Below are 72,089 nucleotides of genomic sequence, written 5' to 3'. Positions count from 1 at the left end.
CATTTCTAGATAAAGATGTCTTCTTTGAGCTCTTGTTAGAAGCTCTTTTTAGTATAGTTAGAAAGCAACTCCGAGGTAGTGTGCCTATGTTTCCACTCTAGCTCGGTTCTTTCATCAATAGAACTAAAAAGTTTTCTTGAGCCAAAGGCATCAAAGACTCAAAAAAAATTATTATTTATTTATTTGAAAGGGGGAGATAGAGAGAGAGGGGGAGAGAGAGAGAGAGAGAGAGAGAGAGAAAGAAAGAGAAGAGAGAGAGAGAGATCTTCCTTCTGCCAGTTTACTTCCTGAATGGCCATAAATTACTGTTCAGGACCAGAAACTCCATCTGGGTCTCCCATGTGGGTGGTAGGGGACCAAGCACTTGGGCCATCTTCCAGGAAGACAGAACTTCAGCTTTTTTCTCTACCTCAAGCAATAAGACTAGTCTGCTTCCTTCCGACTGTCTAATACCACAAACAGATTTCCTTCCATCTTTCAACTTATCTGAAGACTAATCTGGCTCCATGTTGCTTCCACTTCAATCATTATGGCCTCTCTGACAATTTTCAGGGCGATTTCCCTGAAGAATCTGGCCATGAATGGCCAGAATGTTGGGTCCACAATGAGGTGATTCATAGCTTGTATTTTAGGCTTTTGGAGAACTATAGACATTTGATTACCTTGAGTAAGGAGCATGATGGGAGGGAGACCCACAGAATTACGAGATCCCATGAAAAGGAGAGCTTGCTTGGAGACTAGAAAGTCACTAGGATGCAATAGGCATGAGGTTGTGTCCTCATTCTGTGGCAGACCAAGACTAGAAATCACAACTCAAGTTTTGCAACATTGCATTCGATGACTCACTATCTCTGCATGACTCAAGATCGAGCCTCTTGGAAGAGGGGACTCATTGAAATTGGCTTTGTGTGGCTGGGCTACCTCAGTCTGTCAACCCTGAGCTGCTTTGTAGCTGGGCGACCAACCTGTGGTCTGATTGGCTGTGACCAGGACTGCCAGAGAGGGATGGGTAACACACCGTAGGAAACATGGTTGGATTCCCTACAAGCAGGTATGAGAATTAGTGGGAGAGTGATTTTTAAGGAAGTGTCCGACCGGGATAAGCTGGTAGAGGAATGAGGCCATGACATTCAGAAGGGAAGTGAGAGAAGCAGGAGTGGAGTAGCAGGCAGAGTCCCAGCAAGGTAAAACTCTGGAGACAGGCACATCACATCTTAGAGTGGCACTCATTAGTTGGCGCGGGAGCAGGGGTTCTTACACCCTGGGTTCTAGGCACTTGCAGGTTTTCACATGTGGATCCTGGCGAGGGCAGTTCTTCTTCAAGGAGATTCAGAAATCCACTGTTGGGAGTGAGGACGCAATGGGAACCTGAGCCTCGGCCAACTGTCAAAGGATGCCAGAGGACATGGCCTGGCTGTGACAGCCACTCAGAGGGTTAGCCAGAGAGGCCACCCTCAGCAGGGCGTGGCCTATGCTGCCCCTGAAGCTGACAGCGACAGGGCCATGGAGGCACAGGCTCAGGTTGGAGAAGGTGCAGTCCCCTGTCTACCACCTGCGCCCCTGCAGGCTGGCGACCTCAGATGATAAATCAGACAAGACAGACAGAAACCAGACTCCAGCCAACAAGAGCCAGACTCCGGCTGTTTCCAGTTTATAAACAAAAGATAAACTATTTTCAACAATGTCAACACAGCTAAATTAACTTTCTTATTAAATCACGGACAAATGCCATTCCAAATATTTTATAAAAATACAGCTCATCTAGCTACAGCCAGCTTCAATTTCATTTCCACAATCTCATGTTTATGAGATTTTCTGTATACCACTTTATGCAGCGTTCCCATCATGAAGATACAACAGATGAATATAAGCTTAAGGATAACAAACAGTAAAATGTAAAATGTTTACTAAGTGATGTTTTTGAGTATTTACTACCACCCTTTTAAATGTGTTTATTTCATTTGTTTATTTGATAGGCAGATGGAGAGAGAGTGGCCCATGCCTCAGATGCCCATAATGATGGACTGGCAGGCTGAAGCTGGGAGTCAGGATCCCAACACAGGTCTCCCGCACAAGTGGTGGGAATCCAATTATTCAAGCCATCAAAGCTTCCTCCCAGGGTGTGCATTAGCAGGAAGTTGTAGTCAGGAATCAGAGCCAGGGGCTTGAACATTTCAAAGTGCAACCGTTGTCTTAACTGCTAGACCATATGTCTGCCTCTGTAATTTAGTTTTTAATAACAGCTGAGTTAACAACCAGCTTGCAAAGTTGCTGAGAATTTCACAATGGCTCCTTGCACCCCAGGATGCACACCAGTGTCTGTCACCTCCCAAGACTCGTGCCTTGCAGGCTAACGAGGGCTGCGCAGTGTTCAATGATTGCTTAAGTGATCATGAATTAAAAGTGTTCAGTTTATGATTTTCTCTGACACGTTGGATTCATCCTGACAACATTTTGATGTCTTCCCTCAGGCAGCTGAACTCACAAGCTAATTTTTATAATATAATAAAGGTCCTTTTGGCTTGTTTGGATGAAATACTGGTAGAAACCAATCTGTTTGGACCAGTCAATGTCTCTCTACTTGTAACAGTTTCTTTCTTTTTTTTTTAAGATTAATTAATTTATTTGAAACTCAGAGTTACACAGCAGAGAGAGAGAAGTCTTCCATCTGCTGGTTCACTCCCCAGTTGGCCACAATGGCTGGAGTTGTGCCAATCTGAAGCCAGGAGCCAGGCGCTTCTTCCAGGTCTCCCACGTGGGTGCAGGGCTTCCACTGCTTTCCCAGGCCATAGCAGAGAGCTGAATCAGAAGTACAGGAGCCAGGACTCAAACTGGCGCCCATATGGGATGTTGGCACTGCAGGTGGCGGCTTTACCAGCTATGTCACAGTACTGGCCCTGTAACAGTTACTTTTTAAAAGAACAATGCATGGTTTCTATGGAATCTTACAAAGCATATTACAAAATGGCTTCAGACCTTAAAATGTCGATATATATATATTTTTTTTGACAGGCAGAGTGGACAGTGAGAGAGAGAGACAGAGGGAAAGGTCTTCCTTTGCCGTTGGTTCACCCTCTAATGGCCGCCGCGGTAGCACGCTGCGGCCGGCGCACCACGCTGTTCCGATGGCAGCAGCCAGGTGCTTATCCTGGTCTCCCATGGGGTGCAGAGCCCAAACACTTGGGCCATCCTCCACTGCACTCCCTGGCCACAGCAGAGAGCTGGCCTGGAAGAGGGGCAACCGGGACAGGATCGGTGCCCCAAATGTCGATATTTTAAGCAGCCTTGATTCATTGTTTTGTGGCTTGTCTGGACAGCAGAATGTGAATGAATAAAATGCTATAATGCACATTAAACTTAAAAGTGTCTTATTCCTCTAGCCTTTAAATTGTGACAAACACACAAAAAGTTGAAGCTGTATTCTCTCAGTTCCTTTTTTTTAAGTACAAAATACAATCCGTAACCCTGCACTATCTGTAACCCAGCATTTATCATTTTATGACTCTAAACAAGATCATATAAAATAGTTTCTTTCCCTCTCCATGTATCTTTATCTCCTTTAGATTGTCAGGATCTTCCTACCACTGTTAACGTGAGTTGTCATTGATGACTAATTTATGACATAGGACTGTCAATAAATGGAACTTAAAGATTAAATTTCAGGGAGGCCCCAGATCATATAAGAAAATATTTAAGACACAGAGACCAAATCATCACTCAGCTATCTCATACGTGCTAGTGCTTGTGGAATATTCTATAACACACTTCACCTGATCTATCCCATCTGGGGTCCTTTTGCCTTGAGTTACATTTCTCCCCAGGGAAAAGAGAAACCATCCACTGTCAACTCCTTTAGAAGTAGGTGGGCTTTCCCAGAGCACTTGCAAGTGAGCATCCAAATGCCAACCCATTCTCTGGAAAGGAACTCATAGAGTATTGGGTTGTCTTCCTTGAGACTAGAGAAGCAACATCATCATCTTCATTTTGTGGGTTGATTCGACTGACCTGGGGGTGATTTGCAGATTTCCCGGGATCACATCATCAGTTAGTGTTCAAAGGGAAGCTGGTCTCTCTCCTCCCCAATATGGTTCTCATTCATTCATTCAATAAATATATACTAGGTGAGCACCTTAGCCCAAGCCTGATGGCAGGTGCTAAGGATAAGAAGAAAAATGTATAACAATAATGTACAGTCATTTGTATAATTACAGTGTACAAAAAATATTTTATATAACAACAACGCATAGGCTGTCGGTCCTAGACTGGATTCCACTTGTATCCCCTTCTGCTAATGTGAACTCAGTCATGTCACTTAACTTCCAAGTCCCTGAAAAAGGAGAATAATTTTTAACAGTGTTGTGGGGTTACTGTGAGAGGAATGGATGACATGTGTAAAGCTGGCCCAGAGCAGGTGCTTTAGCCATGGTTTCCTGTGTTTAAGATGGAAAGAGCACCATCCCCATCCTCACGGGACTCCCAGTCTAATGGGAGAGACAGCAATGAAGACAGGAAGATCAGATAATGGTCTCATGGAAACAGAGCCTACAGCCTACGGCGAAGTCCACTGCTTTCCACGTGGTCTGCACACCGCAGCAAAAATGCGACCTTGCGCCCATCAATTACCCTCTTGAATCACAGCTCTTCTCTCTGCTAAGCGTGGGATCTAGATGATGATATCTCATCCTTGGCTGGGTCTCCATACCTTGGCTCTCTGGAAATGCTTCCAGCAAGGTGTGCCCTGCAATTTCTTGCCACGAAAGAGTCTACCCAAGAGAAAAAGCTGACTGTGCTACACACCCCTGGAAATAGCCTAGTAACATAAGCAAAAACAACAGTGATGACAATTATCATCTTACTGATATTGTAAACTGTAGAAATTCTCAATGAATGCATCACACACCCAGTTAAGTTTCCTAACTGCTCTTCCATGAAGACTTTTTCTGTATATTAAGTGTGTTTGAATCCCATATCCAGTGACATTGCATTCCCCCCACCCAAGAAAAATACCAATTCCCAACATAGAACTCAAGGGAAAATTATGTCATTGATATTAATGACACACATTTGAATAAAATGTTACTTGTATGTTTCTAAGTAAGTTCCAAGGACAATGATTTTGATGCAAAACATTTCAAAATGCAGGCATACTTTTCTCATGAAACACAGTTTTTGTGAACTTTTTGAAGACTCCTCATATACATGGGTTTCAAAAAAAAGTTTGTTCCCACACAAATTAATCTTTTAATTATATTGTAATGAACTTTAAAAAATATTTATTTATTTATTTGAGAAGTAGAATTACAGACAGAGAGAGGGAGAGACAGAGAAAAGACTTCCATCCACTGGTTCACTCCCCAGGTGGCTGCAATGGCCAGAGCTGTGCCAATCCAAAGCAGGGCTCTCTTCTGGGTTTCTCACATGGGTGCAGGGGCCCAAGGACTTGGGCCATCTTCTACTGCTTTCCCAGACCATAGCAGAGAGCTGGATTGGAAGTGGAGCAGCTGGGACTCGAACCAGCACCCATGTGGGATGTCGGCACTGCAGGCGGCGGCTTTACTTGCTATGCCATTGTGCCGGCCCCTTTCATGAACTTTTGGAAATACTCTGTATATTTCCAGAACCTATACTATTCTAAAACATGGATGGTAACCGTCTCTATAACATCTTCCACAGTGCAAATATTTCCAATTTCCTTGGATAAAGAGCCCTAAAAATGTAATTACGGATTTAAAAGGATTTAGAAAGAATAAGCAGATTAGAGAGAGTTGGCCATAAAGTCTGTGTTTTCTATTTCCTTTTCATAAACACTACTCTTCTCCATCAAAATTCACATCCCCATGTACCTCTTTCACCTCTCTTAATCTTGTTCCCCTTCTTTCCTCTTTCTAGGAACTACCCATTAATACACACACACACACGCACACCCACACACCCACACACACTTCTAGACTTAAATCACAATGATTTAGAATCCTTTACTGAATACACAGATAAAGCAATTATTTCTGTATTTCTTTGGAAGAAGTCTGCAATTAGCTAAACAGGGATGCCTTTATTTAATTTTTCTGGCTAAAACATAATTTTAGGACACATTGAATTCTAAGCGTTCATGCTAAAGCCGGTTTACAAATTGTGTTCTAAGGAACACCAGTGTCCTTGGAGATGTTAACAAGTATCCTGAATTTTAAAATGTCCATGGTGATTAGAATCCCACAGGAAAGTGTAAATTGGCATATCAAAGTCTTTAAAATTCTCCTGTTTAAAAAAAATCCACAAAACCAAACCTCTTTTTGTGCCAGAAACACATCGATATTTTTCATTGTAGAGTTATCATGCATGGAATGATTGCACCATTCAAGGAACACACTTTGGGAAAGATCAGTCTAATGCAAGAAGACTTCTCTTTTTCCTGTGTTAGAGAGGTGAGCAAAGGAAGCTTCAAGAACCTGTCTCAGTCTCCAAAGGTTGCCCTGTGGTGATGGAAGCAGGAGGCAGCTGGGTTCCCTGCTCACTCGCCCGTCCACGTGCATGTTGACCAAACTTCCTTTCCTTTTCTCCTGCTTTGTTAGCCAGGGTGAGATGACATTTGTCCGTTGCACTGTTACTATCTTGTAGACTTCTGGAGGATCTTAGGCAGCCAATCGAAGTTGGTGCTCTTGTGGTTTCGTTGCATTTTGTGCTAACCACAAATGTCACCCTGAAGAACTCCAGTCCTAGAACTTAGAGGTTCTGCTTAAACTCCCTTGGACTGGCCACTTGCCCATCTTAGAGAGTGTCATTGTTTAGACGGTTTTATTAAAGGTGCTTACATCAGTAAAGGTTGACTTTAAAACCTTCCCTCCTGCCCCCCCACCCCAGGACTTTGCTCCAGCGCCAGCCTTATCTGCTGTGGTCTGTCTCAGAGATAAGGCAACAGACTGTCAGCATTACTCACCAAGGGCCGGTGCAGCAGTACCTTCTTCTCCCAAAGTGGTCCATGAATGTCAAGAGCAGTGCCTGGCATGGCCCCATCATGCAAAGCTACTTCCTGATGGCTGGCACTGTGTTTTCAATGTATCATTTATTTCAAGTTTATTTATCTGCTTGTAGTTTAGAGGTGAGAACCACGGAGAACAAAGCCAGACAGTCCTGGATTCAAGAGCATGATGCTTCCTCTTGGTGTCTGCATGGCCCTAGTCAAGCCACCTGACCTCCAAACTGTCACTGCCTCATCTAACCTCATCTACGAAATGGAAATATTGCTAGTCAGCTGCATAGCTATGAGGAGCAATACAGGAGATACTATATGCAAAACCCAAGCATAGTATATGATCCATGGCACAGAGAGTTCAATGAATAGTAACTGTGGGGGATGGTGCTGTGGTGCAGTGAGTTAAGCCATTGATTGTGATGCCGGCACATTCTATTTGAGTGCCAGTTCAAATTCTGGCTGCTCCACTTCTGGTCCAGCTCCCTGCTAATGTGCCTGGGAAGGTTGTGGATGTTGGTCCAGGTGCTTGGACCCCTGCTGTCTACGCAGGAGACCTGGATGAAGTTCTTGGCTCCTGGCTTCAACCTGGTTCAGCTCTGGCTGTTGCAGCCATTTGGGGAGTGAACCAGTGCATGGAATCTCTCTCTCTCTCTCTCTCTCTCTCTCTCTCTCTCTCTCTCTCTCTCCCCTCTCTCTCTCCTTTTCTTCCTCCACCCCTTAATTCTGTCTTTCCAACAAATATCTTAAAATGTTAACTCTGACTTGCATTATGGTAATACAATAGCCTTATGCTTGTGTGCTCACATGCATATGCAAGGAGTGCTCATGTGTGAGACAGAACATCAATCAATACATTTCATAGCACAGAAGGCAATAATTCCCCCCTTAGCCAGGAGAGTTACATTCCAAGACCTCCAGTGTATGCCTAAAACCAAGGACAGTTTTGAGTCCTACATGTATCGTGCTTTCCCTATTTATGTCTATGATAAATTGAAATTTATAAATTAGGCACAGTAAGAGATGATTCACAATGACTCACCATAGACTCTTGCAACCCAAGCATACATTTTTTTCTTATTAATTCAATAATATTTACCTTTTCCCTTAAAGAAGTGTACAGTTGCCCTTTGGCATATCTGGTTTGCCAGATTCACTACTTTTACCCTTTGGGAGTCAGTCATTTTAATTTAAAATAAGGGTCACCTGGACACAGAACCGTGAATCCACAACATTTGATCTGATACCTGGGAGGGCTACTGAGTGACTAACAGGAGGCATTGCATCCACTGGGGAGATGCTAGGCAAGGGATGCAACCATCCCAGGTAGGACGGAGTGGGTCAGCGTGAGCTTTCAATACGTGGTTCATAATGAGCATCATTTAAAGCTTATGAATGGTTCATTTCTGAAATTTTATATGTAATATTTTTGACTGCTCAGGGCATGGTTGGGGAGATCCTGGTCAAATTTCGGTTAGACAGGACGAAGAAGTTGAAAAGATCCATTGCACATTCCTGGTAACTATGGTTAGTACATTGGATTCTTGAAAATCACTAGGAGAATAGATGGAAATATTCTCACCACAAAGGATGATGTATATGGGGTAATGTATATGTTAACTAGCTTGATTTCACCATTCAAAACCTGATGTGAACCACAAGTACATACAGGTTTTATTTGTCAATTGAAAATAAAAGAGGGATGGGAGTTTGGCCTAATGATTAAGACACCAACGTGCCATATTGGAGTATCTGGGTTTGGGTGCTGGCTCTGTTTCTGATTCTAGCTTCCTGCTAATGCAGACCCTGGGAGAAAGCAGAATGGCTCAAGTGGTTGGGTCCCTGCCATCTATGCTGTAGACCTGGGTTGAGTTCCTATCTCCTGGCTTCCATGTGGCTCAGCCTTGGTCATTGCAGACATTTGGGGAGTGAACCAGAGGATGGGAATACTCTATATGGCTGTTTTTCTCTAATTCTCTCTCTACCTCTTAAAGGATGGGGAGCAGGGAAGAAACTAAATGTCAAATTTGAGAGTATTTAGTATAATTGAGAGTCAGATTAAAAAAAAGATGAGTGAGAATGGGGTAGTCCAAGAGAGCTCTGGAAAGGGGAAGGAGTCTAACTTTTGGGTAGGTGATGAGGAGGGAAAACGTATGTTGATGTGGGATGTGAAGAACATGGACAATGTTACAGAGAGAGGGACAAGCAGGCAGGGTCAGATCTGAGAACATTAAAGAAGCCAGTCTGTCTTCCAGCCACCTCCTGTCTCTGGGCTTCTGCTGCTGCCTGGAATAGTTCCACATTCAATTTTTTGATTTCCTAATTGCAAAGAAGAGTTGCCACCATGGTGCCCTCACCGTGCCTGGATGATGTCCAGTACAGCGTCTGGAACCACTGGGCTCACTTGAGAGTTTGCCATTGGTCTGCTTTCCCTAGGTGAGCAGTTCCTTCAGGGCAAGGACCAGGGTGCTATTTGTTCTCTTCTCCTTGGAGCCTGATATGTGGCAGCCAGCATTCAGTAAAGGGTGGTTGGATGAATGAATGAGAAAATTCTAGCCCATGGTGTTATCTCAATGAGGAATTAGGAAGCAGAGGGGGAAAAAAGCTTCAATGTTTTGCTTTAACTATTGGCTCCTTGCTATCATTAATGAGATTGTGTTGAACATTATGGAACATAATTTGTACGGATGAGATGCTCATTTAGCTCTAGGAGTCGTCTTGGAGGAGGAGGGAAAGCCATGTTGGAGGGTGTGGGCAGCTGGCCATCCTGCACGGAGTGAGCTGTACTAGGCTGGACACCAGGTGAGAGATGGAGACATAGGAATTGACAACGCATATGTGGAACTGGAGTCTGTGAGCTCGGGAATCCATATCAAACATACATCATTACCTAGGCATCTGACGGAGCAAGGAAAGGAGCCACAGGTTGATGACTTGAAGAGGCAGGAAACCCCAGTGGCTTAATTCCATAACAGCAATGCCTGGAGTGTGTTTGATGGTGGAGGGGACGTTCTCTGGGGAGAAAGAGAAGTGGAAGTGGCAAGAGAGCCATGGAAATGCTGTGGGTATCTGTGTGGTGGGGCATGATGTGGTTCTGGGTGAGCATAGTGAGAAAAATCTTCTTCTAAGGCTGGGGTATAGTAAGAGAAGAGATGGGGGGTGCTGAGGTGTAGAGGGGAAGAGATGAGCACGGGCAGTGACTTGGTCTTCATACCCTTGCAGGTTAGGTTTTGCATTCACCGTGACTCTTGGGAATTTAGTGGTAAAACGGGAGTTTGGAGCCAGATGGCCCTTTGTGTAGCAAGGCCATGAGCAGGTTAATGAAGAGGAACATCAAAGCGTGACCTGGTAGCATAGCTGTAGTTTGTAAGGAAGAATGTAGGAAGGAGGAATGTGGGCACGAGCAGTCATGAGGATGGACACCGTGGGAGGATCCTAGAGGTGAAGACACACGGCGCACACTTGATTTCCAATGAGGAAGTAGAGCTGAGGACGGCCTGATGGCATCCTGATGCTGACTGATGGGCTGGAGAGGAGGTTGGCCACTATAGGGCAGAGGGGGTGAAAATGTAGCAGATAAGGAAGTCGTCACAAGGCAAAGTGATAAGATGGGCACCATCTGCTTTGTGCCTTCCCTGCTTCCTCACCTTTGATGACCTCCCTCCCCCAGAGCATCACACATGCAAGTGTTCATTCAACAAGTGTGCTTGGAGGACATCTCTTGTGGCAGCTAGGATACCACACACTGGAATACAGAGATGAAGGGAAATGCCTGGACTTACGGAACTGATGAGGAGAGCAAGACTGGATAGCTGCACGCAGGTTGTTTTGCCTTCTGTCGTAATCAGAGACAAATCAGCATTCTAGGAAGTCTCCACTGTAAAATAAAAGTGGAGGAAGGAGAATCCACCTCTTGATCCTGGCAAAGACTTGATAGTTATGAAACACATTTTTTAAAGATTAATTTATTTTATTTGAACATCAAAGTTACAGAAAGAGAGAGGGAGAAGGAGAGGGAGAGGGAGAGAGAGTGTCTTCCATCTGCTGGTTCACTCCCCAGATGGCTGCAATGGCCTGAGCTGAGCTGATCTGAAGCCAGGAGCCAGGAGCTTCTTCTGGGTCTCCCAAGTGGGTACAGGGGCCCAAGGACTTGGGCCATCTTCTACTGCTTTCCCAGGCCATAGCAGAGAGCTGAATCAGAAGTGGAGCAGCTGGGACTAGAACTGGTGCCCATATGGGATGCTGGCACTGCAGGCAGTGGCTTTACCTGCTACATCACAGCGCTGGCCCCAAAACAAATGTTTTAAGAGTTATCTATATAATTTTTAAAAAGATGTATTTATTTGAGAGAGAGCGAGAGAGAGAGAGTGCACTTCCATTCATTCTCCAAATGCTTGCAACAGCCAGACTGAGTCAGGTGCAAGCCAGGAGCCAGGAACTCCATGCTCATCTCCCATGTGGGTGGCAGGGGCCCAAGGACTTGGGATGCTGTCTGCTGCTTCCCAGGTGCATTAGCAGTGAGCTGGATTGGAAACAGAGCAGCCAGGGTCGGAATTGGCACTCAGATATGAGATACTGGCTTCCCAAGTGTTACCCCAACAAAGTTAGGTCCAGACTGCTCAATCCTGTTCAGCCTATACACCATCGGCGATGAGAGTTGATGTAGTAGGATACTACATTTAAGACGGACTCTACGCCTCCCAGTATGCTTCCCCTCTGTCCTTGCAAGTTAACTACAGGGTGTTTTATTGGGAAAAGTAGGAGATGGGGAAGGTGGTTACACAGGTTTTTGGGGAGCAGAGACTTTGTTGGTATGAAATGAGGGAGGAGGGTGGAAAGTAATGGTTCACGAATTATCTGGTATCTCTTCCCCTGTCCACTGAGCTTTTATTGATTAGAAGCTGAAAATATTCCGATGTGGGTCCTCACTGGCATCTTCGCTTCTAGGCTAAATGCATGCTCTCAACCTGAAATTTTAATGCGGTTTATAAAACCCACTGACTGTGTCATTCAAAAGATCCAATTCTGTTCTATTCGCTCCCGTAGTTTTAAGTCAGACACTGAATACATTTGCTATTCAATTGGCAGTGATGGTGGGCATGCTGATGTGTGCAGAACTCAAAGACTGTACATTACCTTCAAGGAGCTTGCAGGTGATTAACTCTGTTTTAGAGCAGTGGCCAGTCTCGCGGCCCAGAGAGTCAACGTGGTAGCACTTGCTGTGTTGTCCGTAGTCTATAGGCGTTGACAGATCCCTCCTGATTTTCAAGAATGCAGCATACACACACACTCACACACACACACACTCACACACACATACACACATACATAGTGGTGTGGCATAGCAGGTAAAGCCATGGCCTGAAATGCTGGCATCCCATATGGGCACTGGTTTCAGTTCCAGTTGCTCCACTTCCAATCCAGCTCCCTGCTAATGGCTTGCAAAAAGTAGTGCAAAATAACTCAAGTACTTGGGTCCCTGCCATCCCTGTGGGAAGCCTGGATGACTCTCCTGGCTCCTGGTTCTGGTCTGGTCCAGCCCTGGCTGTTGGGGAGTTACCTGGGGAGTGAGCCAGCAGATGGAAGATCTCTCTCTCTCTCTCTTTCTCTGTGTGTGTTTCTTCATCTCTCTCTGTAACTGACTTTCAAATAAATTAATTTTTAAAAATACTAAAAAACATTTTAAAAAGAGAGCTCACAGTGAAGTAGTTCTTAGGCCAGCATTAGGAAGAGTTGCTGATGAAGAATACAGGAAGGCAGGACAGGACTGGCGGTGCCCTGGTGTGGGCTGTGGTGGCCCAGGCTCGGCTCATCCAGTTCTGCATCCAGGCCAATGAGCAGCTTCCGAGCACTGGAAGTCTTCCGTAGTTTTCCTACCTGGGAAGAAATATTCTGGGCTGATCTGCCTTGTTAGAGGGACCAGATTGCTAAACGGTAACCTTAATGGTGGCATTCTAACTTGTCTACTCTGAGTTTTGTTGGCGTGAGTTAGCCTCTGACAAACCTGGAGTATGAGCAGAACCAAGTTTCTGAATTGGCAAAGCTGGGAGCCAGGCCTCCAACCAGCAGTTACTACACGAAAGCCTCTGAGGAAGGGGCTGTCTTATCCTGGGAGGTCACCCTGCCTCACCTTTCAGTGGCGTTCACACACACACACCCCCCCCCCCCAACCTAAAAAAAAAAAAAAAAAAGAGGGCTTTATTGTCTATCATTAACCATTCCCCCACATAACTCGGTGAATTTTGCCCCTCACCCAGCCTGGCGGCTGTGCAGCATTGAAGCGGCGTGGATCTGCGTTTTAGGGCTCACTCTATTCCTGGGTGACCTCGCCTAGGTCAATCCACTTCTCCAAGCCCCAGTTTCCTCCTCTGTTAAGCGCAATCCTATCACACTATTGGAAGGAAGCGGCTAGCATGGATGAATAATGATGTAAAAAGAGTGGATGAGTGCTAAGGTTCACAGAAACATTGAATAAACGGGGATGGGGGGGGGGGGCAGTCCTCCACCGGTTCCTTAGACGGAGGGAGGAGGCAGGAATCACTGGGTCTGGGGGAAGCGCTGTGGGAGAGAGGACAGGTGCAGCGGTACGGGCTGGCCACCATCCCAGGACAGGTGTTCGCGCTGCCCACAGCTCAGGTGCGCCTTAGAATGGGCCGCCGCGCTCTTAGCTGCGAGAGCGCCGAGTCTGGAGCCGCAGGCGAATCACCGCGGCCTCCGCCTGCGGTTGCGCCTCTCGCCTTCCACCTCCCAGACCAGGGAGCCCTGGTTACCACGCACCAAAGCGTCCCTGGCAACCGCGACCGCAGCCGCCCCCCCCCCCCGCCTCCCGCCCCTCCTCCGACTGGCCAATCGGATCTCAGCGAGCCGGGCCGCGGCGGCCGCTGAGTGGTCCGCGGGCGCTGACGTCACAGACGGGGAAGGCGGGACTCCCTCTCGGCGGTTGGGTCCGAGTCTCAGTGAGCGGTGGTAGGTAGGTGGTGGGGCTGCGACCCTGGCCCCCCGCCGCTTCCTGGCACCCGCGGACAGGTGAGTGGTCTTGTCAGCGCCTCCCTGCCGCTGCAAGACCCCTAGGGGGTCGACGCGTTGGCCAGTCAGCGTGCCAACGCCTGGCCTCGGATTCCAGGGTGGGGGTCGCGGGGACCCTGGATTCCTCCCCCACTTTTGCTTGTCCGCCCGCTTCTTCTTCAATCGTTAGCCTGGTCCAAGGGACAGATGTCATTCAGAGGCAGAGTCGCTGGGATCCAGGTGTTCTCCCGCGGCCCGGGGCCAGCGCTCCTTGGCTGTGCCCGTGACGCTGTCACTTATATTTTAGTAGATTGCACCAAGCCCTCATATGTTTCCTCCTGGTTGCTTAAGATCTTGCACATAAATCAACATTTAAAAAAAATACATAAAACTATTTGCTCGGTCAATGGTGAAAACAGCCAGTGGTTTTACTAATAGACAAAGTGTTTTTGCTGTATCTTTAAAAAAAATTTTTTTTTTAAATGAAATACTTCACACTGTAAGTATAGTGAGCAAGCATCCGCGGACCCAGTGCTAAACCAAACACTTCTCCAGGCACAAGATGCAGGTGTGAGGTATTTCACCCCCCCCCCCTTTCCTTCCAGTACTCGGCTACAAGGATACAGTGCTTGTTTTTATATTTATATATTTATCCAAAAGCCAATAGATAGTGTTACGTTTCCAGTGTATGTGATGGGACAATGCTGTCTACACTCTGGGTCACTCATTGTAACTGATGTGGTAATTCTTCTATGGCTATCACAAGTTTCGCAACTCACCCTCCTACTCAGGGACTTTTCGGCTGTTCCCCTTTACAAATGTTAGGTATTTTTGGCACATTCCCATTGCACTCGTATCTGCTTCTCTAGGCCTAGGTCTAGAAGGGTAGTTGATGAGTCACAGGGAGTATGCCCTGGAGCTCCCTGGGGTGTGAAAGATACAGCGAAACACTTTGCCTATTAGTAAAACCGCTGGCTGTTTTCACCATTCATACCCTACCAATGAATAGAGATCCTTGCTAAGCATTTTGTTTCTTTTTTGGGGGGAGGGGGGACTTAAAAAGAAATGACTTCGGGACTGGCACTGTGTGTAGTGGGTAAAGCCACCTCCTGGGGTGCTGGCATCCCATATGAGTGCTAGTTCTAGTCCCGGCTGCTCCTCTTCCGATCCAGCTCTCTGCTATGGCCTGGGAAAGCAGTAGAAGATGGCCCAGGTGCTTGGGCCCCTGCACCCACGTCGGGGACCTGGAAGAAACTCCTGACTCCTGGCTTCAGATTGGCCTAGCTCCAGCTGTTGTGGCCATTTAGGGAGTGAACCAGTGGATGGAAGAACTCTCTCTCTCTCTCTCTCTGCCTTTCAAATACATAAATCTTTAAAAAAAAAAAAAAAGAAAGAAAAGACTTCAACACTGAAATATATATTATTTTTCCAATTCTGGTATTTATGAACACATTGGGGGCGATGTTTTATTTCTGTTCCAATTTATAAAACTGGGAGTGGATGCACCCAAAGGAACTCAAGGGGATTGTTCTTATAAAAAGTTGGTGGAATTATTTGAAAGGCAGAGTGACAGGGAACGAGAGAGGGAGAGAGAGAACTCCCCAAATGGCCACAATTTTCCAGGCTAGGCCAGGCGGAAGCCAGGGGCCCAAGTCCGTGGGCCATGGATTGCTGCTCTCTCAAGTGCACTTGTAGGGATGCTGGACTGGAAGCAGAGCCGCCAGGATTCGAGCCTGCGATCTGAAACAGGATACCAGCGTTGCGGGTGGCGACTTGATCTGCTGTACCGTAACAGCGGCTCACACAGGGGGTTCCAGGAATGTTCCCAGGCTGTGCTTGCCCCTGTCCTGAGACAAGGTGTGGGGCAGGTCGTGCAAACACTCCGATTCTCCTGTGCAGAACGATCTGTAGGTTTTAAATATATATATTAAGAGTACATGCACATATTTGTGGGCTACAATGTGACATTTCAACACGTGGAGCCTATGTGTACTGATGAAAACGAGAATCTGCATTTCCTCTGATTTGATATTACTTTATGATTGGAGGCTTGGAGCACCCTTCTTGTATTTTTTCATAAACTTAATTTTTTTTCTTTTTTTTTTACTCTGGGTATTATTTTTTTTTAAAGATTTATTTATTTATTTGAAAGTCAGAAGTTACACAGAGAAGAGGAGCAGAGAGAGAGAGAGGTCTTCCATCCGTTGGTTCACTCCCCAGTTGGCCACAATGGCCAGAGCTGCGCCAATCCGAAGCCAGGAGCCAGGAGCTTCTTCCAGGTCTCCCACGTAAGTGCAGGGGCCCAGGGAGTTGGGCCATCTTCCACTGCTTTCCCAGGCCATAGAAGAGAGCTGGATTGGAAGAGGAGCAGCTGGGACTAGAACTGCTGTGCCATAGTGCCGGCCCCCCGATTGGTTTTTTAAGAACATTTTCTTCCTTCCTCCCTTTCGTCTTTCTCTCTCTCCCTCCCCTCCCCTCCCCTCCCCTTCCCTACCCCACACAGAGAGCTTTCATCCACTGGTTCCCTCCCCAAAAGCCTGCAACACCCAGGGCTGGGCCAGGCCAAATCCAGAAGCCTCAAACTCACTCCGGGTCTCCCTCATAGTGACAGGGTCCCGGATACCCGAGCCAACATATACTGCCCTCCAAGGGTGCACTTTAGTAAGAAGCTGGATTTGGAAGAGGAGGAGCCGGGACTTGAACCAGGCACTGTGATATGGGATAAAGGCATCCCACGTGGCCTGTTAACTGCTGTACAAAGTACCTTTCTCTCTCTAGCTTCTATAGACTTCAAAATATTTCTGATCTTGAAGTCTTCCTAAATGTACTAAAAAAAAAAGTATTTGTCCAATCTGAGGCTACCTTTTGGATTGTAAGTGGAGGTTTCCAGTATTTAAAATCTGTGTGATTGATTCTCTATTTAGTATGTTAATATTTATGGAAGACCATTATAAGATTTTTTTAGTATGTAAACAAATATTGACCACACACTAAATCAACATTGTAAAATACTCTATTTGACTTTGTGGTATATGTCTCATTGCTTGAAATGCTTTATTGTTATGACTAAAAATATAATAAAAATAACAATTGCATGATTTAAGGGATGGATTTTTACATAGTTTGGAGGCCAGCGCTGTGGCATAGTAGGTTAAGCCTCCACCTGTGGTGCTATTATTCCATATGGGTGCTGGTTCTTGTCCCAGCTGCTTCTCTTCGGATCCAGCTCCCTGGGAAGGCAATGGAAGATGACCCAAGTGCTTGGGCCCCTGCACCCACGTGGGAGACTGAGGAAGCTCCTGGCTCCCAACTTCAGATGGGCCCAGCTCTGGCCATTGTGGCCATCTGGGGAGTGAACCAGCTGTTAGAAGTTCTCTGTGTCGGCCTTTCTCACTCTGTAACTCTGCTTCTCAAATAAATAAATCTTAAAAAAAAAATTTCCCATAGCTATTTTCAGTCACTTTTCTCCAAAGATTTTCTTCAGTCTCCTTGCAAATATAAGATATTTATAGCATCAGTTAATGATCTTAGTATGTGCTGCATATGGCCTCTTAGGAAGTGGCTGAGTTAGAGTTGAAAGAATAATTTAGACATTGTTAAAAGCACACATCACCAAAGTTATCCTTGGGCTTCTGCAAACTCAGATATTATTTCTTCCTTAAGAGTCTTGCAATTTAGGCCGGTGCCGTGGCTCACTTGGCTAATCCTCTGCCTGTGGCGCCAGCACACTGGGTTCTAGTCCCGGTTGGGGCACCAGATTCTGTCCCGGTTGCTCCTCTTCCAGGTCAGCTCTCTGCTGTGGCCCGGGAGGGCAGTGGAGGATGGCCCAAGTCTTGGGTGCCTGCACCCATGTGGGAGACCAGGAGAAGCACCTGGCTCCTGGCTTCAGATTGGCGCAGCTCTGGCCATTGTGGCCATTTGGGGAGAGAACCAACGGAAGGAAGACCTTTCTCTCTGTCTCTCCCTCTCACTGTAACTCTACCTGTCAAATAAATAAATAAAATCTTTAAAAAATAATCCTCAGTTTTGTTCTCAGTTAAAAATACATTTTTTTTGGAGGACTTATTTTATTTATTTGAAAGGGAGGGTTACAGAGAGAGGTAGAGACAGAAAGAGAGGTCTTCCCTCTGCTGGTTCACTCACCAAATGGCCACAATGGCCACAGCTGGGACAATCTGAAGCCAGCAGTCAGGGTCTTCTTCTGGTCTATCATGTGGGTGTAGGGGCCCAAGCACGTGGGCCATCTTCTACTGCTTTCCCAGGTGCATTGGCAGGGAGCTGGATCATAAATGGAACAGCTGGGACTTGAACTGGCGTCCTTGTGGGATGCTGGCGCTGCAGGCCAGGGCTTTAGCCTGCTGTGCCACAGTGCTGGCCCCCAGTTCAAAATATTTTCTAACTTGTCATATGATTGATTCCATTGACTCATGAATTATTTAGAAGTGTATTGTTTAATTTCCTGCTATTCGGGGATTATTCAAATATGTTTCTATTATTGACTTCTTTTTTTTTTAAAGATTTATTTACTTTATTTGAAAGAGTTACACAGAGAGAGGAGAGGAAGAGAGAGAGAGAGATCTTCCATCCATTGGTTCACTCCCTAATTGGCTGCAATGGCTGGAGCTGTGCTGATCTGAAGCCAGGAGCCAAGAACTTCCTCCTGGTCTCCCACATGGACTTGGGCCATCTTATACTGCTTTCCCAGACCATAGCAGATAGCTGGATCAGAAATGGAGCAGCTGGGACTTGAACCGGCGCCCATATGGGATGCTGGCGTTTCAGGCCAGGGTGTTAACCTGCTGCACCACAGTGCCGGCCCTGATTATTGACTTCTTTTAAAAATACATATTTATTTATTTGAAAAGCAGAATGTGAGAGACAGAGAGACAGGTAGCCACAACAGCCAGGTTTGGGCCAGGCCAGACCCAGGAGCTGGGAGCTTCTTCCTGGTCTCCCCATGGGTGGCAGGACCCAAGCAGTTGGACCATTTTCCACTGCCTTCCCAGGCACATCAGCAGGAAGCTAGACTGGAAGTGGAGAAGTTGGGTCTCCAATGGGCACTCTGACAAGGGATGCCAGTGTGGCTTAACCCACGATGCCATACATGCTGGTCCTCTGTTATTGATTTCTAAGTTAAATCTCATATGCTCAGAGAGGTATGATTTCAACATTTTAAGTTTGTTGAGAATTGTTTTATGGTTCATATTTTGGCCTACATGGTGAATGTTCTCTGCACAGTTGGGAATAATATTTAATCTTTGCTTTGGGTGGAGTGTTCTGGAGATGTGAGTTAGATCCAGCTAGTTGTTCAAGTGCCCCTGAATTAGCCAGTTTTCTGTCTTCCTTTTTCTATGAATTACTGGCAGAAGAGGGTTGAAGTGTTCTGTATCCAGCTATGATTGTGGACTCATCTCTTTCTCAGCTTTGTCAGTTTTTGTTTTATGTGTTTACAATTGTGTTAATGATTACAGAACTAGCTAAGATGATCATGCCTCCTTAATTGATTTCTTTATCTCTCAAGCTCTGATAATACGTCCTGTTCTGAAGTCTACTTGGTTTGATTATTAATATAGCCACTCCAGAGTTCTTTTGACTAACATTTCATGGTGCATTTCCCCCATACTTCGATTTTAACTTATCTATGTTATATAGTTAAAATGAGACTTGATTTCTAGTTGGCATATAGTTTGGTATTTCTTTCTAAAAACAATTACACAACAATCTGTGCCTTTTAATTGTATTATTTAGACCATTTACTGTAAATTAAATTTTCAGTATAGCTGGGTTCATATCTATCAGGTTGCTATTTGATTTTTTTTTTCTTGTCTTATTTTTGTCCCTCTTTCCTCTGGGATTAATTTTGTGCCTTTATTTTAATCTCCAACTTTTTCTTGACTATTGGCTCATTAGTTAAAACTTTTTCTTAGAGATTGCTCTAGGCCACCAATTTAAAAAAATGTGTTCACAGTGTGACTTTAAGCTTACCAAATATCGAGGACCTGAAAGAACTTCGCTGCATGTGAACTATTTCCATATATCCTTATTATATTAGAAAATAAAATTTGGAATTAAAGATATGATTTCTTTTAAAAATAAACATAATAATCCCAGTATATATTAACCAAAACCCAGTTTTATTAAAAAAAAAAAACCCACATTTTCTGGAACAAAAATAAATTAGTGAGAAAGGTGGTGGCACTTTACATTTTGGCAAGGTTTCTAACTTTCTAGTTTAGTAGCTGAGTTCTCATGTCTTCTTCATTCAGTCCATGGTGAACGCTGTCAGTGAATTTTGAGAGAATGAGGGTGAAAAATGCAAATAGCATCTGGGTGTTTAGCAAGAAAATGGTGATTTTTCACTCCTGAAAAGGTCTTAGGTCTTCTCTTGGGTTCTTAGATCAGATTTGGAGAATCGCTACTCTAGAACTTGAAAGATGCATTTTTAACATCACAGAATATTTAAATAACATTATTCCATCTTGGTTACAAGACCCATAGTTCCATGTTAGCCCTTCCATTATTTGTGCTATTATTACCACATTATTTGCTTGTATTTTGTAAACTCCACCATAAGTTTTTACTATCTTCAAGCAATTATCTTTTAAAGAATTTGGAAATCAAATCAGTCTTTTTGCAAAGAATATTAGCTCACATGCCTCCCATTTCTAACATTCTTCCTTGCTTTGTGTGGATCCAAGTTTCCATCTGGTACAATTTCCTTTTGCCTGAAGAATTTCCTTTAACAACTCTTTTACTGCAGGTCTGCTGCTGATAAATTCTTTTGACTTTTGGTTATATGAAAAGAATTTCTTTCCTGTTCAATTTGTGGGTTATTCTCATAGATATGCTCATAGAATTTATCTCCCCTCCCTTTCGGGGGATTGTTCCCACTAATGATACTCACAGAACTGACTTTCCCTTCCTTGTGGAGGGTGATCACCATTAGTTGCCCCCATAGAACTCTAGATTTACACTTTCTTCCAATTCATTTTTTAAAAGAGATATAAAACTATTTATTAGAATCAAAGGTCTCCAGTCAGAGCGGCATGAAGGGGGTCTTCCAGTTCTTCAGAGGTCTCGTTGGGTTGCTTTTGGCTTGGATTGTTCTGGACAACAGTTTTGCACTAATTCTAATCGCTGATCATTTCTGCCTAACATGTCTTCTTTTCCCTATGATTTTAGATTTTTCTGTTTATCACTGGTTGATTATGATGAACCCTGGGAATGTGGTGGTGGCAGTGGGGGTGTGTATCTGTGTGTTTGTGTGTGTTGTGTTTGTATGTACCTGTGTGTGGGTCTGTGTGTTTATCCTCTTGGACGCTGTGGAACCTCTCAGACCTGGGGGTTTATACTTTTCAATAAATTTGCGAAATATTCATTCATTGTTTTTCCAAACATATTTGTCATTCTCCCCTTTCTTTGTGACACTCCGATTAGGTGATGTTAGACCACTGCTATTTTTACGGAGGTGCTGTTAAAAAATTTAGTTATACTCAAGCTCAAGAATCATTACTGCTCCAATATCTGATCTGTCTTAAATCCCATTTAGTGAAATTGTGCAAATATATATCATATACATGTATACTGCATGTTTTATCCTTAAAGTTCCATTTGACTCTTTTTAAAAATCTTCCAGGTATCTATTATGTTTTCCAATCTATTAAATACTTGTCCATAGTTTCTAGTTAGATTAACTTTGTCATTTTTAGGCTTGCTTCTATTGACTATTTTTTTTCTTAATTACAGGACACATTTTCCTGCTTCTTCCTATGTCTAGTAGTTTTTGATTGGTTGCTGGACATTGTGATGTTTCATATTTGGGTATCAGACAGTTAAGTTACGTGCTGATCTGTTTGACTTTTGTGAGATCTGTTTTCTTCAGTACCTCTACTCCGGAGACAGGTAAGTCCTACTTCTAATGTGTCACAGCTCTAGAGTCTCCAGTGAATGCTCATTGTGATCACCAATGACTCCCCCATCTGGTTTACCTGAGTTCAAGATGTGTTTCCACCTTCTGTGGACTCTGGACTCTGTTCAGCTCAGCTGAAATCGCTGCCATCCCTCTTTCCAAGGTTTGGGGTGTGTCTTTTGATGTGTGGGCAAAGACTCACATGGATCCCTATTGTAGATTTTTGGAGGTCTTTTTCTGCAGAGTCCTGCTTCGCGGAGCTTCTGGCTGTCTCAGCCTCCCTAGGTTCTTATCACTTTTTCAACCCACAAAGGCTGCCAGGCTCTGTCAGTCTCCATCTGCTTTTTTCTTTATTTTCCTGTGATCTAGAAATTGCCTCCAGGTACGTTACCATGACAATCAGAGGGCTCACCTCCTTTGTCTGTCTGCTTACAGGGATCAGAGTCCTGTGCTATTTGTTTTCCGATGTCTAAAAACAATTGTTTCATATAGTTCATCTAGATTTTTGTATGTGTGAGGCTACGTCTGGTTTTTATGAATTGATCACAGCAAGAGCTATTTTGAGTGTTTACGTATTTCTTAGGCCATGACACTATCAGTTGTCTTGACCGAGAATGACCCCAAACAAGACAGTGGGGTACTTTTTGGTGTGCTATTGCCATGTGCTGTCTTTTACTCAGTTGGCCTGAACTGACTTACAAGAAGATAGAGTTAGAGTCTCACAGCTGGCTATCATAAAATAGTGGCTCTGTGTGAAAATCACTGATGTGGTCAAGGAGCTCCACTTTGGTGAGCTCTAAACAACTGGAGCTGTAGGTTTCAGATTACAGATTCTAAACTGTGCCTCATCCCTATTTAAAAAGCAAGTCATTAGGTGCTTTCAGTATTTTTTTTTCAGTCCCTATGTCTTACCTGGCTTATGAACTTCGGTGTGTTCCCCTATCACCCCTTGGAGCCAATGACTCATGGTTCAACATTTGATAAGAGGGGTTGAGATGTCTCAACATGCCAACTCAACAGGTGGTGCGGAATCTCCCATGGCGTTCTACACTTGGGATCCCATGATTGCAGACCAAGTTGATCCTTTCTTCTCAAGAATTAACCAACACCACTGAGAGTGGTCCATCCCCACTTGAAACTTAATGAAGAAAATTAGATTAAGTCAAGATTTGGCATGGGGAAGGGATTAGAGAAAACAGACATAAGGGTGTTAAGGTTACAAGTTTCTTTGTATTTACTTTTTCAAAAGGCAATATTCAAGTTTCAAAACTGAAGTGAAGAACTTTGAGTGGTTAGTAAGATTTTCTTATTTGCTGTCATTTTCTTTCTCTCTCTCGCTTTATTTCCTTCCTTCCTTCCTTCCTTCCTTCCTTCCTTCCTTCCTTCCTCCCTCCCTCCCTCCCTCCCTCCCTTCCTTTCTTCCTTCCTACCTTCCTTCCTTTCTCTCTCTCTCTCTCTCTCACTCTCTCTCTTTCTTTCTTTCTTTCTTTCACATTTCTTTGAAAAGTGGAATTACAGAGAGGAGAGATAGAGGCAGAGAGAGAGAAATCTTCCATTCTCTGGTTCACTCGCCAAATGGATGCAATGGCCAGGGCTGTGCCAGGCTGAAGCCAGGAGCCAGGAGCCTTTTCCAGGTCTGCCACATGGGTATAGGGTCTCAAACACTTGGATCATCTTCTGCTGCTTTCCCAGGTGCATTAGCAGGGCGCTCACCATCATTCTCTAAGCTTGGCCAGTATAAGATATTTGGGGACTATAAGAGGGAATAATTTTGGAAAAAGGGAGTTGGGTCCATGTGGGTCATTGCCACTGGCCATGGGTAGCTATTTCACTCCACGGTCTGAGGATTTTACACAATTCTACAAATATATTTTTTTTGGTTTGAGAACCGAAGTCCTCAAGAGAAAGCTGTTTAAATAATCATTGAAGAATTTTATTTTTTTTCTGAATAGTGCATAGAATTGGATCTGACTTAATTTTCCCTTTTTAGTAAACAGGTTCATAGATATTTAAAAATGTCTGGCATCCTTGGTTTTCTGGCATAAAAATGACTAAAAATTCCAGACAGAAGAACCAGTGAAAGAATGATGTGGATCTGTATATTCTACAGGGACAATGGTCCAAAACATATATTTCAGTTATAAAAAACAAAAAAAATACAAAAAAACTTATTCTAGGATGATATTATGATGACTGGGACAATTATTCAGTTTTCGTATTAAAAAGTTTTGCATGCATAGAAATGGTATATCCTTGTATATATTACAAGGGCACTTCAAAAAGTTCTGGAACAATGGAATTAAAAACTAGTTTATTTTGGTGTGATAAAGTTTTGTGGTGTAGCAGGTTAAGCCACCACCTGCAGTGCCGCTTCACGTATGGGAGCCAGTCTGAGACCCAGTTGCTCCACTGCTAATGTGTCTGAGAAAGCAGTGGAGGATAGCCCGAGTGCTTGGGCCCCTGCACCCATGTGGGACACCCAGAAGAAGCTCCTGCCTCCTGCCTAGCCCATGTGGCCATTTGGGGGAGTGAACTATCAGATAGTTCTCTCTGTCTCTCCCTCTCTCTGTAACTCCACCTTTCAAATAAATAAAATAAATCTTAAAAAAAAGGTTTGAAATCCATGCATAATTTTTTCATAATCTGAGCTTTTCATGAACATTTGGAAGACTCCTCGTATATGTGGATTTCAATTTTTTCCCAAAGCAATAAGCTTATCTTTTAAATCCATTTTCCATGAACCTTTTTGAAGTACCCTCATATGCAAATACATATCTTGCTATATAATAGGAAAAATCTGGCAAGATAACAATTATTAATGAAGTATCCCCAGTGGCTTCTTTTGTGAAGGAATTCACTTTTAGAGAGAGAAAAGGCATGTGTCTTTTATAGACTCCTCTGGATTAGGAAGTTGAAAAGCTACCATTTATTGAGCCCTGACACTGTGCCAAGAACTCCAAGTTGTTAGCATTGCCTTCATCCTTATAGCTCTGCACGCCCAAAGACTTGTGTTTTGAAGGTGCTTAGTGGTGACAAGTTGCTAGTGGTTTCCCTGAGCTGCGTTTGCATACTGCTGCACCACTCACTGTTAGCCAGGTTGTATTTCTTTGTAGTAGGACTTGGTGGAGAGTGGAGGGGCTGCCAAAGAAGCCCTTGCTGCTACATTGCCATAACAATCCAGAGAAGGCAGTGCTGTTAGTGTGCCTGGTTCTTGTTAGATGAAGCAACTGAGGGACAGAAGAGGTGAAGCCATTTGCCTATGGCCACATAGCCAATAAATAGCAGGGCCAAGATTTGAAGCCCTGTCTGAAAAAATGCCCAGTTCCTTGTCTTGATTTGAATTTGTTAGAAACAACACAACTCTTTTAATGGAATCAAAACCCAAAGGCCAATGTAAAAAAATATATATGTACACATTTATATGAAATTAATACATAAATTCATTCTAGGGATACAGAAATTAAAAAAAATTTTTTGAATATGTTATCCATTGGTAAACACGGTTAACAAATATCTAATGTGTTGGGGATACTAAGATGTAGTTTCTTATTTGTATGTTTCAGTAGAGAGTAACTTATGTGACTGCGTATTTTTACTTTTTCCTTTATTTTCAAACAGGAGAGATTTATAAATTGTGTTTGAGCATCATGGAGCGTTTAGGTTCTACACTAACGGCAACTTATGCTCACCCCAGACCAACCCCAACCAACTTTCTACCCACCATCAGTACCATGGCCTCAAGCTATAGGGACCGCTTCCCCCATTACAATCTGACCCATAGCATGAGCCTTCCATGGAGACCGAGTACATACTACAGAGTAGCCTCCGACTTGCCGACCTTGGCCCCATACTGCACCAGATCTCAGAGGGTGGCCGAGAGCACGATGCTGCCCTTCGTCTCCAACAGAACCACGTTGTTCACGAGATACACCCCCGATGACTGGTACAGGTCCAATTTAACCAACTACCAAGAGTCCAACACATCTCGACATAACTCAGAGAGACTAAGGGTGGATACGTCTCGCTTGATTCAAGACAAATACCAGCAGACAAGAAAAACCCAGGAAGACTCCACCCAAAATCTGGGAGAACGCGTCAATGACATAGGGTTTTGGAAATCCGAAATCACTCATGAGTTGGATGAGATGATTGGTGAGACAAATGCACTTACTGATGTTAAGAAAAGACTGGAGAGGGCCCTGATGGAGACCGAAGCTCCTCTTCAGGTAGAGATAAGACTCTATGATAATGGCATTGCCTTGTTATTAGAACCCAGTGACTGAATTTCTAAGGTTATTCTTACATTGGATTATGTCTCACTTCACCTGTCGCAGCCAAGCCCCTATCAATAAATCTGTAATTGGTTTCAGTAATGGTAAAATTCTTACACATGATACAGAACCACCTCTTTTAGGAAGTATTCTGAGTGTAAAGCAAAGAAAATTAAAGAGAAATCATTGGGGTACACTATACTTTAAGGGAAAAATTGCCTTCTTCTTATCTCTTTTTTATTGTTTTTTATTTTTTTAAAATTTTTTTTGACAGGTAGAGTGGACAGTGAGAGAGAGAGAAAGGTCTTCCTTTGCCATTGGTTCACCCTCCAATGGCTGCCGCGGCTGGCATACCACGCTGATCCGAAGGCAGGAGCCAGGTACTTCTCCTGGTCTCCCATGGGGTGCAGGGCCCAAGCACTTGGGCCATCCTCCACTGCCCTCCCGAGCCATAGCAGAGAGCTGGCCTGGAAGAGGGGCAACCGGGACAGAATCCAGCGCCCTGAGCGGGACTAGAACCCGGTGTGCCGGCACCGCTAGGCGGAGGATTAGCCTGTTGAGCCATGGCGCCGGCCCTTCTTATCTCTTTAATAGGTTATTTGATGACTGCTGTCTCTAAGTTAAGATAGACCATAGCCATATTTGAAGGAAAAGTTGCACTCTGTGACAAGAGATGCCTCCTGTATACAGGTTGAGTATCCCTAATCTGAAATGCTTGGGCAACAGGCGTTAGGAGATATATTTTACTTTAGAATTCCTGAATATACATAATGAGATGCCTTGGGTACTCAGGTATAAACATGAAATTTATTTCTATTTCATGAACACCTGATACAAATAGAGTGAAGGTCATTTGGTGCAGCATTTTTGATGAGCCGGTATTTTGGCTGTGACCCTGTCACTTGAGGTTGGGTATGGAACTTTTCACTTGTGGTGTCATGGCAGTGCTCCAAACATTTTGGATTTTTAGCATTTTAGGTGTTGGATTTTTTTGGACCAAGAATGTTTGCTCAACTTGTATATTCTGTGATTCCATCCGAGGCACAGTGAAATTATCAGATGAGGCCATATTAAGGGATGACTGAATCTGACCTGAAGAGAGCTATGGGTTAATTAGGCTGGTTGCCATGGTAATAGGGGCAGCATCTTCTGTTGGTTTCTGGATTCTGACCAGGCTTTGGAGTGAGTTCAAGTTGCCTCTAACCCTTGGGCCATGTGATGGATTCTCTAGTCCTTTCTGTTCACCACTGGAGGAAAATATTCCATCTTTGAAGACGTGCAAATTGTAGACATGATTTTAGAAGTTGTATTTATTTCAGTTACAGCCAATCCCATTTTGCTTCACATTTGCGTGATTTATGTTCCTGGGTGAAAGCATTTGCAGTGGGTCCTTACCCCAGCGTCTGTGCGGGAAGGGGTTAAAGAGACCCCAGAAGACGTAAATGAGGGGTTTGTGTTTATTGGTGACCTTGACACTTGGTGTCACGTCCCCTCTCCACTAGACACACAAATACACACAGCTGGAGAAATCCTGAGAAAGGCTGATGGGACACTCACGGTGCCTTTTGAAATTGACTCTGAGGGCATCATTGCTTAGCAACAGAGGACCTCCATGTCTTCCGTGAGCCCTGGCTCATTCTGAGGGTTAGGGGTTTGCTCCACGGCCCACCCTGCCTTCAAGGGTTGGGAGTATCCTTTGTATGATGGCCACGTCCCCTATTAATTAATTCTCAAAAAGAAGTCCACTTCTTCTCCTGGTACTCTTTTCAGGGACGGCCACTTGCAGTGAGATGGTTCTAATTTGAATTTTTCCTGCAACTTTTTTGTCCGTATGTTCTTTTTTTTAAAATTTTATTTATTTATTTGACAGATAAAGTTTAGACAGTGAGAGAGAGAGACAGAGAGAAAGGTCTTCCTTCCGTTGGTTCACCCCCAAAATGGCCGCTATGGCTGGCGCTGCGCCGATTGGAAGCCAGGAGCCAGGTGCTTCTTCCTGGTCTCCCATGTGGGTGCAGGGCCCAAGCACTTGGGCCATCCTCCACTGCCTTCCTGGACCACAGCAGAGAGCAGCTGGAACTAGAACCTGGTGTCCATATGGGATGCTGGTGCCGCAGGCAGAGGATTAGCCAAGTGAGCCAAGGCGCCGGCCCATGTCCGTATGTTCTTGTGTGTTTGAGTATGTACTACCAACATTAGAGTTAGTCACACAAACAGATAAATCTCAAAAAGAGAAAATCAAGATGCTCAACTAATCTAAGAGTGAATGTGAAAGCTTAAAATACAAATAGAGTCCATGAGGTAACCCTCTGACATTTCACATTCGCAATTATAAAAACAGGATATCTGAGGTTGGCAAAAGAGCAGAAAATGACCACTTTCATATGATACTGGTGGCACTGTGGAACAGGTAGCAATATCCTGGAATGGGATTTAGTAATATATGGTAAAATAATCACGGTTACCTTTGACCCACTAATTCTTCATTAGTAAATGCAAATTGTACCACTTATAAAGAGATTCACTCAGATGCTGTGTTCGGTGAGATGCATCCGGATTGCAGTGTACGTGGTATTTACTTTGTGCTTTTAAAAAATTTAGCATTATATAGGAGCCTAAGCCATGAAATAGTCCTTGAAAAAAAAAACATTTCAACAGCTACATAATGTTATTTCATAAATAATTTCTTGTTAGTAATCTGACCTGCTTTCCACTGGAGTCATTAGCATACTTTATCTCAAGTCTACCATCTAATGTCAACCCTAAAAAGCAAAATATAAAATTTAGGCCATTATAACCTCCACTTTGTTAACACAAAGAAATCAGTGATAGGAAAACTGTTAAATTATATTTTCTACTCTTCCATGTTTTTACTATGATGGATAAACTCATCATTTTTATAATTAAGAAAACAATAAATAGTGCTAAAAAATAATTACTTGGGTTTTGACTGCACAAAAAAATTGATGTATTTAAAGAAAATCATTTATGTATTCCTCACATTTCTCAGTTGAAAATAATACTTTTAGGATTATGTTTCATTATTTCTCTCAAACTGATGCCAAGTTCTCAGCTGCTAATGTATGAAGTAAAAGTAAATGCCATTGTTTCATTTTATCAACTTTCCAGATTAAGGAAGATTTTCCAGCTATTTTGAATAGCTACCTCTTTGCCACTTACCCAAAAGAATTATCTAGCTGTCACAGTCTTTTTCATGCTAGGTCTCCACAAAATCGTTTGAAAATTTAGTTTAGAGGTAGCTACTGATTCATTTTTTGAGATCAGTTGTTAGAATTTCTGGTCATTGGCTGTAGTCAGTTTGTAGCAGGAATTCTATTATTTATTTATTTGTAGGTGGCCAGAGAATGCCTGTTTCATCGAGAGAAGAGAATGGGAATCGATCTAGTTCATGATGAAGTCGAAACACAGCTTCTGACGGTAAACAGTGGGACATGTATTCAATAATGAGACAATTGTGCATGTCTGTTTACTATATATTTATAAAAATGATTTATTAATAAAAGGTAATCATATCAGATGTTCATAACAGGTAGCTCTATATTGCTCTTTTGCTTGGTTAGAAAAGCAATGCATGTTCATTGAGAAAATCAAAAATACAGAAAGCAAGAAAGACAAAAATCATGTGAAACTATTAGACAGAAATTACCATTAACTTGGGGGTATTTCTGTCCTTTTCCTTATCATGATTGAATAAACAATGCCTAATCCACATGGTGACACAGAGATCTGACTTCAAGATTAGAATCATAGCATATCAATGAATTTGAATGGAGCTGTATTCATTGAAAATTATACTGGGGGAATTTTTACATATTATTAGATGTTCTTTAAGGACATTTAAAAAATGTTTCGACAATGTTTCACAATGCAAAGATCCTATCATATTTATTTCTAAAATCAGCCTTCTCTTGTTGAAAAGTTAGGTTGTCTTCCTACTTTACTACCTTCCCCCCCTCTTTTAATAACACTATAGCATAAAAAGCTATTCATAGCTGTGTGTACATCTGACTATTTCCTTTGACTCCATTTCAGGAGATGTGATGGGTGTGGCCAAGGGCACAGGCATTTGGAAATATTTGAACACAAGCCAAATGGCCACTGACAACCTTACAGTTGGCTCCTCCTCACTCACTGATTCACTCACTAGTCTCTGTTTTTCGCCAATCAAATTCGATTTAGGTCTAAATGTTCCAGCCTTCATTTCCTAGACTGGTAACCACAAGATCTCCGCCACTTCTTAAAATCCCAGCCATCTGGTGCCTGGGGCTGGCCCTTCCCAGTGGTTTCCTTCAGCCCGGACACCTTATTAAGCAACAGTTCTGTGTCCTTAAGTGCCTGCCAAACATTTTCTATTTCAGTAACTTGATAACTCATTTTTTTTTTTTGGTTTTGATTCACATTCATGAAACCCAGAAATGAGCATTTTTTTTATCCCCTTGATTCCTGCTACCCCTGTTCTGTGCCACATCCTGCTGATGGTACCACTGCCATGGCGTGGCTTGCTGGCCAGTCCCCTGGGCCTCTGTAATCGGCTCCCAGCTCCTCTTTATAGCTGGTTCATGTGAAATTCCCAAAGAACTTTCCACTGAGTCTCTACTGCACCCTGTCCCCAGCTTCTTCCTTCCACTGTGGACTCTTCTCTGATTGCTAACTCCTCGAGGAGAAGCTCCACTGAGGCCGGCCCTTGTCTGACTCCCACCTGGTTTCCCAGCCTCACTTCCCTCTTGGAATCACAGAATTTCTGCTGCAGGGAATCCACCTTCTCCATCTCTGCAGGGTCCCACCTCTTTGCTTTTGCTTGATTTGAGAGGTGAGTCCTTGCTCAGAAAGTAGAATGAGCTTGCAACCTGGTCATTAGAGTCCCTCTGTCATTAACATCATCATTGTCATCACTGTCATCAATGCTATTTTTTTAACACTGTCTTAATTTTCCAGTGACTCATTACATTGAGGATCATAAGCAGAGTTTTTATTTTCCTTGTGTGTTCCCTTCTGCTTCCTGGCTCTCTGAGAGAAATCTGAGTTGAAATAATATATTCAAGAAAGCTGTGGCTACTATCAGAAGGCCATGAAATCTACTCTGTAAAAACCACTGTCCCAGAGCTGGTGTTGTGGCTTAGTGGGTTAAGCTGCCACTTGCAATGCCAGCACCCCATATGAGCACTGGTTCGAGTCCTGGCTGCTCCACTTCTGATCCAGTCCCCTGCTGATGAGCCTGTCACTGTGCCTTTCAGATAACTTTATATATATATATATATATATATATATATATATATATATATATATATATATAAATATAAAATAAAAGCCCCTGTCCCTCCTGCCATCCTTGAATGATGAAGAATGGGACAGCCTGAATGTGACAGTTTTACAAGGATGGGTCCCTGCTCTCCTGTTTCATCTTTTCCAGCATCTGAGTGCTCTCTCAAGTCTTAAAAACAATGCATCATATACTTTGTCAACCTAAATGGGTAGGAACTTACCAGCATCTGCCCTGGGGCTGCGTCTTCTTCCTGATGCTGAGACATTTGGTATGAAATAAATAAGACTATTCTACCAGCTTACCTTCATCAGTTTTCTCACAGGCACATTGTGATATTTCCAAGCAATATTTTTGAAACGTGTCTTCTATTTGTGTTCCTATTATTTAATGAGGTGCATTCACATCTGGCTGTACACAGGTCACGCGGTGAAGGTTTTAGAAGTATGACTGGGTCACACCTCCAGAACTTCTCATTTAAATCTGGAATTAGCATTGCTGTGTTAAAAAAAAAATATTCCCCAGGTAATCTTAATGAACAGGCAGAGGTAAGAATAAGTGCCTCGAAACTATAAAATATTGTTGAGAGAAATTAAAGATGATTTAAATAAAGAGACATACCATGTTCATAAATAGTTGCTACTTGATTGTTTTAAAGTTTATTTATTTCAAAGGAGAAAAGATTGAAAGAGAAAGAGGGAGATTTTCTATCTTCTGGATCATTCTCTAAATTCCCACAACAACCAGGGTAGGCCAGGCTGAAATCCGGAGCCAGGAACTCCATCCAAGTCTCATGTCGGTCACAGGAACCCAAGTGTTTGAGCCATCACCTACTGCCTCTGAGATGCACAATAACAGGAAGCTGGATTGAAGTGAAGATAGGACTTGGTCCCAGGCACCCTGACATGAAATGTGTATGTCCCAAGTAGCACTTAACCCTGTGCCACACAAAGCCCATATCTGGGAGATCTATTTGTATTAAGATGGAAATACTTCCCAACTTGAACCACAGGTTTAAAACAGTCCTTAGGAAAATCTCAGGTGATTTCCTTATAGAAACTGACAAGTGGATCCTAAAATTCATATGGGAATTCAAGAGATGCAATGATCAAAATCATATTGGGAAAGAATAAAGTTGGAAGAGTCATACTTTGTGATGTCAAAATGTACTATGAAGTTTCAATACATATGACAGTGTAGCACTTGCATGAAGATTATAGATCAATGAAATAGAATTTGAGACTTGAGGAATAAACCCTCATGTTGACCATTACTTGATTTTCAAGAAGGATTCTAAGACAACTCAATGGGAAAAAAATAATCTTCTCCACAAATGGTGCTTGAGTGATTTAATATGCACATGCAAAGGAATCAAGTTGGATCCTTACATCACAGTGTGTAAAAAATTATGCCAAAATGGATCAAAGCTTAACTGTAAGAGCCAGAGCTATAAAAACTCTTAATAAAAGCAAGCATAAATATTTGTGACATTGGAGTTGGCACTGTTTCTTAGATATGATACCAAAGGCACAAACAACAAAAGAAAAACTAGATAAACTGGACATGGTAAAAATTTAAAACTTGGTATGTCAAAGAACAGTATTAACAAAGTGACAAGAAAATCTTTGCAAATCAAATGTCTGTTAAGAGCTTTGTATCAACAATGTCTAAATCACTTATGATCTGAATAGATGGTTCTCTGGAGTGGATATACAATGGCCAGCAAGCATATGCAAAGATGCTCAGCATCAGTTATCACCCGGGAAATGCAGATCACATCACAATGAAACAGCCTTCATCCATGCTTGGATGACTATAATAAAAAATGCAAAAATGACAAGTGTTGGTGAGAATGTGGAGGAATCTAAACCCCCATGCACTGCTGATGGGAATGTAAACCGATGCAGCCGCTTTGGCAAATAGGCAAATGGAGTTAACTCAAGAGAAAACATGTGTCCAAACGAAAACTTGCACAGGAGTGTTTATAGAAATATTATTCATTACAGCCAAAAGGTGGACACAACCCAAACTGATGAATGGATAAGATGTGGTATAGCCACACAATAGAAGGCTTTATCCAGCCACAGTGAGAGCTGAACATGGATGAAGCTTGAGGACAGTGTGCAGAGAGAAAGCAGCCAGTCACAGAAGACTGCCCTACGTATGATTCCACTTGTATGGAATTTCCAAAGTAGGGAAATCTAGTAGATGAGTGGTTGGCCGAGAGAGGGAGGCTTGGGAGATTAGAAGTTGAGAGCGACTGTTGAAGAGTGTATGCTTCCTTGGGGAGGTAATGAAAATGTTGTAACTTTGGTTCCAGGGATGGTTACACAGCTTGGTGAATATACAAAAGACAACTACATGGTTCTCTTTGAATAGGTGAATTATACCTCAATAAACCTGTTTTTTAAAAAAACAAGAACCACTGCTCCAGGTGCTTATACTTTTGAGATCAATAGCAGAGATGGACTTACCTCAAAACAAAACAAAAATAGAAACAAAAAAAGTGTGTTTGGAAGCAGGAGTTTAGCTTAGTGGGTTAGATGCCCATGTTCCACACCAGAGGGCCTGACTTCTATGCCCACCTCTTCCTCCCAATTCTGCTTCCTGCTAACGTGCATTCTGGGAAACAGAAGAGATAACTCAGGTAGATGGGTCCCTGCCACCCATGAGGGACACCTGGAATGGGTTCTGGGCTCCCAGCTTTGGCCCTGGCCCAGCTCTAGCTGTTGCAGACAACAGGGAGTGAACCCATAGAAGGAAGCTTGTGCTCTCTCCCTCTTTCTGTCTATCTCTTTCTTTGCCTTTTAAACAAAAATAAATAAAAGAAACCATATGTTAGAATAATGGTTAATGAATTGAGGGGGCATGGCTTGGTTCTTGCCAATTATTTCTTTTTCTTTTCTTTTTTTTTTTTTTTTTAACAGGCAGAGTTAGACAATGAGAGAGAGAGAGAGACAGAGAGAAAGGTCTTCCTTCCTTTGGTTCACCCCCAAAATGGCCACTACGGCTGGCGCGTTGTGCTGATCCAAAGCCAGGAGCCACGTGCTTCCTCCTGGTCTCCCATGCGGGTACAGGGCCCAAGCACTTGGGCCATCCTCCACTGCCTTCCCAGGCCACAGCAGAGAGATTGAATGGAAGAGGAGCAACCGAGACAGAATCCGGCACCCCAACCGGGACTAGAACCCGGGGTGCCAGCGCTGCAGGCAGAGGATTGGCCAAGTGAGCCGCAGCGCCGGCAGAATTGGTGTTTGAACCAGGGCTGTCTGATGCTGTACAGATGTCTTTAACTACTCGGCCACCCAAAACCTTGGGAGTATGACAACAAAGGGTTCTTCCTAGAGATAAAGGAAAGCCAAAGGCCATGAAATCGCCCTTGTACCTCCCCACCTCCTACCCCACCCTAAGTATACAGTTCCTAAGGAGTAAACTCTTGTAAAAAGAGTGGGCTGAATACAAGGCCCTTCAGACTACTGGGTAGGACATTTCCATCTGAAGCCCCACAAACGAGACCGTGTTTTAATCCCTTTGGTCACTGAGACTCTGAGAATCTCAGAGAAGTCACCATGATCATGTAATTCATGGAGTCTGGATTTTTTTTTTTCCTTCTCAAGTCCAGGATTCACAAGCATTGGACCCCCTGTCTGGGCTTCTAAACACACAGCTCTCAGATGCTCTGGATATAACCTTGGCTTCTCCAGGTGCGAGGCAGCAGCTGAGGTCTCGTTAGGTCCAGGCTCCACCCACACACCTCTGCCTTCTTGTAGGCTCTCTGTTCATGGGTGGCTGGGAGAACGCTTTGTCCTTCATTTACTTCCACTGCTGTGTTTCAAGGCCACCTCCAGGTGTGAGTGCGGATTGATAGGTGAGTGAATTTTATGGATGGCTTTGAGCTTTTCATACTCCCGTGAGCCCTTCTGCTCCAAACCATCTGCCATTCACCCCCTGACATTATTTAAATCCACACCTAAAAATCACCTTCAAAGACTTTTTCATACCAAATCTCATTAAATGCTTTTTTTTTCCCCACTGAAAGACCCAGGAATTTTTCCACTATGTGCAGTATGTGTAAAAACACCCTGCACATAATATAAAACACACTAAGATTTGGAGTTTACAGAGTGCTTTCTAAGCAGGAATTCTAAACCCTTTGCCAACATCTCACCAACATGGAACACACACACATCCATACACATACGTGCATGGATACGCCCATGTACTATAGATGCATCCTGAGTCATTGAGATGGGTGAAAGCTGAATGGCACGAAAAGCTGAGAATGGTGCCTAACCCACTGGGGACTGTGTGAGAGAGCTTTGCTCCTTGCAGGTGAGGGAGTTGAGTTCTTCATTTACCCTGTTAATTCAGAGTTTGGAAGAAAGAAAGACTGGGGTTATCACTCTAGACATGTTCAATATTTTTATGCTAAACTGAAAGAATAGAATAGAAAAGAGAGAAGAATAGAGAATAGCGAATAGAATAAAGAATAGAGAAGACTCTATACATGAGTGACAATTAGCATGGAAGAAGCCCTTTCTAATCAAAATGACAATGGAAGAAACCAAAAAGGAATATTGGATAGGCTTGCCATCAATGACATCACAAATGACTACATCAAAATCACCATGCACCAAATAAAAAGGCAAGAGTCAAACTGACAGAAAGAAATATGATGGGAAAAGCTTGAATTTTAAATCTGTTAAGAATCTTATATAAATTAGTAACAAAATATGAACCACAAAAAAAGTAGACATGCACGTTAACAGTTTACAAAAGAATAAAGTCAAGTGATAAATCCGTATTTATAGTACAAGGATATTAAATACCAATAAAATTAATAGATAATAAATAAAAATTTAATAAAGAAATCAAGTTTGTGGAGAAATGGAATTAAAAGGTAAGTGTATGGAGCAGGTGTTTGGTCTACCGATTACAATGCTCTTGTCCCAGAATCGGAGTGCCTGGATTTCATACTCAGTTCTGGCTCCCAAATCTAGGTTCCTGCTAATGCTGACCCTGGGAGGCAGCAGTGATGGCTCAAGAAATTGGGTTCCTGTCGTCTACCTGGGAGACTTGGATTGAGTTCCAAGCTTCTGATTTTGGCCTCAGAGCACCACAACCATTGTGATCATTTGAGAAGTGAACCTGCTGATGAAGGCGCACTCTCTCTCCCTCCCCCTCCCTCTCCCCTCTCCCCCCCTCCCTCTCCTCTCAAATTAAAAAGTTCATTGTGGTGCAGAGTGACAGAGAGAGAGGGAGAGAGACACAGAGAGAAGGAAATCTTCCATTTGCCAGTTCATTAAATGGCAGCAACAGCCTGGCTGGGGCTGGGCCAGGCTGAAGCCAGGAGCCTGGAACTGCATCCAGGTCTCCCGTGTGAGTGGCAGGGGCCCAAGCACTTGGACCATCTTTGGCTGCTTTCCAGAAGGATTAACAGGGAACTGGATAGGAAGCGGAGCACTGGGGTGCCAGTGGCATGATCCACTGTGTCACAAAGCTGGCCCCTGCCCTGCTGTTTAACCTTATGGAAAAACATTCAGGACAATTACCAAAAACAGTGCTGATAATCTTTTTTTTTTTTTTTTTTTTTTTTTCTTGAGAAAGGGAGAACATGATTATGTGCACTTCTTAAGGTCTTGGGGCTATTTTGAATGTCTAAACTTTCTAAGATGGGCCTGAATTTTTGGAGGAGGAATGAATATTTGTTTTAAAAATCTTGGATCCAGCACATGCTGTGTAGTAGTGCTTACATCTAAGCAGTAGCAAAGTGTCACCTGGGCAACCAGGTAGAGTGCCTGGCTTTGTACAATTGTTGGGAGCTGGGCTGCCATGCACAGACAGGAGCCATGGAGGGCTGACCTCGCAGGGTGGAAGTTGATCTGTTGCAGGTTAAAGGCACTGACAGAGAGCAGGTCTCTCCCCTCGCTGACTTACTTTGTCTCGCAAGAATAGCTGTTATAGAAGAAGCCATGCACTTAAATTCAACCCTGCATATTATCAGAATGTTGGCCTATTGTCTTCCTGCTTTTTATGGTTTAATGAAGAACAAAAAGAGAAAAAAGAGAAAAAAAAACCCTACATTTTAAACTGGGTTCCAACATGCACCATAATATAATTTTTGCTATAGCCCTATGAAGAACGCATCTCGGTCTAATATTTAGTTTGCAGTATCAGGGTGGGGGGCATATTGGTCAATTTACATAAGTTAATGGATAATCGCTTTATTATTTAACTTCACAATTTTTTGAGACACGAAGTTTTCCTTCGTTGGTGGTTTGTTACATTGCTGACTGTGGATGTTACGTCCAATAACAAAAACATTAATGTGTTTTTCTTTTTTTCTTTTGACTTGAGTAGGAAGTTGATGTTATTCTGTGTTGTCAAGAAAGAATGAAGCTGCATTTGGATAAGGCTGTTGCCCAACTCGCGTAAGAGTTTCACCTCTTGGTACAATTTAGAATCTGTCCTTGAACTAATCAGATTCCTCTTAGCCTCCTAACTTCTTAGAAGGACACACACAGAGACACACACGCACACACATATTGTGCACACATTTTTATTCAAAGGTTATTAGGAGGTTTTGTGGAGTTCTCGTCTTAAAATTGTTACTTAACTAACTCTGAGATATTGTAGAAGGTATTTCTGTCCTTCCTTGGAGTATGGCTAAAGAGTCTTTGAATGCAAAAGGCTGACTTTGGTCGAGGGATGGGCTTGTGTGTGTTTAGCCCTCACAGGTGGATAAGCGACAAGCTGTGGCTCACTTAGCCTCATGTTCCTTCTCTCTTTAAAGACTCAGCCCTCCCTGCGCAAGCCATTGCTGCATTCGCTAACCCTGCGTTGCACTGGGACTTCTTACACCCATCCTGTATCTCACCAGCTCACACATTCCTCAAGGGCCTGGCTCTCTTCTCTTGGCAGTAAAAGGAGCTTAGTATTTAGGCTGATAATGGGAGGGCGAGGTGGGGGGGAGAAAGAAGAATAATAATCAAAGGAAGATCTTTAGCGATAATAACAACAGTTACCAAATACCAATTGAGCACATGCCACTGAACAGAAATGATGGCTATGTGTCCTTGAACATGGTCAGAGGTCACGGGTGATACCCCTAAGGGGCTGAAGACAATGAAAAGTGTCAATGCTGCTTACTTAGTGAACGTACTGTGCACCAGCACTGGGAAGGGTGGTGAGCATTATATGCTGAGTCTTTTGAGCCATGACAGGCAAAAGACTGGCTGAGGGTGACTGACAGTGTACCGTTTGGTTTCCTATACAGGTGGCTTTTAACTCGATGGGTAAACTGGGAGTATAAGGCAGTGCACTCCTGATACTCATGCCTGTCCTCTAGGATTTGCGGGACCTGCAGAACTGTTTCTGCTCTGTTTTCTTCTGGCCCAGCTCCTAATCCTCATCTTTGTCCACAGTCTACAACATCCTGCCCATCTATTGTGTCTCCTTGCCTTTCCCTGGCTTTCACTGTTGCACCCTGGCGCAGCTACATCTCATCTGTCCCCATTCCACTCCCATCTGCACCGCAGGCCACACCCGGAGAGTTTGGTTAAGTTCTGCTACCCAGAGTTTTAGCATCATAACTCAAAGCAAGAGACTTCACACACAAGTAGCAAGGAAAGGCTTTGTACAGGTTTTAGAACTCAACAAAACACAGAGCAGCGGCACATTACTGCCTCACCGCTACTCTACAAATAAAACAAAATTAGCTCTTGCCCGTAGGTATAAGCTAAATTTCAGGAAACCTGCAGTCAGAACTAGTTGATTCAATTAAAAAAATCTGTTACCACGTAGCTTCTGTAGGCCAAGACCACTTGATTAAGATCATCCAGTTGTCCCACTTTTTCAAATGCTATCTTATATGTGAATGACTCTGAACTTTTTACTGCTAGCCAAGACCTCTCTCCTACATCCCAACAACCTGTGTGGGATCACCACTTACATGGTATAATGAACATTCAAGCTTAGTGTGTCATTTAAATTTCCTTCTTCTCCCCTAACCTCCTAACCTACAGCCTCCCCCACCTTGGTTGATGGAATTCTGTTGTTCTAATGACTCATTTAGCTCCTCTGTCTTGCTAGAGAGGGGATTCTCTTGGTCCTGTCTTGAAAACATATCCTGAATCTGAACAATTCTTACTTCCTTCACTGTAACCTCCTTGGTCCAAGCCATCATCATCTTGCACCTGAGTCACTGTAGTCATAGCCCTGTGGGTCTCCCACAGCCTGTTTTCAGCCCTGGACTTGCAATTCAATGGTCTCCAGTTTCTCCCAGGGAAAAACCTGACTCCAGTGTCCAACAGGGGCCTGCAGGATCTGAGTCCCCCTTTTCCAAGTCTTTGCTCAATGTCTCCTGGCGAGACCTAGCTTGACCATCCCATTTTTTGTTTTAAAGATTTATTTATTCAAAAGACAGAGTTACAGAGAGGCAGAGGCAGAGAGAATGAGAGAGAGAGAGAAAGAGAGAGAAAGAGAGAAACAGAGAGAGAGAGAGAGAGAGAGAGAGGTCTTCTATCCACTAGTTCACCCCCCAGATGGCCACAATGGCCATAGCTGAGCTGATCCAAAGCCAGGAGCCTGGAGCTTCCTCCAGATCTCCCATGCTGGTGCAGGGGCCCATCTTTCACTGCTTTCCCAGGCCATAGCAGAGAGCTGGATCAGAAGTGGAGCAGTCAGGACTCAAACTGGTGCCCATATGGGACGCCGGCACTGCAGGTGGCGGCTTTACCTGCTACACCACAACGCTGGCCCCAACCATCCCATTTAAAGTCATAACTCACGTTCCTGGCCACCTTTTCCCTGCTTTGTTCTTCTGGTTGTATCGATTGCCTATTCATTATAGATAAGTTGTCTGTCTCCTCCCAGCAGAATATAGGCTTCTTAGAGAAGTGACATTTATTTTGCCCATTGATGCATGCTAGGCTTGTAGAACAGTGCCTGGCACATAGTTGGTGCTCAATAATTATTTGTTGACTGAACTATTTCAGAATAAAGAGATGTGGCTTCCCTGTTCCGTATGCCCCTGCCCCGGGTCTGTCTCCTTGGGAGTGAGCTGTGGGTCCCCTCTCTGTCCAGGCCACCAAGGAGGGCGATGCATCTCACAGTCACCAAGACCTCTCTCTCTCCCTTCCCAGCATGGGGGGTTGCTGGAGCACTGAGCTGAGTGGGCCAATTCCTCATCTCTTCCAGCACCCTCTAAATGCTGGAGGTTAATTATGACCCTTGGTTTTCATCTCCTGGCAAAATTCTTAGCAGCAGCATGGCCACAAACCAAGGTCACCCATGAATCGCGAGACCCATGAATCGCGAGGGAGGCTCTGTTATAATTTGTCGGGGAATGCAGGAGAAACAGTGAGGATGTGGAAGAGGGGAAAGAAGAAGGGATGGAAGGCACACATATGCATGGATTCCTTTAAAGCAATATCCTGTCTGGGATGGTTTGTGGGTGTTAGGAAGAAACCCACGTCTGTTTGCATTTCCTCTCCCTACTTCCACCCCCCGCCACGGGTGGGGAAGTCTGGGCCAGCAGGTGCATGAAGGCAAGTGCAGAGAAGGCTCCTTTGGATGGAGAAGGAGGAGGGATGGGGAGAGCGAGAACAAGAGGGTCCCATCAGGGAAGGACTGCCCCACCCTCTTGCAGGAAACCATGACCATCTGAGCCTGAAGCTCTGCCTCCTTGCTCTGTCCTAGCTCTGACAGAGCCGCCCAGCACGAGCTGGAGAAGGACCTGAACGACAAACAGGCGGCTCAGCGCATCGACGACAAATGCCACCACCTGCGCAACACCTCCGATGGCGTCAGCTACTTCCGGGGTGTGGAGAGGGTGGACGCCACGTGAGTCGGGCTGGAGCGCTCTTCTGTGGACTTCCTGGCCTTCGGTTCCTTCTCTGGCCTTTGGAGCTGGTGCAGCTTAAGCGCCGCCCCGATCTCTTTTCTGTTGCTGGACTTGGACGTGGTGCTGAGAGAGGGTAGAGGTGGATTTGGCTCTTGGCCAAGGGCGTGGCGGGGCCTTCCGGTGGGAGCTTCTGCACTGTGTCCTAACACGGTGGGAAGGAAATGGGGTGCACTGACTTTTGCACCCCCTTGCTCTTGCTTTGACTCACTACTCCCTCGGGACGTAACCCACTCTGAACCACAGGCCGTCAACCCTCTTCACCACCATCTCTTAGAGACCCAGCTCCCAACACTTGCCTCCACGGCAGTCCAACTGAGTGTTTGGAGGGTAACAAACCATGGCAGAGGTTAAAAAGTGGAAGGGAGGGAGGATGCTCAAGCATGGTACCCCCATGGAGCTCTGGACACGTGCTCACCGGTGTGCGTGTTCTGGGTCCGGACTTTCACAGTCACCGTCTGTATTCCTTTGTCACATCTTTCTTCCTTCCTTCCTTCCTCCCTCCCTCCCTTCCTTCCTTCCTTCTTTAAAAAAACACTATTTCTCTTTCTTTTTTTCTTAAAAAAGGATTTATTTATTTGAAAGGCAGAGAGAGAGAGAGAGAGAGAGAGAGAGAGAGAGAGTTAGTTTCCATCCCTTGGCTCACTCCCCAGATGACTGCAATGGCCAGGCCAGGGCTGGGTCAGGTGGAAGCCAAATCCAGGAACTCCATCCGGGTCTCCCATGTGGGTACAGGATCCCAAGCACTTGGGCCGTCTTGTACTGCTTTTCCAGGTGAACTAGTGGGGAGCTGGATCGGAAGTGGAGCAGTCAGGACTCCAACCAGCTCCCATACGGGACCTAACCTACTATTCCAACATGCTGGCTTCTATATTTTTTCTTGAAAACAGGGGTACTAATATTATAGACTCAGAGATTCCTGACAATGTAGCCTGGGAAAAGAAAAGTACATTGTCATTTCGATGAATCAGCATTTATAACTAAATAACAAGGGATATGATAGCCACATAATTTTTGTATTCTGTCTATATATTAAGTTCCACAAATAAGAGAAAAAATGTGATTAAAAAATCTACTAGAGAGCTAGAGAGATACAGAAAAAGAGAGCCAGAGGGAGACCTCCCATCTGCTGGTTTACTCTCCAAATGCATGTAACGGCTGGGTGGGCTGGGGTTGGATCTGAGACCTGGAGCCAGGAGCCAGACGCCAGGAACTCAATCCAGGTCTCCTGCATATGGGTGGCAGGGACCCAACTACTCAAGCCAGCACCTGCTGCTGCCCAGGGTCTCTGTTGTTAGGGATCTGGAATTCAGAGGTAGAGTTAGGACTCAAACCCAGTGCCTCCAAAGTGGGATACAGGCATCTTCACTCACCCCAAGAGAAGTGTTTTTTTTTTTTTTTTTTAAATAAGCTTTACTCTATTGTGTTCATTTTCTGTGATGAAAGCAGTATCCGTGATTTGGGGGGAGTTTCTTTGTCCCAGGAAAAACGGTCACCTGCCGACTGTCCAGGCTGATTCGACCATGTGGCCCTTGCCTGGTTTGCCTTTCTCAGGATCTCCGTGCCTGAAACCTGGGCGAAATTTACGGATGACAACATCCTGCGCTCCCAGAGCGAGCGGACAGCCTCGGCGAAGCTCAGAGATGACATTGAGAACCTCTTGGTGGTGACGGCCAACGAGATGTGGAATCAGTTCAACAGAGTGAACTTGGCTTTCACGAACCGCATCGCCGAGACTGCAGACGCCAAGAATAAGATTCAGATTCACTTAGCGAAGGTAGGCAACCCCCTCGTGGAACCCCCTCCCCCACCTCCCACTCCCACCAACTCCCAGCTAACCCGGACAGGGCAGGGTCCTCTGGGACCACAAATCTCTCACCATACCCAGAAAGACAGCAGCAGGCACACGACTTCCCGGCCATCCAGAGTAAGAAACATTAAAACCAGCACAATGGGTACCATTGATTCCCACCAGGTAGCCAGGTGTCAGAATGAAACTAGAAGCCGCTGGTGTTTACAACACAAAGAAGGCAGTGTGTAGTGAAAGGGTCTTAGTGTTTCTTGGAAATAAAAATATTATTCAAGTGTAATGGATCCTTATATATAACTAGGAAGTGACTTTTTTATTAGGACGTATGGGAGGCGTTTTCGGTTATTTCAGACCTTCTTTCTAGGGGACGGAACCAAATACAGGCAACTATTGGGTAGGCCCAAGTGTTTCTGATATTGAAATTCTGCAAGTGCCCTAAGCAATCAGACTTTTACAATGAGGATTTGAGTGGAGGATTTGAGCAGAAGGGGTTTGTTTCCAGATACACAAGGAGCTCTTCCTTGCTTTAGCATCAGTCCTGTGGCTGTGGCTTCTACTGGATGTAGTAGTGTTGTCGATTCTATTTTCTGAATTCCTTGCACAAGGTGCTACTACTCAATGGAGGGCTCCCCGTTTCCCCCAGGATGCAACACATGTAGCTTCCCTTTCCATGGTGCCTTCTTTAGGCAACAAACATCGGTTCAGCCCGGACAACGTGCTTCTTGTTGTGAAAGGCAGAGAGAAAAGCCAGAAGTGCAGGGTTTGCTTGCAGAAAGCTTGTGTGTGTGCACAAGAGAGGCAGGCATGTGAAAAGCTCATGATTTGTAGCAACAGAGAATCCCGAGTTACGATTGTCAAGCAACAAACACAGAAAGTGTATTTGAGCTAAGGAGGGAGACCCAAATATCCCGGGGAGGGGCAACTTCTTAAACTTGGGGGTAGCAAATCAGAGGTTGATCAGGTCTCCCGAGAGACCATGGTGCCGGGTTAGGGGTAGTTTGTGTCTTGGGACAGAAACTTGGCAAAGTGGGTTGTAGCCAGGATACGGAAGACCTTAATGGGGGTGGTCAGGGGTTACCTACTGGGCCTTAAAACACTGTTCTAAAGCCCCTACAGGGGTGGGGAAGCTGTTTTCCTCCAAGGGCCATTTGGATAGTGTTAGCATCATTCGAGGGCCACACAATGTTATCAACTTGAGAATGAGCTTGCTGGGGATTCATTGAACACAGAGTCTTACCTGTGGTTGCCTTGGCAGGGCTACACCAAGGCTTCCTGGGCCTCCTGTGGCTTGCAGGCTGGACATTTCTCACTTCTGCTTTAGAAAGCTGCTTTGATGGAGTTCCTATGGTCAACGGTTTTATTTATACCTGTTAGTTTGCTAGGGCTGCTTAGAACAGCATACACCACAGACAGGCGGCTCAAACCATGGAAATAGATTTCTCCCCCATCGTGGAGGACACAGGTCTGAGACTGGATGTCGGCACGGCTGGTGGCTCCTGAGCTTCTGTCTCCTTGGTTGTCAGGTGGGATCTTGTCCCCGGGTCCTCCCCTTGTCTTCCAGTTATATCCAGATGTCCTCTAAGTATAACGACATTTGGTCCTGTTGGAGTCAGGCCCACCTTCGTGATTTTACTTTTTAGCTTTCATCGCCTCTGCAGAACCCTGATTCCAAATATGGTCACAGTTGGAGGTACTGGGGGGTTAAGGCTTCAACATAGAGATCTTGGAGGGAGGAGACACAGTGGACGCCATAATAGATTCATTCAGGGTGCCGTGCTGGGCCTGTCGGCACATTCACATGGGAGTATCACCATGTTACAGTGAGACAAGACACACACACACACACACACAGAGCCACACACAGAAAACAGCCACAGAGAAAACACTTAGTTGTTCAGCAGGAGGGGCAAGTGGTTTCCTCTGGAAAGAGGCAGGGCGTGGCTTCAGGGAGCTGGGAGCGTTTGAAGGCAGCCCTGGTGATTGTAAGTCAGCTGTTGAAAACTTGGGCGAGAGATCAAAGCCCAAGTGACAGCTTTAGGAGTTCCTGGAATCCACCAGTGCCAAATCAGTGCTATGGCATGACATCTGTGCAGGGGGGAGTTGGGCGGGGCGGCGGCGGTGGGTGGGGGGAGTGCTGCCACAGCAGAGAACTCCCCAAGGGCAGCACCTTTCCCTAGGGGAGAAAGAGGAGAGTATCAGAGAGACAGGCCAGGGTCTAGGACGGCAGCTGACTGCAGAAAGCAAGTGAGGTACAGGTTTCAAGGAGGGGGAGGCATCAGGGAGACCTTGACCTTGGCCCTGAGGTTGGCTTTCGTTTCATAAGGGAGGCTGAGGCCACAGATAGGGCACACTGGGAGATTGGCTGGGTTGGAAGAGGAGGGAGCAGGCCCGGGCCAAGGTTGAATAAAACTGGGCGGTGGACACCAGGAGGGGGAAGGGAGAAGACCCAGGAGGAAGAGTTGTGGTAAACACATGAGGCTTTAAAGCAATTTGGGGAAAACTTGGGCGTGTCTCCAGGACCCAGGAAAGGAACGAGGGCTGAGGGATGGTCATGGGGAGGTTGTGGAGCTCGGGGAGCAGAGAGATCAGGCTCGATGGAGGGCAGGGGGAGGAGCCAAGGAGGAATCCAGAATAGGCAGTTTGGGAGATCCTTGTCAAGACAGAAATCATTAATACAAAACTGCCGGTGCTGAGCCCTAGCGAGGGAGGTGCGCTGCAGCTTAAACCTGTTCAGCTTCCAGGAAAACCCTCAGCTCAGGTTTAGAAAGGCTTCTTACCTGTCCAAACACAGGTGGCCCCTGGCCCTGTTTACCTCCTGGTCGGTGTCTTCTCCAACTTGGCTCCAACCTCCTTTCCCAGGTTTCTTTCCAGGCGCACGAACCACCCATACCAACCGCCGTGGTGGTCTCTTTGCAGACCCCACGACAACCTCAGATTCACTTGCTGCCTGCAAGTCTTTGTTCAAGCAGTGGCCCTGCCTGGTGCACTCGTGTCTCCCTTCACTCCAGCAGTCATAACTTGTGCTTTTCTCTGCTGTTAGCTGCTCAGGAGTTTTCCAAATGCATACAGCTCTTCTGCACACATAGAAGTCGGTAGGGAGAGGGAATAGGAACAGAGAAGCAAAAACATATGGACGTGAAGAGGGAGGTTAGGGCCACACCCCAAAGCTCCTGGCCTCACTGTCATCAGAGTTACACACTGGTAAATAACTAACAGCTGGCAATCTGGGGTGTCTGCCATAGTCCCCCCCAATTTGTTGCCTTTGCCTATTTCTGTGATGTAAATAGTCCCACCCTGGCCCTACCGACATGAGGTCATGCACCCAGAGCTCAGAAGAGGGGTTCAAGATCCACACTCCAGAGCCACGAGAGCCAGCCCCAGGGGGGTCTCAGTGAATGGCCTTCCTCACCCCAGAGTAGGAGGCGCCAAATGGGCTGAGCAGCCAGGAGCCGGGAAGCTGGGTGTTCCCCAGGGGTGGCACCACGCCTCAGGCAATGGCTTCTCCTCATCACAGACCCTGCAGGAGATTTTCCAGACTGAAATGACCATCGAATCCATCAAGAAGGCCATCAAGGACAAGTCGGCCTTCCTGAAGGTGGCCCAGACCAGACTGGACGAGCGCACGAGGAGACCCAACATAGAGCTCTGCCGAGACATGGCGCAGCTCCGGTAAGGTGGAGGCCTGGCTGGGCAGGGGGAGAGCTCGGGGCTCGCCTCGGCACAACCCTTCCGCCCCACTGTGGCTCAGGGTACAAAGGTGCTTTCTGCCAACATACAGCGAGCAGGGGAAGGATTGGTGTTCAATGCAAAAGACTCTCAATGTGGGCTGATGGGGGAATTTCGGAGATGGATGGTGGGGAGGGTTGTGCAATGGCGTGAAAGTGCTTAGTGTCATGGAACTGTGCAGGTACATCAGCTCCAGGGGTAGATTTCATGCTATGTATTTTAGTATTACTTACTGTAATTGTTTAAAAAAAAAAAGGAAATGACATGAACACTGCACACACAGACACACACACAGTGTCAAACATTTAGCTCACTCAGTGCATGCTGGAGGTGTCTGAGTCCCTTGGCGCTTCCCAGGAGTCTGTGAAGTTTCCTGAACACCTGTCTCATAAGGAGCGGAGGCGAGGGACTTTGTGGTGCCCGGGGAGTTCCTCAGAAAAGGCACTTTTGGTACCAATTCCTCTAGCTCCTCTGCACTCATTTGCTCTCACTGACTTCGTTTGGTGCTTCATGTCTGCTCTTGTCATTAAGACCATCCTCGTGATGCCCGGAGACCCTCCCCCAGCCCCCTCCTCCACCTCCCCAAGGGTCTGGTTTAGGCTTATTTCCATGTCTTCTGCACTCAGAGATGGCAAACAGCTGCTCTTCTTCAGGCACAGCTCCCGCCTACTCGTGGCAGGAGGAGTACACACACTGCCTCTGCTCAATGAGTTTTATTATTCTTTTAACTTTGAAGATTCCCTCAAGGAGGTGCCTGCATAGCACTGGCCACAATATCACTGCCCCCTACACCACCACCCATTCTGGCTTTGTCCCCAGTGTCCCAATACCTGCCCGTCAGCCTTCTCTTTCTGGATTCCATCGCTGAATCCACTTGACCGCAACTTGAGGGGCAAAGGGGCAACACGTGGCATTCCAGAGGCCTCTCTGGTGCAGCCAGGGGATACCACTAAGCCTGGTCTCATGATAGTATCCCCTTATCACCATGAAGGATGGATTCTAATGCTAAACCCCCTTGGGGCTCCACTAGAGAAGCAAGTGGTGGTTTGAGGCAGTGGAGTTTTTTGGAGGGGAAGGAGGGGAGGCTCCTTTTGATTCCATCAATGGTATGTTCTCACCATAATGTGATAACAAAGATGATGTTGATGATGATGAGATGAAAAAGCAATGATCATAGCAAACTGCTACCATTGCTTCAGCTTACCTGTTGCTGGACCCCATCCTTAGCACCTTGCATTATCTCTTTCTGACAAATGAAGAAACTGAGGCAGGAGCTGGTTGAGTGGCTTGGCCCAGGCCATACCTGGGCCACGTTTGGATCCTTGTCTCATTGCAGAGCCAACTCTACATTGCCTAGTGCTTTTACTACCCTGTCGTGTGCCTGGTCTCATTTGGCCTTCTCTGTGCCTGAGTGGGATGAGTCAACACGACATTCTCACTTCATTTTCCCACAGAGGGTGGACTCGAAGGTCCTGGGAATCATTATTGCAAAACAGCTCACTCAGGCCACGCAGGTTGTCTGTGCTGGATTCTGTGAAACATGCGTTAGAATATGCAGGAGGTCTTCTGTGTAAGAATGCTCTGACTTACAATCTTTGGACGTCACCGTGGTTTGAATGACCATTCTGTCTTTCACTGTCAGTACAGTTTGTGACAAATGACATGAGCTAGTCAATGCTCTCTTATAAACGAGGCTTTTCAAGTTTGCCGATTTGGCTCAACTGTAGGCAGATGTCAGTGTTCCGAGCATGATTAAGGCAGGCTAGACATCGTAGGCTAAGCTTTGATGTACAATAGATTAGGCAAATTAAATTTATTTTTTACTTGTAGTATTTTCCTTTTTCCTTAAATATTTAGTTATTTATTTATTTGAGAGGCAGAGTTACAGACACAGAGAGGGAGAGACAAAGAGGCAGAGGTCTTCCATCTGCTGGTTCACTCCCCAAATGGTCACGATGGCCAAAGCTGGGCCACCCTGAAGCCAGGACCCAGGAGCTTCCTCCAGGTCTCCCACATGGGTGCAGGGGCCCAAGCACTTGGGCCATCCGCCACTGCTTTCCCGGGCCATCAGCAGAGAGGTGGATTGGAAGTAGAGCAACTGGGACTCGAACTGGTGCCCATACATATGGGATGCTGGTGCCACAGGTAGAGAAATAATCTACTACTCCACAGCGCCAGCCCTGTCCTATAGTATTTTCAATTTAAGATGAGTTTATCAGGACATAACCCCTGTAGGTCAGTTTGCATGTGCATCCGAATGGCCTTTGCTCCCTAGATGAGCTGCATTTCTCTTAGCAGAGCTGTTTTCCAGGTCACAGGCATGTGGGAGCTCACCCAGGCCTTGTGTTCCTCAGAGCGGGACTCCCAGAGCCCCTCTTCCTGAACAGCTCATGCTTTAAGCTAAGCCGTTCCCTAATCCCTCCAAACTGGCCCCTACCCAGCTGGCTCAAAATGCCACGCTGCTTCCCAAGAACCCAGGAGTGAGAGCGTACCCAGCTGGCCTGTCAGGATTAGATGAGCTGCAACTTTATGCAGAGAGTACTAGGAGAAGCTGAGCTGACGTTTCATTCTTCAAAAATTTCTGCAGTCTTCAAAAGCCAAGCTGGGAATTAGTAAACTCTTCAGACTGCCTTTAGACAAACACAGGGTTGCTCATTCTTTTCTTTTTTTTTTTTTTAAATATTTATTTATTTGAAAGGCAGAGTTACAGATGGGGGGAGGAGAGCGAGCGAGCGAGCGAGAGAGAGAGAGATCTTCCACCTGCTGGTTTACTACCCAAAATGGCTGCAATGGCTGGAGCTGGGCCTGTCTAAAACCAGGAGCCTGGAACTCCATCTGAATCTCCCCCATGGGTGCAGGGGCTCAGGGACTTGGACCATCTTCTATTGCTTTCCTAGGTGCATTAGCAGGGAGCTGAATCAGAAGTGGAGCAGCTAAAACTCCGACCTGCGCTCGATTGAGATGCTGGCATTGCAGGTGGCAGCTTGATCAGCTGTGCAAGATGCTGGCCTCCAAGGTTGTTTTTTCAGACGGTTCTGAGGAGCGGTCTAGGAAGACTTTGGAGTTACCTGGCACTGAGTTATTCACAGTCTCTCTGGAGAAGCTGAGTGATCTTTCCCGGCTAAGCAGAGCTTGCTTTTCCAATCTCCTTCCTACCAACTTCCTCGTGTGTCTGCTTCTCCTGCACCTTGACTTGACTGTAGGACAAAACCCACTTTTATTTCTGTCAAGATTTCTTGTGAAAATGTTATTGCCAGGGCTGGTGCTGTGGTGCAGTGGGTGAAGCCATGGCCTGCAGTGCCAGCATCCCAAATGGCTGCCAGTTTGAGCCCAGCTGCTCTGCTTCTGATCCAGCTCCCTGCTAATGTGTCTGGGAAAGCAGTGGAAGATGGCCCAAGTCCCTGGGCCCCTACACCCATATGGGAGACCTGGAAGAAGCTCCTGGCTCCTGGCTTTGGCCTGGCCCAACCCCAGTTATTGTGGCCATTTTGGGGAATGAACCAGTGGATAGATCTCTCTCTCTCTCTCTCTCTCTCTCTCTCCATCTCTCTCTGTCTCTCCTTCTCTCTCTGTAACTTTGCCTTTCAAATAAATACATACATCTGAAAAAAAAATCATTGCCAAAAATAGTTAACATTATTACTGGGAGAAGGAGTTATTTTCCTTCTTAAACTGATCATTCTAAAAGCTGTCTTTTGGCTGTCTAGATTGAGAAAAAATAAAGATCCTAAACTCAAGGGAGTGGAGAATGGAGAAAAGCTGGTGTTTCACTTCAAGACTTTTATTTTCATTTAAAATGTTCTAAATGGATTCTTTCAAAACGAGATCCTAAGCCTTCATGGCATATTTTTGATTGTGAGCCAGGCTAGGCTCTGCTTTATTTAAATAATTGTGATACTTTTATTTTGAAAAGGAAGGTGGCTTTATTTGTTTTTGAATGCAAAACGTTTTTCAGCTCTGTAGTTCAAAAAAAAATTTCTTTTGGAGTGATTTCAGCAGCTCAGAGCTCTGTGATCAGCCAAGAACAAGAAAACCGGGAATAAAATGTGTCCTTGAAGATGATGGAAAATGTATTTGTATAACATAGAAATTGATTTTTATTAACTTATAAGGCAAAGTGACAGAGAGACAGAGAGAGAGAGGTCTCCCATCTGCTGGTTCACTCCCCACATGCCTACAGTAGCCAGGACTGGGCCAGGCCAAAGCCAGGAGCCAGGAGCTCCAATGCGGGTGGCAGGGACCTGTGCAACTTAAGCCATCGTCCGTCGTCTCCTAAGATGTATCAGCAGGGAGCTGGATGCAGGAAGAGTAGCGGGGACTCGAACTGGCACTTTGCTATAGGATGAGGGCAACCAAAGTGCAGGCTTAACCTGCTGAGCCACAAAACCTACCCTGGAAATTGTATTCCTAATGGCTTAAGTCCCTTACGTGTGTCTCCACAGCAGTGGAAAGCTGGGATCCTAACTGCTGCCTTCTGTGGATCTTGAATGCTATTTAAAAAATGATATTTTAAAAGTATGAGATTTCAAGCATCCCCTACCCCCTAGATGATAAATTTTCCACTGGACCAGTGTTTGTCTGCGAGAAGTGAAGACACATTTATGAACCTGCTGTGTTTCCTGGGTTTGGGTTCAGAGTTCCCTCTGAAGCCAGGGAGGGGTGGGAGATGCAAGGCAGAGCTGGTTCGAGTTTAAACACCCCGCCCTTGTGAACCTGCAGCAGCTCCCCCCACCCCCACCAAGAGCGGGGCCTTTGCTAGTGACAGTTTAAACCCCGCTTTCTTTTTAGTTCCGCTTGATGTAAACCACCACCACCAAACGCGCTTTCCCCTGAGTTCTCAGACTCGGTGTTTGCTAGTGCCAGACCAAAGGCAGCTCTGGGCACTTCAGCCTAAGTCCTTCTCTTGCCCTCGGGAAGGGAGCAAACAGGACAGCTGGTGAGACGAAAGGAGATGCACCGATTTGTTTCCCATGCCCGTTATTTCTTCCAGGAGCCCGCATGGGGGCCTCTAATCACACCTTCCCCTTTCCGTGCCGGCTGCACGTGGCCAAACAGATCCATTCAGGCCCCCTGCTGCCTTTGCCTCCTCGCTCTCAGCTCCCAGTATTACCTGGTCCAGGGGGTCGATCTTCAGGCGACACGTATTTGTGGCATGGCTGTCAATAGGGGAGGCTATGGATACAGTGAGGCAGCCGCAGGCGGACATGGCTTCCTTGGCACAGCGGGCAGTGCACAGCACAGATGTAGGCAGCGGGGAGTCACAGATGCCTGAGGGCTTCAAGAGGGTTGGTGCTCTTGGATTGTCCCACACTGGGCTGCAGTCTAGGCCCATGGTTGAGGGAGGGATGTCTTAAAGAAGTGTCAGTCCACCTGGGATTGGAGGTTGGTGTCCCTCAGCGGGACGAAGAGTAGGTTGAGAGTGATCTCGGCGAAGGGGACATTCAGAGTGTTGGCCCTAAAGTCAGAGAAAGCACAAGCACGTTTGAGGATGACTGCAGGGCTGAGGGGGAGGTACAGTGGTGCAGGGGGAGGTTCTGGGAGACAAGACTATCAGGACTTCACCACTGGGGGATGTGAGGACTTGGGGGAAGAGAAGGTAGGTGCAGGGCAGGTTTCTGGTCCTGGCACCTGCAAGGATGACATCATCATTGTCTGAGATTGCACCGTTGTCTGAGATGACATCACCATTGCCCGAGATGATATCATTGCCTAAGATAGCATCACCATTATCTGAGATGACGCCATCATTGTCTGAGATTGCATCACTGTCTGAGGTGATGTCATCGTGGTCTGAGATTGCATCATTGCCAGAGATGATGTCATCATTGGCTGAGGTTGCATCATTGCCTGAGATGACGTCATCATTGCCCAAGCAAGTGCCAGGCCACATTTGCTTCCTACCCGCACCCCTGCCTCTGCACCCTACACCTACCTCAGAGCCTTGGGTTGGCCACTGTGGGGTTTCTCTGTCTGGGAGGGGAAGCCCAGAAGGTGGGCACCGTGGAGTGGACTGGAGGAATTCCCAGTCCACCTTCCTCCACTTGCTGTGCTCCTGGAGATGTTGGCCCCAGCGTGGTGTGGGTCTGCCAGGCCCCTCTGAAAGGTCAAAGACTGTCACATCTCTGAAAATCACTGTGTGCTTTCTGAAATATGTTTATCTTCTCTCTGGTTTTAAGAGGAGTGTCTGTTCATGGTAGAATAATCCAGAAAATGAGATAGATGAAGTGAGAATCCAGAAATGAAATTAAAAAGAAAAATCAAAGCGTGAATTCTCCAGGCTCTCTAGAGGTGAGCCAAGTGAGCATTTTACTGTTCTTGCCAACAGGCACATTAAAAAAACTGTGCCCGTGCCAACCTTTCCAACTGATAGTCTGAATTTCTTTTCCCATGGCTAACATACATTTTTTTAAAAAAAATATTGCTTACATAGGAGCCCATTGTCTGGATATAGCAGCTATTATTATTAGATATTAATTGTATTTCTTCTTTTCCTCTCATGACACTATTCAATACAAGGTAAAGACATTTTCCCTTTAAATATTTACGCTAGTTTTTCCATGTTGCTTTCTTCCTAAAAGTTTTGTTGTTGTTGTTGCTGTTACTGTTAGCTATTCTCCTAGGAAAGATGAGGCTGGTGTTGTAGCATAACCTCTTGGCGATGCCAACATCTCATCTCAGAGTGCCAGTTGAGTGCTTCTGATCCAGCTCCCTGCTACTATGCCTGGGAAAGCAGTGGAAGATGGCCCAAGTGCTTGGGCCCCTGTCATGCATTTGAGAGACCTGGATGGAGTTCCAGGCTCCTGGCTTTGGCCTGACCCAGCCCTGGACATTGATAGCATTTGGGGAATGAGCCAGCGGTGGAAAATCTCTCTTTCTCTGTTTCTCCCTCTCTCTGTATCACTGTGCCTCTCAAATAAATGAAATAAATCTTTAACAAAAATTCATAGGTAAGATAGGGATACATTACAATTTAAAAATATAATAACACAAATCTATACAAAGTTCAAATAAAAGTTTAATAAAAAAAAAATCTATACAAAGTTCAAAATGGTATTCCTTCTTCTGCCCTCTCCCCCCCCCACCACCCAGCCTAAGCAACTGCTGATGGTTTGAACCTCTCCTTTAAAAGGTTAACAGTTTGTCCCTTAGGGCAGTATGAGGGATTTTGAATGGAATAATTTCTGCTCTGTAGGTTTCTTACTATACCTACCTTGTGCTGTTGTTAAACTGGCCTCTGTGGCAGGGTTGCCAGACGTTGCAAAGAAAAACACTGGGAAGTCAGTTAAATTTGAATTTCCGTTCATTGCAAACAAACTTGTTTGCATATATGTGTATCCCAACTATTACATGGGCTATTTAATGCTGAGACTACTTATGCTAATTAAAATATTTATGCCTGTATTGATTATTACCAAAAACAGGAGCAGCCGGCACTGCGGCTCAATAGGCTAATCCTCTGCCTTGCGGTGCCGGCACACCGGGTTCTAGTCCCGGTTGGGGCACCGGATTCTATCCCGGTTGCCCCTCTTCCAGGCCAGCTCTCTGCTGTGGCCCGGGAAGGCTGGAGGATGGCCCAAGTGCTTGGGCCCTGCACCCCATGGGAGACCAGGAGAAGCACCTGGCTCCTGGCTTCAGATCAGCACAATGCGCCAGCCGCAGTCAAAAAAAAAAAAAAAAAAAAAAAAAAAAAAAACAGGAGCGAGGAACACCATCTGGGACTCCCAGGTAGGTGACAGGGACCCAAGTGAGTCAGTACCTGCTGCCTCCCAGAGTATGCAATAGCAGGAAGCTGAAATTAGAACCAGAACTTGAACCCAGGTCCTCCAATGTGGGCTGCAAGTGTCCTAAGCATCATCTTTCCAGCTGTACAAAGCACCTGCCACTCAACCCAATTTTTAATTCTGCTTTTCCATGAGCTTTAAAATTGGAAAAAAAATAATTTTCTTTTTGAGAGAGAGAGAGAGAGAGAGAGAGAGAGAGGTCTGTCTCTACTAGTTCATTCCCAGATGCACGGGACAGCTGGGGCTGGGTCCAGCTAAAGCCAGAAGTCTGGAAATCGATTCAAGTCTCCCATGTCGGTGTCAGGGACCCAAGTGCTTGAGCCATCATCTGTTGCCTCCTAAGGTGTGCATTAGCAGGAAGCCGGATTGGAAGTGGAGGAGCTGGGACTCAAACGCAGGCACTGATGCACCAAGTGCTCTGCCACCTCCACAAACTTTTCAAAGTATCCTCGCAGACTTCTTAATGCCATCAAACCACACACCTGCATGATTGAAGTGGTACATTTTACATTTTGCGTATTTTTCCCCACTTTTAAAACCACACTAGGCCTGGTGCCGTGGCTCACTTGGCTAATCCTCTGCCTGTGGCGCTGGCACCTCGGGTGCTAGTCCTGGTTGGGGCGCCAGATTCTGCCCCGGTTGCTCCTCTTCCAGTCCAGCTCTCTGCTGTGGCCCGGGAGTGCAGTGGAGGATGGCCCAAGTGCTTGGGCCCTGGACCTGCATGGGAGACCAGGAGAAGCACCTGGCTCCTGGCTTCGGATCAGTGCAGCACTGGCCGCGGCGGCCATTGAGGGGTGAACCAGTGGAAGGAAGACCTTTCTCTCTGTCTCTTTCTCTCACTGTCTAACTCTGCTTGTCCAAAAACAAAAACAAACAAACAAACAAAACCACAAACACACACACACAAACACTGAAGAAGTTACTCATTTCTCTGAAATTCACATTTAAACTAGAGCCTCCCGGAGGTTGTCTGCAACCCTGCAAACAGACAGATGGTGGGATGGGTAACACCTGGAGGACCCCAGTGTGCTGAGGCTGACTTCCTGGGTCTCTGCTTCTGCCCTTTGGCCATAAGGAGCCAAGATGGAGGGAGCAGGAAGTGGTATCTGGTTCCTCAATATGGCCACCGAGGCTCTGTATTTCCTTCCTTTTTTTTTTTTTTTTTAAGATTTATTTATTTATTTGAAAGTCAGAGTTACACAGAGAGAGTAGAGGCAGAGAGAGAGAGGTCTTTCATCCACTGGTTCACTCCCCAATTGGCCTCAACGGCTGGAGTTGCACCAATCCAAAGCCAGGAGCCAGGAGCTTCTTCCGGGTCTCCCACGCGGGTGCAAAGACTTGGCCCATCTTCCACTGATCTCCCAGGCCATAGCAGAGAGCCGGGTCAGAAGTGGAGCAGCCGGGTCTTGAACCAGTGCCCCTGTGGGATGCTGGCACTGCAGGCAGAGGCTTAGCCTACTATACCACAGCCCCACAGTTGGGCAAAAATCATCTAACACACAGCATGTTTTACAATCAGTTGTTGACTATGTCATGTACACACACAGATGGGCATTTTTCAGGCTTCATGGGGTGCGCACACACAAATCACAATATCTGAAAAATGTTGGCAACAGGGCACACTGTAGAGAATCCATTGTTCCTCCTGTGACCAAGGGGCTGATGGAGGCTGTGCCTAGCATCCTAAGAGACAATCGGACAGTGTGTCACTATCCAAGCAAAGATCCAAATTCACACTCTGAAGCACACTTCCCACTGAGTTGTACATCACTTTTGCATTATAGTACAGACAGAAAAAATTGTAAGTTGAACCGCCATAAGTCAGTATAAACACAATAGAAGAAATCACAAAGGAAAAGAGAAAATTTGACTTGCTAAAATTTGAAAATCTTAAACTACATTAAAACAAACTAAAATTAGGGAAAACATTTATTGCAAGTGTAAGAGACAAAAAAAAATAAAATAAAACCCATATGCCTAGTATTTAAAGAGCACTGTGCCAAGAACCAAAAGCAATGACAATGCCGTGGTAGAAAAATGAACATAACACAGGGAGAGACAATTCATAGAAAAAATGCAAAATGATCAATGGGCACTTCTTGAAGTGCCACTTATAAATACATGAAAAATTACTGCAAGAGTGATTAAAATATTTTCAGAAACAGCTGCCAGATGTTTTTGTTAAATGTTACCTTGTTTCCTTTTTTGTCTTAATGAAAAAGGTACGATGTTTCTCATTGTTATAGCACAATTGGAATTGCAACTTGTCGGCACATCCTGTCTGTGTCACTGGTTTCACACATTATCAGTTTTATGTCCTATTAAGTTTGTGACAGTTACAATAATGCTTACTCAGGGACTTGAAGCTTTACCCTGGGACATGGCTTGGGGAGGACATTATAGAATTTGGGGTGTGTCCCAGGAACTGTCCCTTTTCAGAACAAGTTAACAGGTGTGGCTGAATTGTAGCCCCTGAAAATAGTTGCATGTTCCTCTCTTTTCAACTATAAAAACAATTTTCAGTGAAAAATAAGTGTAAAATATGTCCAGCTGAGGTTTGACTTTTCCTAGTTTCTCTATTTAAAAGTGTCAACTGGTTTTTTCCCTTTCTTTCTTTGAAATATAATATTTACTACACATACGTGTACATAATTATAAATACGTATACCTGTATATGTGTGTATGAAAATGTGCTGGTATTCTTAGAATATGCTTGGTTTTCCTTTTGGATTATGGGGTGTAGTTGATAGCAAAGTCCTGCTTTCTTTATGACATGAAGTGGTTCTGACACTGGTGTAACCCTCGTGCTGCTGGGGCCCCCACATGCGACACCCAGCACAGCAGCCACGTCCCCCACAGGAGCTCGGGAACTACCCGTGAGCTTCATTCAGCTTGTCTCTAGCCACAGGCACGAACCCCTGCTGACCTCACCTTGCCTGTTCCCCCATGCAGCCTTGTGAATGAAGTGTACGAGGTGGACGACACCATCCAGACCCTGCAGCAGCGCCTGAGGGAAGCGGAGGACACCCTGCAGTCGCTGGTCCACACCAAGGCCACTCTGGAACACGATCTGGCGGTCAAAGCCAACTCCCTGTACATCGACCAGGAGAAATGCATGAGCATGCGCCGCAGCTTCCCCAACACGCTGCGGCTGGTTGGCTTCTGCTAGGGGGACCCCCTGCCCCGACTCCCCAAGTGTGGCTCCGGGGCTCCCTGCTACACGCAGAACCATGCCAGGGGCTCAGTGCTAACATATTCATGTATTAAAGAATTGATAGCAATGTCCCGATTACTTCTCTTGGGGAGGTCTTTTGTTGCGTCCACAGCTTCATTGTCTACTACCTACTAGAACTTCTGGGTTCTGAGTAGGACATACCCTTGGGGCCGGTGCTGTGGCTTAGGGGGTAAAGCCACCGCCTGCAGTGTGGGCATCCCATATAGGCGCCGGTTCGAGACCCGGCTGTTCCACTTCCGGTCCAGCTCTCTGCTGTGGCCTGGGAAAGCAGTAGAAGATGGCCCAAGTCCTTGGGCCCCTGTACTTGCGTGGGAGACCTGGAAGAAGCTTCTGGCTCCTGGCTTCAGATTGGTGCAGCTCCAACCGTTCACAGCCATCCAGGAAGTGAACCAGCAGATGGAAAATCTTTCTCTCTCTCTGCCTCTCCTTCTCTCTCTGTGTAACTCTGCCTTTCAAATAAATTAATACATATTTTTAAAAATCTATACCCAATCTAGTAGAGAAAGTGGACAAGATGACTTGTATGGCTCTGCACGTTCTCCACGTGACGTGAATGGGCTGAAAGGGAGGGCTGTGGCAGCTCCAAGGCAGTTGAGGCGGGAGTCACAAGCAGTGTGAAGTTTGAGCTTTGCCTTTAACAATACTCGGACCAGAAGGGGAAGGATGTGGGGCAGTTGAGATAGTTTGTGCAGAAACAAAAGTTGCAAAATGCAGAGTGCATTTCGGACAACAGGAAGTAGATCAGTTTGAATGAAATTCATTCACCCTGGATGGATGTGATGAAAAGCAATGCAGGAGACACCTGGAAAAGTACTGGGGTGGGGTGGGCTTTCCACTGCATGTTTAGGGGTGAGGGGACCCAGTGGCTGTCCCTGAGCAGGGACATGTCTTTCTGAAAGCAATGCTCCAGCAGTCGAATTGTGAGCTGCAGAGACGGCAGTGGCGTCAGAGAAAGGAGGCGTGGTGGTCACGTCGTGATAATAAGCCAGCAGGGCTCAGGAACTGCCCCTCTGCGGGGTGCCGAGGGATCCGGGGTGACTTAGAGGCCTTGACACTGGATGGACTGGCGCCTTAGTCAGCTTTGTGCCACTGTAACAAAATGCCCGAGAGAAGCTGCGGATGAGACAAAGAGGTTGATGTTGGCTCACGATTTTAGAGCTTCCCAGTGTAGGAGTAGGTGGCTCCATCAGCTTGACATCAAAGGAAGCCGAGAAATGGCAACATGTGGGATCATGCGCCCAGCCAGGAAGCAAGGAGAGCGACTGGGCCCGGTCTGTGGCTTTTATTTATTTATTTTAAGATTTATTATTTATTTGAAAGTCAGGGTTACACAGAGACAGAAGGAAAGGCAAGGAGACAGAGAGAGATAGAGAAGAGAGAGAGGTCGTCCATCCTCTGGTTCACTCTCTAATCGGCCGCAACAGCTGGAGCTGCACCGATCTGAAGCCAGGAGCCAGGAGCTTCTTCTGGGTCTCCTGTATGCATGCAGGGGCCCAAAGAGTTGGGCCATCTTCTACTGCTTTCCCAGGCCATAGCAGAGAGCTGGATTGGAAATGGAGCCACCAGGACTTGAACTGGCATCCATATGGGATGCTGGCACTGCAGGTGGTGGCTTTACCCTCTAGGCCACAGCACCAGCCCCTGGTGTGTGGTTTTCATAACCCACCCTCTCACTAGAGCCATCTTCCTAGATCACCACACTCCCCTCTCCCCACCCCGAATGACTTAAGGATGTCCCAATTGGCCCAGCTCCTACACGCTCTAAGTGGGTGACCTTTCCACCCTTTTAAGGTACCATTGACTAAATGATTTTGAGCATTAAGTATCTGCATGAATTGGGGAACCAAATCTTGTTCAATCTCTAACAGCTGATAAGAGGGCACTGCTTAAATCCTAGGAGGTCCTATGGTGTCTCACGTGTTATTTTAAAAACAATCACGACTGCTGTGGCTTGGGTATTGGCCCCGGAATTTGCGTGTTGGGAGCTTCATCCCCAGCACCATCTGTTAACGTGGTTTGGAGGTGAGGGCTTTGGGAGGTGAGTGGGTCTGGAAGGCTGTGTCCTCCATGAGTGGACGAATCCATTCATCTATCAGTGGATCCTTGGGTTGTTGTAGCAGTCAGCTGCTCTGCCACACGTGCTCCACCTCACCTGCCTGGGGAAGCCTCTGCCACTCCAGGACCCAGCAGGAAGGCGCTCACCAGATGTGGAGCAGCTGTGGGGCTGTGCTCTTGGATTTCCTGGTCTCCGGAAAGGTGAGCAAAATAAACCTCTCTGTTCCTGATAAATCACCCAGTTCCAGCCACAGAAAACTGCCTAAGACAACTGTTTTTCTTTATTGTGAGTGAGAAACGTTTGCATGACACATAGCTTGGAAAACAGAGAAAGCACACAAAAACACACAAAAATGCTGTGGAAAAATGTTTCTGAAAATTATCTGGTGTTACAACACCCAAAAATAATCACTGAGGTTTGTCAACATTTTGCTACATATTCTTCCCGCCCATTTTCTGTGACTATAATATTTATGTGTAGAACATTGATTGCCCTATATAGTAATGTGCAATTTTAATGTTTATTTGCAAAGATAGCATATAATATTTATGTTTACATACATAAATAACATATTTGGGATTATACTGCTGATTGTTGCATATATTGTGGAAATTTCTAAAAATATAAACAAAAGAAAATAAAAATCTTTCATATTTTGCTAAGTTAGCAAGATTTTTTTTAAAAAAAGATTTATTTATTTGAAAGGCAGAGTTACAGAGGCAGGCAGGGAGAGAGAGAGAGAGGTCTTCCATCTGCTGGTTCACTCCCCAAATGGACGCAACGGCCGGAGCTGCGCCAATCCAAAACTGGGAGCCAGGAGCTTCCTCCTAGTCTCTCATGTGGATGCTCGGGCCCAAGGACCTGGGCCATCTTCCACTGCCTTCCAGGCCATAGCATAGAGCTGGATGGGAAGTGGAGTAGCCGGGACTTGAACCTGTGCCCATAAGGGATGCTGACTCTGCAGGCGGCGGCCCCTGCACCCATGTGGGAGACCTAGAAGGAGGTCCTGGCTCCCATCTTCGGATTGGCCCTGCTCCAGGTGTTGTAGCCATTTGGGGAGTGAACCAGTGGATGGAAGACCCCTCTCTCTGCCTCTCTCTGCCTCTCTGTAACTCTACCTTTTAAATAAATAAATCATTTAAAAAATATAGCTCTTGGGAATTATGTGTCATCTAAACATGATTTAAAGTATACAACAGGATTTGGATAGATTCTAGACAAGCTCTTTGCCATTTAAAATCTTTTTTTTAAAGATTTCACTTAGGAAGACTTCTAATTCTTTCACATTTTCTTATTTGAACTTTTTTTAAAAAAAGATTTTATTTATTTATATGAGAGGTAGAGTTACAGAGAGGGAGAGCCAGAGAGAAAGTTCTTCCATCTGCTGGTTCACTCCCCAAATGGCCGTAATGACCAGAGCTGTGCCAATTCAAAGCCAGGAGCCAGGATCTTTTTCCGGGTCTCCCATGTGGGTGAAGAGGCCCAAGGACTTGGGCTATCTTCTGCTGTTTTCCCAGGCCATAGCAGAGAGCTGAATCAGAAGAGGAGCAGCCAGGACTAGAAACAGTGCCCATATGGGATGCTGGTGCCACAGGCAGAGGCTTAGCCTACTACGCCACAGCACTGGCTCCTTGTTTACAATTTATTAAAGTGCATTAACTCTATGGAAGTCATTGTGAGATGCTGGGCACAGTCTGCTGGTCCTGAATCTGAAATAAGGTGGCGAGACTACAGGAGGAAAGATTTTTTTCTCTTTCTTCTCATAGTTGTCCCTACTTGTACCCTTGCTCTGTGTTTCCTTCCATTCCCCCATATTCTCCTGGCCCTGCCTTACCCACTGGTCCTTCAGCCCCAAACACCGCTCCCACCTTCCACCACCTCCTCACCTTTCCCTCTGTTGCTCCCAAGTGTTTCAAGACCTTGCTTAGTCCATCTCACAAACCCTCTCAAAACGCCAGCAGGCCTGACGTACAGGTGCTAAGCGTGTGAGTCTATGGGCTCAGAATATCATTTTAGAAATCAAATTGCAGGTTTTGTCATTCTCCTTTGGCTTCTAGTGGCAGCAATGAGATAGGAATGCCACGAGAACATTGAACAATTAGAGCAATCAAAGGTTGGTAGTCATAATTTTTGCCAAAAGCAAGAAAAAACATAAATTCTCCATCACTCTTAATAGCTATGTGTTTGGGGAGACATCTTTTTCCAAGAATTGTAATTTGGGGGATGGGGGGGCGGAATATATACTTACACATTCGTTTTCCTTAGGCATATATTCCCAGCATTACAAGACTGTGATGGGAAGAAAATGTAGTTCAGACACAGAAAGAGGCTAATTTTCCTGTGATTTTGGTAAAACTGTGCGAGATTAAATTCCGCAAATGAACATTTGGTTTCTCATCCAACACGTTGCAGCTAAGCCATGAGAGCCAAAAGGTAGACCCTGGTTGAGAACCTCAGTGTTACAAATATCATCGCACAGTCTGACTTTATCTGTTTAACCCCAAACCCTCTTCACGACTACGTGGCTTTCACAAGGGCTTCTGGAATGCTACAGACTTCCGCTTACCCAAGCGTCGCTCAGATTTAGAAACGTGTGTAATTGGCCCTAAATAGCCGAGTCACCTATAATTTTAGTAATTTCCATTTCTGTCTCTGGAGAGTGTTGTCATAAACTCCTCTCACCTGGCACTTTTGTGTCTTGAGTTCATAGCCGTAAATAGCTGGAGTGTGGGGTCTGGTTCTAGGTTATAATTTTTGTTTTGTGCTGAAAACAAGGATGGATTCCTCCCCCCTTTGCATGCGGGGCTGACCCCAGAGCACACAGGGGAAGGTGGAGCTGAGGCTCACCCTGTGCACCAAGTCTTCCCTGTGAGTCTCCCTTCGCCCAACCTGACCTTCCTCTACATGCACCATTGGCCAAGACCAGCCACTGCCAAGACCAACCAGTCTGCTGTGCACAGTGCTCTGATGGTGTTTCCTAAACCTAGTGTTAGCATGCATGGTCTGATTGTTCGTACACTGATGGGGCAGAGCAACATGATTTAGTCTCTTCACCAGGCACGGGACATCAACCTCACCTTGGGCACCAGAGCTAGAACCTTGAGAATTCTTACTGGGAGTGTTGAGAGAAGGCTCTTGAGGCCATACACGCAATCAGACAGCCAAGAATCCAGCAGTCTGATCCATAGTACATCTGCAGGGGTCCAGGAGGGAGAGGTGGCAGGCAGCACTGTCACACCTGCTGCCACAACAGCTCGGGCGCTTTCTCAGCTCAGAACCTTATCTTTTGACATCAGCGGGATTCTGGGACCCGGCCATGTGCTCATGTTGCTGGGAACTAATGAGAGGCCCTTCTGCTGTCTGCTTTTCCTCTTTTTGCAACGAAAAATCTCTAAGACCATCACCGTGGCCCAAAGAACTACTCAGATGGCCTCGTGATGGAAAGATTTTCACTAGCATTCCAAGTCACATCCCTCTGTGTGGGACTAGGACTGTGGGAACCATAAAGTTATTCTTCGTTTCCAATTAATTTCTTACATCTTTTTCGAAGGTCAAGATTGTCTTCCAAGTGGCACGATGTCTTTGGATTCAGCTTCCTTTCTCATCGTTTGGCATTTAAGCTCCCCAGCTAATCACACACAAGGACAGCTTCCCTATCTTCACTAAAAATGGTAGCCGGCTTGCCTGAGAACCTGTATTTTGGAGAAATCCGTGCATTTTCTGACAACAAAAATCAGTAGATGTTTTGGGGGAATATCCATGTATTTGCAGCAAGCTGGCTACCTTCTTCTTCTTATTTCAGCTCTTTCCATGGGTGCAGTAAAGACAGAGGCTCCCCAGGACAGCAGACCAGGCACCACAGACAAGACCCAAGGGTACCACACACCCCACTATCTGAGAGACTGAGACATTATTCTCCTGCAGAGCTGCTGGATGGGGCCACCACGGTGCCCTGTTGCTTTCAGTAGATGTCAGTTAACCCCTCGAGGGAAAATAAACATGTCTCTAAATAGTCACTTCCTTCTCACAACTCCCTTTGGTCTAGAGGATCATCGGTTACTGCTTGGAGGAACAGGTTGTGACGGAGGTAACGCTGTTGCCTAGTCCAGGCCTTAAACCCAAGAAGGCCTGGAAACTTCTACTTTGATGCTTTGGGATGCTGGCTGCCCTGTGAAACAGTGGGCGACCCTCAGACATCACCCACCCCCCTCGGACTCCGCCCCCAGGCTGCATGGAAGCCCAGAGAGCCACCTGGGAAGTCTCACGTGAAGAACTGAGTCTCCAGCCCATATCTCTGCATGAGCTCCCTGGCTAGCCCAGCACCAGCTGGTAGCCGTGTGAGTGAGATCATCTGGGATCTCCCCACCCTCCCACTGCACCGGCTGCCACCATTGGAACAAACTCCCCACCAAGGCACAGAGACCTAAAAAGTAATAGGGAGTTGTCTTAGCCACAGAAGACAACTGGAGCAAGTCTTCCTGGCTACTCAGACATCAGATACCCGGAGATGGAGGGCAGCTCGCATTTGTCAGGTGCTTGCTGTGTTCCCCTTCAAAACTGCGGTGGTCTGATGATGGTTAGTACTGTCACGTGGTGCACGGGGAAACGGAAGCTTGGGGGGGTGGCGAACGCGCCCCAGTGAGGATGAGCTGCTACTCAGACAGAACAGTGGTGGACTGGGAGTTCAGCCCCTTTACCTGACACTAGGATGGGAGCTCCTGGCCACCATTTTTTTTTTTTTTTGACAGGCAGAGTTAGACAGTGAGAGAGAGAGACAGAGAGAAAGGTCTTCCTTTTTTCCGTTGGTTCACCCCCCAAATGGCCGCTACAACCAGCGACATGCCGATCCGAAGCCAGGAGCCAGATGCCTCCTCCTGGTCTCCCATGTGGGTGCAGGGCCCAAGCACTTGGGTCATCCTCCACTGCCTTCCCGGGCCACAGCAGAGAGCTGGACTGAAAGAGGAGCCACCGGGACAGAATCTGGCGCCCCAACCGGGTCTAGAACCCGGGGTACCGGTGCTGCAGGCGGAGGATTAGCCTAGTGAGCTGCGGCACCGGCCAACCACCATTTTTTTTAAATAAAGATTTATTTATTTATTTATCTGAAAGAGTTATACAGAGTGAGAAGGAGAGGCAGAGAGAGGTCTTCCTTCTGCTGGTTCATTCCCCAGGTGGCCATAATGGCTGGAGCTGCACCAATCTGAAGCCAGGAGCCAGGAGTTTCTTCCAGGTCTCCTGGGTGCAGGGGCCCTTGCACTTGGGCCATCTTCTACTGCTTTCCCAGGCCATAGCAGAGAGCTGGATCGGAAGTGGAGCAGCCAGGTCTTGAACCGGTGCCTACATGGATGCCGGCACTGCAGGTGGCAGCTTTACCCGCTACACCACAGCGCCTGCCCCCAATAAATAAAACCTTTAAAACAAAGAAGAATGTGTCAGTTAGGACAGGTAGCATGATGTAGTTTTAATTTACCACACTTCTCTGCAGTCCAATAGGAAATGGGAAAATGGATTATTTCCCGCGTGAACCGAGATCTGAAAATATAAAAGTACATGGTTGTGAGAAGTCAAGGGAGAGAGCCTGACCCGTGGTGCAAAACCCAGCTATGCGTGTCTACACACGCAGTGTTATCGCGCAGTTTGATTCTATTTATAAATAATAAAAGATGCTTGGAATGCGCCAATGTGAAATTTGAGATGCCTGGGGCAGCTGGAGGGAGAGGCGAGGGAGTGGAAGGTGAGAGTTACCCAGGGTGGTTGAGGTCTTTGTACAAATTGGTGTGGTACATGTTCCTGGGACTCTGACCCTTTGCGTGTTGTCACAGCAGGCTGCGTGTTTAGAGTGTGATTTGTTGGGCCCTGTACCCGCATGGGAGACCAGGAGAAGTACCTGGCTCCTGGCTTCGGATCAGCGCAGTGCGGCGGCCATTGGAGGGTCAACCAACGGCAAAAAGGAAGACCTTTCTCTCTGTCTCTCTCTCTCTCACTGTCCATTCTGCCTGTCAAAAAATAAAAAATAAAGAAAAAAAATAGAGTGTGATTTGTAGGAGAAGAATCATCAAACAGAGATCTGAACACTAGATTGGTGTTAATGGAAACAACTAGAGAATTAAACTTATCAGCAAATCCATCAGCGATGGACAGTAAAGGGAGTTATGTGATGGATAGAATTAAGGCAGCTATTTCTTTTTGATGTTCCATTTGGTGTTTTTAAAAAATTGTCTTTGGCCTGAAGATCTTAGTCTTTTAATGATTTGAGTTTTAATTTTTTATAGCCAAGACATTGATGCACACAACTTGTGTCTTATGTTTTAATCTTATTTAAAATTATATGATACGACAGAAATTCATCATCCTATAAAAATGAGGAAATGTTGCACATGAAGCTGAATTGACCCTTGACCTCCCACCCTTGGTCCTAGTCTCTGTGTCCTCGGGATAAATACTGTCACCAGCTGGGTAAGGCATTGTCATCTTTGTGGTTGTGGGGACGGCTTTGTTTGGCCTTTTGGAAGCTGGGACTGTGCCCTTCAAAGCAGAGGCTAAAAACCCATAGGACTTTGAGGAGTATGATAATTAAGTAGTCTATGAAATTAGTAAAAATCCCTTCTATCAGGTTCTATTTGCCTCTAAATCAGAAAACTTAATTGTAGCTTAGACAGCACCTTTCTTAGCTCCTCTAATAATGACTCTGTCCTTTGTTCTAGACCCTGTCTAGCACACTTGGGCCTCATTCCTTTGTAATCATAACCTCTACTCTACCACCAATGGCTCTACTCCCAATCTGTGTGTACTGATGGTCCTCTTCCCCACTTAATGTTGTATAATTGTTCAAACCTGGTAAATGCCACTCGTAGGATCATTGGTTACTATCCTCACTCTGTCTTTTATGACCTTGTCTAAATATGATCAGAGTCGGCAAACTTGGAAGGCTTCCATAGCCTTGGCAACTTATGACGACAGCCTAGGGTGGTTACTGGCACCATAAACTAGAGTGTCAATTTGTTGGGTCAACAACAGGAGTCACTGTGCACTTGCTCCTCATGTGGGATCTCTGTCCTTAATGCGCTGTACTTTGTGATTTAATGCTATAACTAGTATTCAAACAGTATGTTTCACTTTGTGTTTCTATGTGGGTGCAAACTGTTGAAATCTTTATACTAAATTGATCTTCTGTATATAAAGAGAATTGAAAGTGAATCTTGATGTGAATGGAAGGGGAGAGGGAGCAGGAGAGGGGAGGGTTGCGGGTGGGAGGGAAGTTATGGGAGGGGGAAGCCATTGTAATCCATAAGCTGTACACTGGAAATTTATATTCATTAAATAAAAGTTAAAAAAAAAATCCCTGAACAAAATGTCAACCAGCTAAGCCCTGTGGCAAGAGGGAAGAACTCATGGGAACCCAACAGGAATGGCAGGATGGTTCGTGGCTGGCTCACTCTCCAGGTGAGAGGTACTGAGTGAAACTTACTGGGAACTGGAATTGGACTTGGAACTGTGCTTTGGTCTTCTTAACAATCAGCTTCCTCCTGTCTGTACCGGGCGATTCTCTCCAGATATGATATGTACAGAATTGCGGGGCTGGTGTGGCACAATGGAGTAGACACATGGGCGCCGATTTGCATCTCAGTTTCTCCGCTTCTGATCCAGCTCCCTGCTGCTGTGCCTGGGAAAGCAGCGGAGGATGGCCCAAGTGCTTGGATCCCTGCACCCATGTGGGAGACCCAAACGGAATTCTAGGCTCCTGGCTTCAGCCTGGCCCGGCCCTGGCTGTTGTGGTCATTTGGGGAATGAACAAGCAGATGGAAGGTCTTGCTCTTTTTTTGTGTCTCACCCTCTCTCTATGCAACATTGCCTTTCAAATAAATAAATAAATCCTTTTTCTTCCTTTTTTTAAAAAAATATTTATTTATTTGAGAGGCAGAGTTACAGAGGGAGAAGTCTTCCATCTGCTGATTCATACCCCAAATGGCTGTAATAGCCAGAGCTGGGCCAATCCAAAGCAAGGAGCCAGGAGCTTCAGCGGCCCAAGCATCTGGGATATCTTCTACTGCCTTCCCAGGCCACTAGCAGGGAACCAGATTGGAAATGGAGCAACCGGAATTCAGACTTGCACCCATATGGGGTGCCAGCACTGTAGACAGAGGCTTAACCCACTCCACCCCAGCACCAGCCCCAGTAAAGCCTTTTTCAAAAAAAGAAAATTGCAACTCATTCCTTTGTTCATGCTCTCAACACTGAGTATTTTCTACATGCTAGCACTGTATTAGACTCTGGAGGTGATATGATGGACAAGCTAGAAATCATTCTGTCTGTCACGGTTCAGTGGAGTAGAATGACATGAACCAAGTGTCACACCAAGAACTAAGTTAACTTAGAGAGTTTTTAAGACAGGGTTGAGGCTTTGGGGGGCTTCCTTGCAGTGGTGACATTTAAGTAATTATTTAAAAGTTAATAAATCAATATGTAATGGACTACCAGTGGGCAATTCCCCAGTGGTATTCAGGTAGGGGAGAAATACATTTTAAAAAGAGTTGAAAATTTGAGTTGCTATACATAGAGTTAGTTTCATGGGTATGAGACCATGCAGGCGCACAGGATACGTGTTTGGTTAATACTTTTTTAATTTAGTTACTTGAGATACAAATAGAGAGAGAGAGATGGGGATGGGGCAGAGAGAGAGAGAGAGAGAGAGAGAGAGAGAGAGAGAGAGAGACCGTCTCATCTTCTGGTTTACTCCCCAAATAGCCACAACAGCCAGAGCTAGGCCAGCCCAAAGCCAGAAGCCAGGAGCTTCATCTAGGTCTGCCACACAGGTGGCAGGGGCCCAAGTAATTGGACCATCTTCCAATGCAGGGAGCTGTATCCGAAGTAGAGCAGCTGGCCGAAGTAGAGCAGCTGGGATTCCAGTCAGCACTCATGTGGGATACTGGTGTTGCAGGCGTCTCAGGCAGCTGCCAAACCAGCTGTGCCACAATGCAGGCTCCTGGTTTAATGCTTTAATGTCATTGTTCTGAAATTCTTAATTTCTACACAAAGAGCCTTGCATTCCCACTGTGCTTTGGACCCCCCAAATTGAATAGCCAGTCCTGGATGTGGGAACTCGATCTTGATAACAGTGGCGGGTTTGGAGACAAGGAGGGACATACATCTCAGTAATTGTTCCCTTGTTCCCCATACTCCCTTTAGGAATGTAGAGGATGGCTGGCAATGCCAAATCTGGCCAAAGGAATTGTTAAAGGGGTGCATTCTAGAAATATATTCAGGAGGACCCTGGGAAGTTGAGGAGTGGTGGCATTTAATATAGTCTCCTGGTTGGGATAAACTAGAATCTCTTACATACTTCTTCACAGTCGTCTTCCCTCTGAGCTAAGAACCACCAAATTCTCTTCACCTTTTCAGTTCAAGATACAATTTCTTTTAAGATTTTTATTAACTTGTTTTTATTTTCATAGGAGAAGAGGGGATTCAGGGAGAGAGACTCAGAGAGGGACAAAAAGTTCCCATCTGCTGCTTCACCCCTGAAATACTGGGCCAAAGCTTGGAGCTAGGAACTCACTGCAGGTCCCTCATGTGGGTGGCAGATGGGAACCATCATGTGAACCATCACCACTGCCTCCCAGGGTCTGCAGTAGCAGGAAGCTGGAGTCGAAAGGCTGAGTTGGGACAGAGGCATCATTATCATCTAGGCCAAATGTCAGCCCAAGGCTCATTTATTAAATCAAGTAAGCTTAAAAATCATTACTTCCTGCTTGAAGTCGCAAAATATCTTTTGGAATCACCCCATATCTTCGGTTTAATACTAGAGACCCCTGCATCTGCGGTGGGACTCCTTTTTTTTTTTTCCCCCCTCTGGCGGTGGTAATTCCCCCCTCTTCCTCTCCACCATTCACCCAAATGATTTTGAAAAGATTTTTCAGTTCTTTGGCTGAATGTCCACTAATCTAATTCCACAGGCACCCTGGAACACATCCCAAAGACATTTGGCTGTCTCCTCCCCGTCACACAGCCGGGCTTCGGCTGTCCACGTAATTTCTGTTCCAGGCAGTTCCCATAAATACTATTTTATGACATCATTGGCAGCCACACCATCTTCCTTGAGACATTTTATCTATCGGGACTATCCAGGAGAATTTTCTGCAAAACGACAAAAGTATTCTATATATTCTGATCCAGCTCCCTGCTGCTGTGCCTGGGAAAGCAGCGGAGGATGGCCCAAGTGCTTGGATCCCTGCACCCATGTGGGAGACCCAAACGGAATTCTAGGCTCCTGGCTTCAGCCTGGCCCAGCCCTGGCTGTTGTGGTCATTTGGGGAATGAACAAGCAGAGCATATATTCTCTGTCCATCATGACAGCCCCTAGCCACATGTGGCTCCCGAACACTGATCAGATCTCCACATAAACATCTAGGACCTAGACTCCGGCAAGGTTCCACAGTTGTCCCATGTCACAGAGGCCAGAAGAGGGCATATACCCAAATCTCCTGAGAGAGACTCTTTCCCCCTATACTATAGATAGACAATCTCTTACAACTATTTATTTGCAACGTTTTATTTTTTATTTAAGATTTATTTATTTGAAAGGCAGAGTTACAGAGAGGCAGAGACAGAGAGAGTCCATCTGCTGGTTCATTCCCCAAATGGCTGCAATGGGAGGAGCTAGGCCAGTCCAAAGCCAGGAGCCAGGAGCTTCCTCTGGGTCTCCCTTGTGGGTGCAGGGGCCCAAGGACTTGGGCCATCTTCTACTGCTTCCCCCAGGCCATAGCAGAGAGCTGGATCGGAAGTGGAGCAGCCGGGTCTCGAACTAGCACCCATATGGGATGCCGGCACTGCAGACGGTGGCTTTACCTGCTATACCACAGCGCTGGCCCCTGCAACATTTTATAGGCTACCTATTAAGTGCATTTTGGGGAATGCTGAAAAATAAAATGGCTCCATTGGGTCAAAAAGGGTGAGCAATAAGGAATAAAGAGAGAAGCATTTTACTGACCTCTGAGAGCAAAGAAGGAGGAGGGCCCCTGTGTTGATCTTCAAGAGCACTAAAGAGAGAGAGAGGGAGGACCCTTCAGTGGTCCCAAGGTGCCGCCACTTCCGTTGTATGCCATAGGTCATACTCTGACTCTGTGATTACTGGAGGTTCTTTGGTGCCTGACACGCACAGGCTACCTGTGATAAATCCCACTCATGCCACCCTGGGGTCTTTGGGTTTGGTGAGAGCGAAGCTAAGTGACTTGCCCAAGTCCCATCTTGCTGACCCAAGTATTAATTAAGATCACAACGGACACAGATGCTGCAGAGTCTGCACCCTGACTTCCATGGTCTTGGGTGCCAGGGTAATAAATCTGAACTTCATCTAGTTGGCAGCAGGAAACCCCGGGGGAGATTTTAACAAACTTGCAGATTATGCTGTAAAAATGTGTGGCTGGTGCTTCATGAACGCGATCCACATGAGCCAAACCACCTCACGCTCTTAGGACCTAGGGGAAAGTGAATGTCAGTGATGTGTGCCACGCCACCCAACCACGTTTGGTGGAGAATCGTGCAACAGGCAGAGCAAGGAGCCAGAGCTGTAGCCACCGGAAAAATCAGAGGCGGCCCAGGGTAGTGCAGAGTGGAGGGAGGGTACAGAGGTGGGTCCAGGCAGCATGGGGGTGGGGTCACGTTGTGTAAGGGGTTGCAGGAGGTTGGAGATCAGAAATAGACTTGGGCGCTGGTAACTTTTAATAGTTCTCTTTAGGGAGCACCGCACGGCCAGATAACACAAGAATGTAAAGCAAAGGATAGTGTTCCACAGGCAACAGGGGTGGACAAGGAGTGGAAAGAAGGCGGGAAAAGCGGCAGCACCTGGACCCACATGATGCATGGTGTGCAGTTAGCGCAAGTTTCTTCAACATACAGAAAACATAGAGAGGCTTCAGAAAGTTCACGGCTAAATGGAGCTAAGAGATGAATTTATTTCAATGCAAAACATTTTCAAAGCCCGTGCATAGTTTTTTCCATAAGATGCGTTTTCCATGAACTTTTTGATGAATCTTCATGTAAGCATGGAGAAAGTGAAAGATATAATGTATTGGACGTCTCATACTGCCTGTGATGTCCTCTAGTCGTAGATGAGATACTTGACAGTAATTTTAGAGTTATTTTAAAGGAAAGAGT

The 72,089-nt window shown here is 45.7% G+C and overlaps 1 protein-coding gene across 1 annotated transcript; it reads left to right on the top strand.

Moving 5' to 3' along the window:
- Positions 1–25,528: 25,528 nt before the first annotated feature.
- On the top strand, positions 25,529–57,814 carry TEKT3 (tektin 3). Its single transcript, XM_062175233.1, has 7 exons — positions 25,529–26,107; positions 29,504–29,587; positions 37,788–37,858; positions 41,127–41,270; positions 42,883–43,105; positions 46,653–46,807; positions 57,598–57,814. The coding sequence occupies exons 1-7, from the start codon at positions 25,529–25,531 to the stop codon at positions 57,812–57,814; spliced, it is 1,473 nt and encodes a 490-aa protein (XP_062031217.1).
- Positions 57,815–72,089: the final 14,275 nt, after the last annotated feature.

This window comes from Lepus europaeus, chromosome 18, assembly GCF_033115175.1.
Source record: "Lepus europaeus isolate LE1 chromosome 18, mLepTim1.pri, whole genome shotgun sequence".
Lineage (NCBI taxonomy): Eukaryota > Metazoa > Chordata > Mammalia > Lagomorpha > Leporidae > Lepus > Lepus europaeus.
The sequence above is the reverse complement of the archived record's forward strand: the minus strand, read 5'-3'. Positions and strand labels throughout refer to the sequence as shown.

What these genes read in the sequence shown, in the direction of transcription:
- TEKT3 (XM_062175233.1), top strand. Translation starts at nt 25,529, where the DNA reads ATGGAGCGTTTAGGTTCTACACTAACGGCAACTTATGCTCACCCCAGA. An exon ending in TCGAAACACAGCTTCTGACG is followed by an intron (nt 29,588 to 37,787) that starts GTAAACAGTGGG and finishes TGACTTGAGTAG; the next exon opens with GAAGTTGATGTTATTCTGTG. An exon ending in CGAGACATGGCGCAGCTCCG is followed by an intron (nt 46,808 to 57,597) that starts GTAAGGTGGAGG and finishes TCCCCCATGCAG; the next exon opens with CCTTGTGAATGAAGTGTACG.